Source organism: Scophthalmus maximus, chromosome 2, assembly GCF_022379125.1.
Source record: "Scophthalmus maximus strain ysfricsl-2021 chromosome 2, ASM2237912v1, whole genome shotgun sequence".
Taxonomy (NCBI): Eukaryota; Metazoa; Chordata; class Actinopteri; order Pleuronectiformes; family Scophthalmidae; genus Scophthalmus; species Scophthalmus maximus.
The window spans coordinates 30,705,111-30,777,199 of NC_061516.1; the positions used below are offsets into that span (position 1 = coordinate 30,705,111).

The following is a 72,089-nucleotide window of genomic DNA, read 5'->3' on the forward strand; positions in this document are numbered from 1 at the left end:
ATGTTTACATAAAATCATCTTCAAAGCTGCTATATCTAACATAAGGTAAATTTGGTTCTGAATAGTTCAGTCCAGCTCCTCCACTCGAATTGGTCACGGTTATGGTCAAATAGTGACAAAAGAAGATTTGAAGCTCACTGTGCATATTCTATAAATTCTCCATAAATCTATAGGCTGTTACAAATACATGTTACACAATATCTTCACATTGTCAAAAAAAAGAAAAGATGTATTGCACTCCGAAAGATAGTTTGTAAAGTTGTATCACAATTTTACAATAAACAAAACAACACAAGCGGAAAAGATTAAAAATTAGTATAAAATGTGTAAATACAAGTAACAGAGTAAGCCTGAGAAAAAAACAGTATTACAGTATTTAACAGTCACAAATATATATTTCTCAATGCAACAAGTTCATGTTTTCAAAACTCTTCACACTGTCGTCACAAAAGGAGTCAGTGTGGACGACAATCTGTCCTCGCGTTGACTCAAAATGCAGGAACTTCCCTCTCACTCAAACTCAACCACCGAGAGAGAGAGAGAGAGAGAGAGAGAGAGAGAGAGAGAGAGAGAGAGAGAGAGAGAGAGAGAGAGAGAGAGAGAGAGAGAGAGAGAGAGAGAGAGAGAGAGAGAGAGAGAGAGAGAGAGAGAGAGAGAGAGAGAGAGAGAGAGAGAGAGAGAGAGAATGAAGCAAATTTTATGTTGTGTAAAACCTTTTTGTATCATCATGAAACTGTTTGCTTTTTTGGGGGGATAATCATGTAAGTTTGACCTCTTATATGTTTCTACTAAATTTACTCATATTTTTTCCTCCATTCATATTTTTGAGAAGGTCTGGGTAACACAAATGCCATTTTTTGAAAAGTCATCATGTGTTCGTTTGTCCTTTGACTGCCTGGTCCCCTGACAGCAGCCCGTCCTAGGATGGTGTCATTATTCCTCCCACTTTACTCTCTGTTCATCAGCCCTATATGGAGGAGGGAGGCTTATGACCTCCAGCCACATGATTAGATGTCCCTCTTGGGCACAATGAATGCCGGATGTGTGGACGTATTGCAAGAGACTACATGGGGTGTGATGTGGATTAGAACTTGCGGCCAAATGCCGAAGACAGGTTTGCTCGCATCACATTTTAGGTCCTCTCTACTGGAAAGAATCTTTTTCCCTGGAGAAATTGAGAGTAATGTCACAGACAGACAGTCACAATATCAACCTGATTATAGCCCAGGAAGATATAGGACTTTGGGTGATTGCTATGGGTATCAGACACGCAATCGATCCTTTCATGTCATGTCGTGTGTCATCATGGATGACAACCAGCCTCATCTCACGAGAGATTAGCATATTTGATATGGTCCGAGCACAAGACAGCCAGTATCATACACGCTTCGGACGCCATGTTTGTTGACCTTCTTGCCCCCGGAAGTCAGTCGTAAGAGCTTCCTTTCCAGTGACATCGAGAATTTAGAACTCAATAATCACTTGATATGACACAGTACATGTTAGCAGACAAAAATATGTTGTGGTCTGACCCCGGCATGAGGAAGAAGAGCTGGCAAAAAACTAGCATTCTATGGACTGTAATCCATGGCATGACTGCGAGAGAACGCCACATTGAACCATACAATTACAAAACATTCTACAATCTCACACAACTCTATCCTCAACAAGGAGTTTCTCTCCACAGAACTGCTCCTCACTGGATGATTTTTTGTTTGGCACCATTCTAAGTCAAAACTCTACAGATTTGTTTGTTCAGTCATTTTTCCCCCCCTTCATTCTGATGTTAGATGTGAACACTAGGTGAAGCTCCTGACCTGTAACTGCGTGATGTTATACATTTCAGTGCTGACAAATGAATGGGTGACTAAATTGATAATGGCATGAATAAACAGGTGTTCCTAATAAAGTGTTCAGTATATATAAATGCTATTTAAACAAAGAACTATACCATAATTAATGATTACCATAATTAAAAACAGTGTCTGCAGGTCTTTGTCGTAGGTTTCAACAACCTTGGGTAATAACCACATTTCACCACGTTTTCCCCCCTACATGACCTGTCTTTTAGTTCAGCATGAATCCATTTTTATATTTTCTGAGAGAAAACACGTGGCGAGAGTTATCAAATATCTCTTCACTCCAACTCCATTGGCAGAGGTTAGAAGTTATAATGGATTCAGTATAACTATTTGCTTTTGAAGGATGGCGTACAGCATAAACAAGCCCAATGTACAGCAGATGGCTGCCTGTCAGAGGTACACTGCATATTTGAAAGAATCCGAAGTGAGATCTGTTCAAATGTGACAGTGTGGCATCTTATCAAAGCTTCCCATAAATTTCCAAATCTCACTGAGTCATTGTTCAAAGAGAGTATTCCTGAATTTCAACACAAATGTGCATGTTGTGTTAAGTCACCGACACTTGTGGGAGAGGAGAAGTTGTACAGTTATTCAACTGGCAAAACAAATGATGTCATGAACCATTGTTTGTGTGCAACCTGTGCAACAATCAGTGCGTTGTTGAAGCTGTCAGATAAGTGTGGACAGATGGTGCGACCTGGACACGTGCTCTACTGATGTCTCAAGGGGCGCCGTGTTTTGCCATCACTGGCAAGTAATACTGGCTACAGGAAGGTGGGGTTTGATGTTAACCTCCGGGGCTCATTTATGTACTGAATGTAGTCAGGTATGCTTCATACAGGAAGTGGATGAGGTATGTCTGTGACCGAGAACACGGTTTCAAGAACCAGACGAGAATGAGCTTGTTCATTGGTTCACCGTTTGTACATGCGTGTTGTCACGTCCCCTGGAATTCAAAAGACGGCGGGAGAACAACGTGACATTTCAGATTTCTTCTTTGATTCTACACCTTTAAAGCATGTAAATGCTGCGTTTTTATTTGGTTACAGTTGGGGTTGTGGTTAGGGTCAGTACACTACGCTACATTTAACATCAAACGACAACTTTTTTCGACCCTATCAAAATGAAAGCACTACAATAAAAAAGTTACTACATCTGTCGCTCTTCTTTCACTTTCCCGCCAATATTTATGTCTGCCACTGCAAAAGGAAAGGGAAAAACTCCGGAGCAGAAGGTGCCGATAATGCGCCTATTACGCTGGTTTGCCAACCACCATTAAAAACGACGAGGAAGAGTGTACAACCAATCACACTGTGATCTCTTAGCTGGTTGTGGCCCAAGAACACGGCCTCAACCAGAGCTCAAGTGGATGATTGCACATTAGAGCTGTGTCCTTTTTAGGGGGAAGCATTCCTGTGGAGTACCCTGTCTACTTGATCTTAACCAAGTAGACAAAGAAGGGCAAACTAAAATGGGACAGTGTGGTGTGTCCTGTTTGTGTCAGCAGCTCGTTTCTCAGGAATGGAGGGGCGCATTTGTCGACCGCATTTGAAGGAGCCTCCGATATTGGTCAGCCTAGTTTTGCCACTGTTACGCCATCAGTCTTCAAATTCCTCCCCTGCAATCGGAGAATCCCCATTTTTCTGTGTCGTGACAATTCCTACACATTTCGAAATTGGCTGACCAATCACAACACTGAGCTAGTTGGCCAATCAGAGCAGACTGGGGTTCATCGGGGGGAGGGGCTAAAAGAAATCCAGACATTTCAGACAGAGGGTGAAAAGGAGAGCTGCAGTAATGGGCAGTGTGAGAACACTGATGCCTTTTCTGAACATTAGAGCATGTTAACCTTTTCAAGTGGTAACACAAATTAAAAGTATGAACCTGAATATGAGCATATGTCACCTTTAATTCGTGCATGTGCAGTGTGTGTAAACCTCACCAACACGGACACGTTAAGAGACGTGCTAGCATTTTACGGTAGCACATGTTTGTTTAGCGCGTCTGTCTCCCATGCCAGAGGTCAGGAGTTCGAAGTCACCCCGTGACACGTGATCGACTCATCCCCCCCTCTGCTTTTTTTTACAAATCGCACCCTGCTTACAATCATTCGATCACTGCAGCTCAGAAGAAGATGAAGAGAAGTACAAATGAAATCCTTTGTTGTTTTTAATAAAAAAAATCTGATCCAGACACTGTTCAATATTTCCATTCAGATTGATTTTAGTCAGACTGACCTCATCTGACTTTAACTACTTCTCCCCTCTCTGCACAGCACAAACAGTGTAACATTACTATCACATGTTCCTAATTCAACATGTGATGAAACTAGTTGAAATGAATGTCCTTTATCCAACCCTACCATAAAACCACATTCACTCACTCAGACTCCAGTTGGCTCCCCACTCTGTGTTCCTTTGCTCCGTGCTTTCAGATCTCACTGGTCAGAACATCAAGCAAGGTGGAACCAGAGACTCTCATGCATTTTTTTTGTTGTACTGTACATTAAACCTTTTAAATTCACCCCTGACTCCGCTCCTGTCCACCCGCTAGTTTGTTCATAATCAGACAGAAGAGCAAAAACACTCACTCAATTAGAAACTTTATGAAACTCCTCGCTTTTGTCAAAAATTGATTTACAGAGGTGTTGATGCACGATAGTTGTATTAGACTGCATTCATTTTAGCTAGTGTACCTAATAAATTGTCCCTGAAGTGTATATCAGTAACATTTACGTGTTTTCTCAGCACATATTATTGTGGTCTATCTCCAACAGGGATTTGAACCCCAAACCTCCTGGTCCCTCATAATCAGACTAGTGTGGCACTGAGGTTTGTTGGTTTCTTTGTGTGGGCCTGTGGTTTTGAACACAGGAAAGACACAACTGAAATTCCACCATGAAGTGGACATGGTTTGTGTTTTTTTTTCTTCTTAATCCTAAATGATGACCTTGACCACATGATTGTGGAGAAATATGTTTGGTAAAGCAATATCCCATCATCAGTGAGGGGCTAAGATTGCATTCTACCATTGTGCTTGCTGTTCATTCATGTGTATGTAAAGATGGCAACTGCAAATCCAATATAAACCTCCCATTTGAAAAAAGCAGCACAGTTTGACTGTCAACTGAAGCCCGGCACCGCAATCAGGGATTGTCGGCGAGAGATTAAAAGATATTTTCCTCTTCAGGCGGAGTAAATTGGTTTTGGATTAAGGATGATTGATTGCTGCTGAGGCATACAGCAGTCTGTTTGAAATGCTCAGTTCTGAACACACAAGTAATTTCAGCCCAAGCTACTCAAGGAAATCACACCGGATGGAACTGATTGATATAATGTAGCAATTACCAGCATTGCATTGTTCAAGGTTATCATTAAAGGTTCAGAGAAATGGTATTCAAAGGCGCATCTTATGCTAGTATTAGTGTTATGCATCGCAGACATACAGCTGGTGTAAAGATGTTGTCTGTGCATGTGTTTGGTATCAAACATACTATGTAGGTATAAAAATAACAGAAATACATAACTTTTACTTGTATATCACTGTTTGTGTTCATGTTCCTTGGCTAAAGGACTTGCAATGAGATGGAGCTTTAGCTCAGGTCTTGTTCTCTTCCCATGTTGTATACTTGAACTGACTATGTGCTCCCTGCAGGGCTTTTGAAATATCTCAATATTGTGATATCAATGAATTATTGATATTGCGTTAAAATTATGCACATGATGATATTGTGTAAATCAGCCAAGAACCTCTGTTTCTCTCCATTGTGATTAAGTAACTATCTGGTCCTCCGATTGATAACAATCAAACTTGTCATTGTCTGTTCAAGACAGAACAGACGGGAGCAGATTCTTAATAGTGTTTATTTTTTCGTCATTGATCAGACATCACATCGAACCTCGGGTATTTTATTAGTTCTGGTATGAAAAGGACTCAACAATATCCAGCCCAGAAGAGAATATTTGCTGGATGAAATGTGGTTCTGCCACTTAACTGACGTCTCTCAGTCCTCAGGTCATAGTTGGTTCAATTATCACACTCTGGACCCCCCCGATTTGTAGACATTTATTCATGGCAAAGTAATTAAGGGAACAAAAAAATTATTTGAATTGGAATCACTGTAAATTCTCTCAGCCACTGAAGATACAGTCTCATATTAGTCATGGGAAAACCATGAAAAATAATTTTATTTTTTCCAAAAAGCTGTATATGATTTTAGTCTTCACCAAAAGTATGTTTGTTTCATTGAATCTGTTTTGCTAATATCCTGCCTTAAGCACAGTAAAAGGAAAGTTAAGAAAGTTTAAATTTGAGAGCCTGCAGCGACTGGTTCCTACGTGGAGAAGAGGTTTTCAGTTCGATGTTTGAAGCTTGAACTTTGGAGAAGGCTCGCCTTTGGATTTGACCTTGAAGTAGGGAGTGATTCTGTCGGATCCTGTAGCATGAAGCTACTTCCCAGCATGCTCTGCCAGTTTCTTTGTATATCTGACAAAATAAAATAAAATTTAAACAACCATAGAAAAGAATGATTTGCTAAAGCTTGCTCGATAGGTATTGGTTTCACCTAGAACATCTGCAATCACTGCATTGGTTGGGTGACTAACATATGTTACATATCAATAAATACAATGCAGATTGTTTGACTACAAATTGAATGTATTTTATCATGATCTAAACTGCTGTATCCTGATCATCATTTCAATGTATTTTACATGCTTTGAATAATTTTGGCATTGATGAACTTCCATATTCTCTTCCATACTCTGACATGCAGCATGCACTTGTGCATAGAGCTGCTTCATTTGCTTCAGTATTGTCTGAAATCTGCCACTGTTTATTTTGCACTACGTAAGCTTGGCATGTGTAGCTAACAAACAGTAACAAAAGTATGACTGAAACCTGTGTCCATGGGAGCATCACAATACAGTATGGAGTATAAAAGGCCAAGAACAATCTACTGTAACTGATACAGATACATGGAAGTAATTTGGATGTTGTCTTTGTGATGAGACAATATCAATGCTATGTACTGTTCACCTGTGCAATTGAGTTTGTAATTTGTGTACACGGTGTATAACTTACAGTATATGCACTTCATGATACCTAGTAAGATTTCAGAAGCCTTTATTTTTTTCAGTCATGACTGTGTTGTAGATTTAATTCTAAATGGATAAAGTGGTGTAGAGTGAATATGGCAGTTTTGCTCACCAATCTTCACTCAATGATCCATAATGCAGTGAAAGGCAGGGTCCAAACACATTTATTGAAAAGATCACATCTTTTATCTTTCAAAGACAGAATCTTTTTGCTGTGACTCAGCAAATGATGGCCATGGTGGTTGTGAATGTGTGGTCCATGGTTTCAGATGGACTGGAGTCCTCCGTAGAGATGGGAGAAGCTGTTGGAAAGACGAACAGCTCAGGTAAGACGAAAAACCATTCTAGAGTTAAAGGCGCATGATACCCCGCTTGGATTTTCCAAGTTTAAAGAACTCATGAGAGCTTGAGGGAAAATGTCCCCAAGTCTGAGGAGACAAAAACTGAACCCTTAGGGCACAACTCAAAGCACTGTGTCTGCTGAAAACCAATCACTGCTCATCATCTGGCTAATACCCTCCATACAGTGAAGCATGGTGGTGGCAGAAACCACGCAGCTGCGATGACGGGGAGACTGCTTAGAATTGAGGGAAAGATGGATTTAGCCAGATACCAAGAGGTCCTAGAAGGAAACCTGCTGAATGCACATCAGTGAACTGAAGCACATGGTCATGACAACAGTGGAGTGACTGTGGGACGAGTCCTTGAGAGTCTGTCTGATGGCGCTCCAAGTTGAATTGAGGTTTACTTAGTATAGACCGGTGGACAAAAGTGGATGTACATATTAAATCTACAACACAATAAAGTGTGCCAAAAGTTAAAGTAATTGGTTGAAAACCAGACAAAGAGACATATTTCATCTTCATTCTTATTTTGAAAAAGGTCTTTGCTATATTTACTTTATTTTGTGATGTCTCTTTCTCCACAACATAACCACAAGATTCAGCTCCAGTCATCTCTATGGGTGCTATTTTGATGTCAAGTCAATAGTATGTTCAGATCTTTCAGATTTGAAATGAAAAATTAATCATTCATATTTGCTATTTGTCAGACAGTAATATCAACTTGTAGCCCATGTGATATCACACTGAGTCATTTCAATTTAAAAATATTCCCTTATCTATGACAGTATACAGTTACATCGGTGAGCAGACGGATTACATATCATTGCATAATTACAGCATACTTCCTCAAGAGTGAAGGTTGGTGTTGATAGGGAGTTTATATTTGAGATTGCTTTTAGCAATGAAAAGTGCTCTATAAATGAAATGTATTATTATTATTATATTGGTTGTTTTCAAATCAGAGGGAGCTAATAGGAATGTGCTGAATATCCTTGATCCACAGACCTGACAGTAACACATTTTAGAATTTAAAAATTTGGAACAAAGCTCCCCATTGACATCAGGACAGCAAAAACCTGACAGTCTTTCCGGTGCGGACTGAAAACTCGCCTGTTCAGACTGCACCTTAGTCCATGAATCATTAAAACCGAATAAATGTAGCATTTGAAGACGTCTTGCCTATTTGATAAATGTTTGATTCTTGCACTTTTTTGGTTTTTATAGGTTTTCTCTCGACAGGGTTTCCACAGTAAATGCATCAGGATGGAGGGCCTTGTGGTTTGAAAAGCTGGAAGAAAATATGAGCTAAATCTCCCCACTTGTATGGTTTTCACATGCATGGATATAACAACCATTAGTACAGAGACCCATGATAATGAAAACATTTTACACTTTCAAATGTGTATTATGATCTCTATAATTATAAAAGACATGAGTCCATGACATGTTTAAAGTTACTTTTTGAAATACATATACATAGTCAATACACGACACAGACCTTTAAGTCTCTTATGATAAAATGCCCAGGCCCAGTGTTTCGAGTTTTATAACATATTGTCTTTGATTCACAATGCAGCATTGGATGTTTCAGCAAGATCATACAGTAAAAACCATGTATGAATGATCAGTGTTTTCAGAAGATAAAGCTGTGGTTTCTCTTTGATTGCCGTTTTTATCTTCCACTTGTCGGCGGCCACTGTCTATTATTTCCTGTTCAGAGTCACAGAGAATGAGACAGCCTTCACCATACTCCCAGCTCTTTGACTGCTGCTCTTCTCATTTTAAATTCCGACTAAATGAATAGGCGCTTGAATTAAGTAATCTCCATTAACTCTCAGTGGACTAATAAGAAGGGTCAATACTCTTTGGCCCAGCTATTCTTGAGATTTGAAAGGCTCCCTCCTGACATACTACCAAAGGTTTTCTCCAGACTTTTTGTGGAGGGACGGCTCTGGAACTTACGGAAAAGTTGTGCATGTGCGTGCGTGCGCAGTGGGGGTCTGGAGGGTCCCTTCAGGAAATGTCAAAGCCCTCAGTGAAGAGATTTACTTGAAAGAAAAGATCTGAAATGTTTAGATTCAGTTCATGAAAAGCATTGGGAGGTGTTTCGATTGATAAACCTCATATATCATATATTTTACATACAGATACATTGGATGGATGGATCCATACAAATGCATTGTTTTGTGTCTATCACAGACTGACCTCAAGCTGTTTTCAGACATGAACTCTGGAAATTTGGGTCTGCATATCTCAGTGTCCTTCAAGTCTCAAACCAGTGTGATGTCAATCATTGGTTCATGAACTGCCATTTTGAAATTGGACGGTACCAGCTGTCAATCACACTATCCACACTCCAATGTATACAGTGCTTTATTGTCTATTTTAAATGAGATCATTGTTTACGAAATGAACATCACGCTAGCATAGAGACTAGCCATAGACCCCTCAGGAAAATGTTTACTGACTTTATAAATCCTTCTAGAAGTATAGGGGTCATTTTCCGTTTAAAACCATAAATGACAGCTAAGATTTAAACAGAATTGGTCAAGGAGGTGTATGGATGGAACTTCGATACCAAGGCTTTATATTTATCATGTGCCAGTCATGAGAGCTGGAATCTGGATCAGCCATGTCAGGTCAGGTGGAGTTACGGGTGTGTACTACTGAATGGTCTCAACAGCAAGCATATTTAGCTACGGTCAGTCATCCACCACACATACTGCTTAAGTACTGACGCTTGAAGCACTTCAAACATATACCAGCTTTGAATGCAAACTCAAATTTACAGAATCATATATGACCCAAACCCACACTTTAAGTGTTAATATAAATGTTTACTGTGTTTTGTCATCATAATAGCCTTTATAGTATTCTTATCTGTACAACAGTTATTGCCATGACCATAGTCACCAACATTTTTTTGTAAACTTGCGTTCACTCAATGTGCTCTTGACTGAAAACTGGGCTAAGAGCAATGTCTAAGTTCAAATTGCCCTCTGGTGATCTTTATTAACACAGATATACAAAATAGACGATTTGTGGTGGTGCTGTCACCGGCACAAACAGCAAAACCTTAAACGATGTTTCAATGCAGTCAAAAATTGATCCATTAACCCCTTGCAGATGGTGGTAGGATGTTGTGTGGGAGCCCTGGAAGCCTGACAGTTCTTTCAGCCTAGCCATCAGTCTGTTCTCAAACTCTGTGCCCATATGATGATGCAACTTATTGGGAAGAACTCAAGTGCCTTCCTTCTGGATTTTTCTTTTTGTGACGTAGGCCTATGCAAATCTTGTGCAATGACCCGCGACCACCGAGCCATGATAACACACTTTCCAGATAGTCTATTAAGATTAACCCAAATGTATAGGTGGTCTACATTGGTGTCAAGGGTCTGCCTGTTTAGTTTCTTCTTCCTTAGACATTCCCATACTAACAAAATGGTCCTCATCCTGGCCAGTGGAACCTGTCCCAAATGAGGTCAGGTGTTCTCTCCACCTCAAAAGTACCCATGTATGTTGGAAATCACCACATGGATAATAGCTCATCAGGAAGTTCTGCGCTGCACCATCTTCATGCACAGGAATCTTTATTCCAACCATTTCATCAAGGAAGCCCTGGTGGTATGCTTCAAATGGTCTAATACAGAGAACCCTGTGCTTCCACCAAGTGTATCCAACATGTTGCACTGGACTGGTGTCATGCAGGGTGATATGCATCCTTAGAAATCTGATGCAACCTACGTCTTTATTATCAAAAGCAAAGGCCTGACACAAAACTTGTTGCTTCTTGTTTACATTGCATTTATTTTGCTGACGCCTTTGTCCATTGACCATACTTTGTGATGAGTCTTGTCCCCTAGCATGTGAGCTCATGTTCTCAGACGTAGACAGTGGGTACTTCATTGGCTTATTTGGCAAAACCATGCCATGCTCTGGATCTGGACATAAAAATGTGAGTCATCTTGCATAACGGCAAATGTAAATAAGATGCAAATTTTCAGCCTTATTATCTTTCTGTAGTAACTAACGTGCAAGCATTAGCTAATCTGAAGCTAATGTTACTGTACAGAGTGTGCAATTTGCCTGGGGGGGTGGTTGTGCGTAGGAATTCCCCCTTTGTGGTCGATGTATCCCTACCTCTGCTAAATCATTTTTATCCCCAGTGGAGACTAAATGTATCCCCACCTCAATGTGATCAATGCTACTTCACTAATAGACTATATTAAATACATAAAATATTTATTTTATATTAAGTAAAGCACTGTAACATGAACAGTCTATAGTGTGATAAAACAATAAAAATCCAAAATAGACCACCCATTGTCAGCGTTCTTGAGGCTAATTTACCCAATGATCCTGGCTCTATAAGCGTTGTTCATACACCGCTTTTCAGAATGTCACTAAGCACGAATTTTTGTAAGCAGGATTTAATTCTTGCTTGTTTTGTTGTGCATGTGAAACTCTGGTCCAGCCAGTCGAGTGCTGTGCAGTGTAGTCAGTGAGTGTAAACCTCACTAGCGGACACTTTAAGAGACGCGCTAGCAAACCCACGACCTTCGGTACATTAGACAGACGTGCTAATTATTGCGCTAAACGCAAGGGCTCTTATCTTGGTTGTCGGCAAAAAAAGTTTACACTGCGCAGTACAGCACTTGACTGGCAGACCACCGTTACACGCGCACAACAAGACAAAGCGTGCAAGAATGAAATCGCCCTTCGAAATACTATCCGGGCCGACGGTCGTCGGGCGGACAGCCTTTCTGGACATCTCTAGTCTATAACACAGAGACAAACAACTATTAACACCTACGGTCAATTTGGAATCTCCAATTGACCTAGTCCTAATCTGCATGTTTTTCGACTGTGGGAGGAAGCCGGAGTACCTGGAGAGATCCCACGCATGCGCGGGATAAACATTCAAACTCCCCACAGAAAGGCCCTGGATGGTGCGAACCCTAAACTGACTCTTCCATGAATGTGACAGAAAATGTGCGGTAATAGCAGCGCTGTATGAATGTGTGTGAATGGGTGAATGTGACTTTCCTGTAAAGCGCTTTGAGTGGTCTATATGACTAGAAATGCGCTAAATAATAGTCCATTTAGCATCCTACGTAGATATGACAGACTCATTCTAAGCAAACAACAACACAGCAAATCTTAGTTTCAGGTTATTACACTAATGAAAACGTTCTGAATACATTGTTCAGTTTCTCCTCTGAAATCCTTCACACTGGTCTTTTACATTTCCCCTTCATTCTTTATTTCTTATCTGAAGGCCACTGTTGTCAGGGTTGAGCAGGAACTGGACCCAAATGCAGAGGCGGAGAGAATATTTAATAATAAAACAAAACAAACCTACAAATTTCCAAAGTAAACGAAAACCAACTCAGTGTTTTTCAAATTTGAACTAGCACCAGACTTAAACTGTTTTCAAAGACAGGAGAAAGAAAACCCCGTAAACAACAACCGATACATCTGCTTGCAAACAGAAACGATGCATGCCTATGCTCTGCCTCCATCACACCTCCGGTCAGGGAGCTACAGGCGTCATATTAATGCTGTAATGTGTACTGCTGTGGAAACACACACACACACACACACACACACACACACAGAGAGAAACATTTCAATCTGGGTCATGTATCCACACATGAAGAAGAAGAAAAAAATATGTGCGGAACAAATGTGACAACATACATGGTAAATATCGTGTGAACATTTTATCCAACACCGTTTTGGCTCGGGGAAAAATACCTGATGGCAGCCCGTCACAAACAAATATATGTCAAGTGCTTTCTTGCTTTAGCAGCCGAGCTAATGAGATGGGCGATAGAAGTGGCACTGAGTGGCATTATAAAAGCTGCACTATCACTCCCACCCCCCCCCCCCCCCCCCCCCCCCCCCCACCCCCCCACACACACACACACAAACACACACATTCGAAAAACCCCACCACTCTCACCCCACCCGTTCAAAGTTGCCATCACAGGAATTATTTAAGATAAAAGACACTATGGAAAAGGGATTTTCCCCTGACAGATATTATCATTACAACCGTTATGGAAAGTGCTAAGTTATTTCTTTTTCCTTCCCTTCCCTTGCTCTCTTCCTCTCTCTCTCTCTCTCTTCCTCTCCCCATCTGTGCCACTCACTCTGTCTCTCCCTTTCTTTGACTCTGTCTCCCAACGGGTACAGAGGGAAGAGAGAGAGAAAGAAGGCAGGGAGGAGAGAGAGAGAGGAGGAATGGAAGAGTGAGTGAGCTCTGTCAGTTGGAGTCAGTGCACTGCTAAGTCTGGCTACACTACAAAGGTTAGCAGATCTGACTGTCAATAGTGTCTTGTGGGTGGGAGGGGGGGGGGCACGGAGGTGAGGTGGTGGGAGGGAGGGGGGCGGTCGCTTTGAGAGAAAGATACTTTGATATTTCGGAATGTTAGAAGGGTGAGTGTGGAGAGCTGGAGGTTGGGGATCTAATTACCGGGCCATAATTGGGGGCTGGGGAATAGGTTGCCGTCCTCTCAACTCGCTGCAGATCAATTATGTTAAGAGAACATCTGTAAGTAGAGCTTAATGAGGTCCATTAGAGCAACATGCGCTGCCTTCCCTAACGGTGCTTGTCAGCTTCTTGGATGAGCTGGAGTGTGCTGCTGACTGGGGACCTGGTGGAGGGGCTTAAATAGGAGAGGAGGCTCGACTCTCCGCCGCTCTTCCCTGCCAGAGAACCAGAGAGAGGCGAACACACACACGCACACAGGCAGAGACGAGGGAAGAGGAGAAGGTGAGAGAGAGACAGAGAGAGAGAGAGAGAGAGAGAGACGCCCCGAGAGGTCCGGGACGCGCCGGGGAGGGGGATCCGACATCCCAACAACTTGAGCAACAGAAAGCAACTTTTTCCTCAACTCCCCAAGTTTTGTGCGGACAACCTGGAGTGGGAAGAGCTCCGAGACAAAGTTGCCCCGAGGACACTTTGGGTTGGTTCAGAGACGACAACACAAAGACGGTCGCCTCGCAGACCGCCGCGGCGTTTGTTTTGGGCACCCCTGGCTCTACTCCAAGGTACGTGCTTAGTCTTCTTTTGTGCTTGTGGGTTTAGCGCAAAGCAAGGAGTGCAAAAATATGTGGCTTCTCCTCTCATCAGGCTCCATCCTCTGCTCAGCGCCAGAGACTGTGGTGGTTACGCGCAGCCGCCGCGGACGCCGGTGTTGAGCATTTTGGGCTGCGAGGTCCGCGCCGTCCTTCCATTTCTTCATTATCAACAGAAGCGGGGAGGCGGGGGTTGTTGGGGGTCAGGTGTGTACATGACAAGCTTCTCCTCCCGTCGCTTGCGCACATGTGAGGGGCTCGTGCGGGGGCGCGTGCTCCCGCTGGATGGGGAGACTTGATCCGCGCGCCGCCGCAATCCTTCATCCTCATCCACTTTTTTTCCACCCGCTGCCTCCTTGTCTCCATCCTCCATCCATACTGACGATGGATAATTCGCGGAACGCAGTGAGTGAAAGGAGAGTGGAAGGGCACCGGGAGAGAGGTGGTACCCCCCCCCCCCCCCCACACACACACACAGTCCCCCTCCATCTCTCTCTCTCAAACACACCGCAGCAAATTGCATGATTACCAAGATAGGCCGCCTTGAAATAATTCAATCCATGACAAAACCTAATTACTGGCAGGTAATACCCTGTCAACTTTAATGCATCTCATCACTCATAATGGCGCGGGGAGCATTTTATGACCCATCTCATTATCGCCGCGTTTTAGGCTGGAGCCGCATGCCAACTATTAACTTGTCTGGGCTGTGGACTGGAGCACTGCGAGGTGTGCGTGTGCGTGTGTGTGTGCATGTGTGTGTGTGCAAGCAATAGCAAACCGTGAGGTATGGCGGCAAAGGGGAGCGGAGGTGTGTGGCGCGGGGCCTCATCCCAGTCACAACTGCGCGGCGGTCCGGCGCGTGCTGTGGCGCAATAACGGGGGAAAAGTAATTCCGTTTTTTTTAATTACATGGGATGATTTAAATAAAGACTGTGGCGAGGGAGATATAATCAGGCCCCGGGCAGACCACATTGGAACCCGAGGACCTCAAGTGACGCGTGCGTGTGCGAATGCCATGGGTAGACTACATCAACCAATGTTCTTAGCAAAAATAAAAATAAAAAAGTAGTTGCCCACACATGTGGGCTCCTTCGTTTTTGCACGATTATTATTATTCTTTATTTAATTCACAAAATGATGAATGATCCAACATTTGACTGGCACACACACGTGGTTTTAATGCGCGTCAGGCAGCGGATGGATGGTTCTGTGAGAGTGTCGCCTTTAAATCTCACCCGTTAAACCATCACTCTGCTGCGGGACTGGAAATACATTCACGGCTTTAAACCCCCGGGTTCTCCTGTGTGGGCTTTGGAGAGCCGCTGGTCTTTTGGCAGCGGCGCTTCTCCTGTCGTTAAACTCCTCCGTGGGTTGTCGGCGAGGCCACACAGTGTGTAAACACTGAAAACGCATTCGAGTCCACAAGTTAAACTCGGACTCCGCGCGCCGCCCTGAACAAACGCGCCCCGTGTTTCTGCCTCTCCACGTGCTAATGAGCGCCGCGCCCCCGCGCGCCCTAACACTGAAGGACGTTGTGTGTGCGTGTGTGTGTGTGTGTGCGTGCGTGCGTGTGTGTGTGTGTGCGGGGGGAAATGGAAGTGGGCGTTCTGGGGGCGCGCACGCGATCCATGCATGCTCTTCGTTCTCGTATGAAGTGAATGACCTTATCGTGGCGGTGTAATGTCTCACCGGTGAGGGATTGGATTCTTTTTTTTTTCTTTCTTTTGGAGATAATAAAGCCCGACCTCCCCCCCCCCCCCCCCCCCTTTTTTTTCCTGGCCACACATGGGGACTCCTCCGACTTGAGCCTTGCACACTCCCCTCGCATGCTCCAGCGGACGGAACACCTGTAGCTTGGTAGTATCCTGCGAAGTGGTCCTTCTGATCCATGTGGTGCGCCTCGGGGTTCCCACCCTGAAGATCGGCGCGGTGCGTCAGTTTGGTAAAAGTTTTTCCCCCGTCCTCGAGGGAGGAATCTGGAGCTGGAATCCGCGCCCGAGATCGATTGCGTCTCTGTTTAACTTGCTGAGAAAGGTGAGCTGACATTATGACACACTTTTAATTTGAAAACCTCAGTGTCACGTATCGGTACTGGACTCAAATAAAGGCTGAAATGTTTTCAGATTGCAGGAATGTGTTTTGAGTGAAAACTGTGAGTAGTTTTGGAGCAGCGCCGGGTTAACGTTCCGGCGGTGACGCGGGGAGGGGGTGGGGGGCATTCAGGGGGGCCCGCGTCCCTCCTGTAGCTCGGTGCGCACGGTGACCGGTGGCGCGTCAAAGCGCGGTGATCAGAGAAAGCGTCGCGCGCAGCAGGAGCCTCCGTTGGTTCCACACGGTGGCCAGTGGGATCCGCTGGTCGCCGCGGCGCGACGGGAGAGTCGCCCCCTCCGTCGCCCTGTCACCCGCCGCCCGCGCGTCTCTCCGCTCGCGTGCAGAGCTCCGGACGGCGAGGAACGTCCCCTCGAACGCCGTGACTGAACAGCTCGCTCTCGCCTCCTCTCTCACCCCCTCCCTCCCTCCCTCCCTCTCTCTCTCTCTCTCTCTCTCTCTCTCTCTCTCTCTCTCTCTCTCTCACACACACACACACACACCGCCTGCGTTTTGTTGGCCGGTGCTCCCCCCACCACCAGCACCACCTCCCACCTCCTCCCCGACTCCTTTTCATTCGCCTCTGGTCGCCGTGCTGGATTGTTCCCTCTCGCAACAAAGCCCAGCTCGCAGTCTTCCCGCAGACAGCGCTGCTCTCCGGACCAGGCGGCTCCGGGTTGCATGGTGGTGCTTCGGCTGCTTCAGCGGCTCAACAAATGCAGAAAAGGGACAAAAGTTTCGGTAAGACGCCCTTCTTTCTTTGGCGCTCCGGCTGTGTACGAACGGCACGTATACGTGTCTCCGCGTGTGTGTGTGTGTGTGTGTGTGTTTCGGTGAGCTCCGCGACGCCAAGTTATACAGCATCTCCCCCGCTGTCGAACGCAACGCGTCCGGATCCATTCTCTCCGTCCTCCCGCTGATAACCTTTCACCGGGACGTTAACGAGACGTGCTCCGGGGGTCGTGGTCGGTGGTCGCGCAGAGCAGGTGATGATGATGATGATGATGATGATGTGTGAGCGTCCTCCAGGCTCCGTCATGTGCTCGTGAGAGCTGCATGGCAAATTGAGTCTGTCTGTCTGTGTGTGTGTGTGTGTGTGTGTGTGTGTGTGTGTGTGTTAAATCCGTTACTGCATGGCCTTTACCAGCGCAGCGCTGCCATGGCAACAGTAATTAAACTGATAGGGTGAAATGTCAGCATCTCGCCGCCGAGCAGCATGCGGACTGAAATAGCAGACTGTCCTCTCCGCTCCATCCCTCCATCATCACCATCATCATCATCACCATCATCACCATCATCCTCCATCATCCGCTCCGACGATGATACATGTGGCCGAGGAGGACGCGCGCGGGCAGCCCTGGAAGTCCACAATGACAGAATGGAAGGGAGGGTTCGAGCCGGCGAGGAAATAAAACACAAATCATTAGGGCTGTGAGCAGCTGTGGTTCCCCCTTCCTCTGTGGAAAATGAATCTTTTGTTCGGGACCCCCCTCTCTCCCCTCCTGGCAATCGGAAGAGAGAAGCGGCCGAATTCCTGCCATGCTTGTCTCCTTGTCCCCTGAGTTGATTGCACAGTAAAAAAAAAAAAGAGAAGGAGGGAGGGGGGTCGAAACTCTTCCGTCCATTTGGTTTGGTAATGAGTAGCGGGGACTTTGTGGTGGAACGAGGCCGGTGGACGGATCAGTGGCGCTGAACAGGCGCGGGCCGAGCGGTCGTGCGCGGCGCGGACGCACCGTGGACAGACGAGTCGTGCCGCGCGCTCCTCTGCTCTGCAACCTGTCTGAGAGCCGACGATCTCCCACCCAGATGTAGTAGTTTCAATGCAATGTGCAGCAGGTGAGGGTAAAAAAAAAGAGATCTTTATTTTTGTTCAATATTGAATGGAACTCTCTCTGATAGAGTTTCAACTTTCAGTTCATTCATTCACAGCATGAAGTTACATTGTGCAGAAACCTGAAGCCTGCTCGAGGTAGATAGTTCGTTCCATTAATCCCCTGTGGTCAGTGCACACTGCTGTAAAACACACACACACACACACACACACACACACACACTCACACTCACACTCACTCACACTCACACTCACACACACACCAATATGCAATATTAGAAGCCAGCATGACTGTCGCTGTACAACTTTCTGTAAGTCGACTGCTGTGGAGTCACTGAAGAGGGAACAAACATCCCACACACACACACACACACAGTGAAGTGCACATTTACAAATGATCTGACCGGTGCTTTACATTGTGTGCTCTTTTCATCATGAATGTTTCAGCCTCACAACTGTCGTCGAAGTGAAATTTGCCTCGTGACATGTTCAAACTTAAAATTGGTATGAAGGAAAGTTTCAGCATTTCAAAACAGGTAAAGATTTAACTATACTTTAAGAGTGTGTGTGTGTGTGTGTGTGTGTGTGTGTGTGTGTGTGTGTGTGTGTGTGCGCGTGTGTGGCGAAAGGAGGACAAAGGGGAGTGGGGGTGTGCCTGTCCCCAGGGGAATAGTAGGAGAATACTAATTCCAGCCTGGTGCGAAGCCACATTGGGCCACATTGCTGCCCCCACCCCCCCCCCCCCCACTCTTCTTACCCCCACCGGCCCACAAAGGCTCTCCTCAGTCAGCTCAGGCCCAAACAATACAGGCCTGCTGCAAAGCCCCTCGCCTGTAACCACGCCCCCTTTAAACACAGAGAAGGTCAACATGTTAGAAGAGAAAGTGTCCGGGAAAAACTGTGTGTGTGTGTGTGTGTGTGTGTGTGTGTGTGTGTGCAGCTTGTTGGGCCTGTAAATGGTTAGAGAGTGAAACAGTGCTGCCGTTAGTGTAGTGACCTGTCAACACACAGCCTGCGTGCTCTTCTTCTTCTTCTTCTTCTTCTTCTTCTTCTTCTTCTTCTTTGTCCCAACCAGTCCAGTTCGCTCGCAGCCGGTAAAACACACTCTTTGTGTTCGGCTCAGTGTGGCGTTGTTTAAATGACACCTTAGAGTATCAGAATCATTGGGGAGTGTTTTCTTAATGAAACAATGTCCACGGAGCTTTTATGAAGCTCCTGTTAAAACACGATAAAAACAATAGGTCAGATATATTTCCAGCCCGTGACCGGATCAGTGCAGAGGCTCCTTAAAACTATTCCCCTGAAAATGTCTCCTTTCGGACCAACAAACACACATGTAGCACCACCGTACTTTACCGCGGAAGAAATGTTTTTTCATTTTGATGGACTTGGATCAAAGCTAATGCCGGTGTGTGTTCTGAAAGCTTTAAACGAGCAGTTCCTCAATGTCTGTTGTGCATTGCATCACGGGACAATACCTTGCTCCGACAGCATGCTATACAACTTTTAGAAGCATGTGCAGGGTGAATTCTTTTCTCAATTTACTAAAAATGTTTGTGTGTATTAAAAATAGTGAATACTTCAGACAAACATTTTGAATACACCTAATTATGCTGCTCAGAATGAGTGTGTTGTATTGATTTGAGACGCAGCTAAACCGAGGCGTCTAAACGCCGCAGTAAATTAGACTGTGGAGGAAAAAAAGGAATTGAATTCTTTTAATTCCTCAGATCATCCTGAAGCTGTCTCATCACTGACCGATTTGATATATACATACACATATACTGTATATATTGTAGAGTGCTCAAAGGAACAGTCAGGCCTTTTGAGTACACTGATTATGCCTTATTCCTTTTTTGCCAGTGTGAAAACAAAACCCTCAAACAAAACGAACTCTTGACCCCGTCTTGTGCCGAGCGGTTCAGAGCCAAAAGTTTATGATTTTTATGATTGTGTTTTTGTACACGTGAAATGACGACTGATGACGTTTTATCTTCAGCATTAATACATTTAAAATATCAAATGGCTGCGGCAGTGTTTACATACAGTTCAGAAATGTAGAGAGATTTACCTCATTTCATTTTAGCACTATTTCAAATTATGAATGAAGAAGCACAATGAAAACAAATAAGAATCTGTATTTTGCTGGTTTTTGACAGTTTACCTGAGAAATATCAGTCATCATTTTTTGTCAGTTTGCCTCCTCTTCGGTCGCCGTGGTGTTATTGGACGATGAGTGTTTAAAGCCTCTCTCTTTCTCTCTCTCTCTCCCTGTGTGTGTGTGTGTGTGCTTCTCCCAGGTATACAAATGCTCTCCGTCCAGCCGGACACCAAGCCAAAAGGCTGTGCCGGCTGCAACCGGAAGATCAAGGACCGCTACCTGCTGAAGGCCCTCGACAAGTACTGGCACGAGGACTGCCTCAAGTGTGCCTGCTGCGACTGCAGGCTGGGCGAGGTGGGCTCCACGCTCTACACCAAAGCCAACCTCATCCTGTGCCGGAGAGACTACCTGCGGTAAGAGCGGCAACCGACGGCCGTGTAGTGGTCAGCGAGAAAACATACAGTCCAGTCGTGTGTGTGTGTGTGTGTGTGTGTGTGTGTGTGTGTGGGAGTTGACTCATTGAAATCTTCACACATTCCTAGTGTTTCATTTTGCGAAGAGCACCGCAGACAGATTTGTATGATCTTTCTGGCCCCTGACCTTGTTTTTGAGGCCTCAGAATTTGCCGTAATCCGGCAATTAGACAGGGACAAATTATCCGTTCCAATTTGTATAAATCAGTTAAAATTTGGTATGTTTAGTTTTGTATCTTGTATCAAATGTGCTCTTTTCATTATTTGCACATATCAGTACATCTCTCTCAGGAGTCCCGTGTGACCCCATTTCCGTAAATAGCATTTTTTTCTACAGTCCCTGTTCATGTGCCTCTCAAAGTCTCTAATTAGCTTCAGACACAGTTGTTGTTGTGGAACCTCTTCTTCCAGGATGAAAATCATTTGTGAACAAAGATACGTTTGGACCGGAAAGTTGCAATCGACATTGTAACGGACGGATGTGGAATTTAGGTTCGGCAAAAAAACAAAAAAAAACAACAACCCAACGAGAAGTTTAAGACATGACAGGTGGTTACGGAACAGTGAACCATCTTGTACAGTGGGTGGAACACACAGTGAGCCGTTGAGTCTTTTAAAAAGCCACGGTGTGCCACACGGTTAGAGGAACCTAAACGCCATGGGACCCTTACCCCTTGAAGCGACAACGTTAAAGAAACATGTTGAACAGTCAGTGTAGATGACAACTATCTGAGCAATCGTCCCAACCATACAACATCCCAGTTAGTTAGCACCTCAAATGGTTTCCGAGAGAGGGTTTCCTTCCTGCAATGCTTGTAAAAATGTTTTGCGAAGCTACTTGTGCCGAGGAGTGTCAGGGTGAAAGTGCTGGGGCTCTGAAGCACCAGAGAAAAGGGTTGAGGCAGAAGACAAAGAAACAGCAGCGCGTGGTTTGGGCCTGACCTTACTTACCAGGCGCTTTAATGTGGACAAGTCCCTGTTCTATTTTTTGGTGTTCTACCCACATGTGCACAGACCAAATATTGACTTCTCCCCAAAGACAAAGTTCACCTGGAAACACTGCTACTTCATTACCCTGAACACACCGTCCTGTGGCCCAGGAATACACACGTATAGACCTGCAAATGTCTATTAATCCTCCGCGGAAAATAGTCCCTAACAAATACCCCGCTTCCGTCTGTTTAAGTGATGTTTGAAAAGGAACTGTAGACGCCGGCTGAGTCTCTGTGTCAATTTGAGCCGTTTTAAATATCTCCAGTGGAAACCAGTGGGCTTACCACTTTTGAGTAAATGAGTCTCAGTGTAATGTAAATATAGCAGGCCCTCCATCCAAGTGTTTTTCCATCCCAGCGTCCCAGTGTCCAACACACACCGCCCTTCGCTCCGTCATCTACAGCACAAAGTTCAAGGCGATTGAATTGACCGCGAACGCGCCCTGACACCTCCTCGCCGCCGGCTAATGAACGGCAAGCGCATGGCAAAGAACGGCGGCGATCCACATCTGGTCTAGCGGAGCAACAAAAGGCGGCCAAGGCTCCATCACTCAGCCAGACAATTGCTGCGACATTACAATGCAACACACACGCGCGCGCTCCCTTACTAAAAAAGGCGACCTCGAACATATCATTTCTACTTATGTTTATCTCAGTCCGTCAGCCCAGGCTCGTGACAGGAGCAGAAGAAAATGATGACTTCACATTAACTCCTTTTTTCACATCCCATTGGCTTAAAAAGAAAATTATTCAGACCTTCATTATACCCCGGCCCCCACCTACCCACCCTCTTCGCCGAGGCAATCCCGCTCTGCTTAGCGGGGTGGCACGCTGTTAGACCTGGCATAATCAGGGGTAACAGAATTCTTCAGGGGTCTGCAACCATGAGCGACGTGAGCCGCCAGCAGGGAAATAATAATCCTCGCAGCACACGCAGACAAAAAAGGTGAAGCGAATGCAAAGGGGGGGGGCAACTTAAAGCTTCAGCAGACCCTGTGTGATCAAACGATGCACAGAGAAGCCTGTGTGTGTGTGTGTGTGTGTGTGTGTGTGTGTGTGTGTCTTAAAACAAGCCATCCCCTCATAAACCCCCAACCACAAACATAATTACAGGTATAATCTACTAGAGCTTGATTTGTGCCCCGCTCGCCCCGGATGCGGAGAAATGCGACGAGAGCATTTAATCAATAAACGATCCCCTTGAAACCACCAAAAAAAATAAAGCTTCCGTTGATGATGCTGGTAATGGCACGACGCCGCCGCTAATGCTGATGTGCGATTTTCACAGTGCACAGGGATAACGTGGGAGCGCCCCAGAGGTGGGAGGCAGGAGACAGACAGACAGACAGACAGACAGACAGACAGACAGACAGACGCATTTAATGTAAAAAAAAATCAAAATAAATGCTGAGAAAATGAGGTTCAAGGTGTACAGCGGCCTGCTCGAGTGCCACCGCTCACACACACACACACACACACACACACGCACACACACACGCACACACACACACACACACACGCACACACACACACACACACACGCACACACACACACACACACACACACAGAGCACCAGCGCTGGCTCCAAGGCCACGGTAAAAAAAAGCTGTTGGGCATCAGTTAATGAAAAACTGTAAATTCCAGACATCCATTTTAAAGACAGCACTCGGAGAACACTTATTTATTTATCTATCTATTCATTCATTTTTTTTTTTTTAATCCAACTTCAATTTTCCTCTACAGTGGTTTTAGTAAGATTGTAAATGCAAGCAAACTCGCGCAGGCTGTCAACATGGCTGGGATTTATTAACGGAGAGCTGGCTATCAGCGGGAGATAACCAACATGTAGAGCACGGTTCAGTGTAATAACTTACGTCTTCCTCCTCCTCCTCCTCCTTTCCGGAATCAACTTTGTAGTCCACCGCCAAAACCTTGTATAACCATATGTGCGAATGTAAATGAAAAACGTATCTTCTCCCCACATCTGGCATTGGGCTTGTGAAGCATTGTCAGTTCGTGTGTGTGTCGGCGTCGTGGCCGCGAGTGTGACATCAAGTCAAGCTTTATCTGCCCGAGGCCCCGGCAGGGAGGGAGGGGGACGGGCCCGGGCTGTCTGAAACTCATCTGTCCTCCTCTGAAATCTCATTTAGATACATTCTTCCTCGCGAACACGTGTCGTACCTTTTTAATAGGATGAAAAAAAAACTGTTCAGGATGCGATTCCTCACAATGTCTTAAATATATATGGTTGTCTGAGCTCAGGCATGTTCCTATGAAGTGCTGAAGGCCCTGGTCCAGATTCTGAGCTATTCTATTGCTTTTTTATTTCATCCTTCTCCGTTGTCTGTTACAACTATTCATTTCTTCAATTGACCAGTAGCATGTTGGAAAGTGACACATGTGCTTATGTCACATTTTCCTCCCGCATTTACTTTAAATATTTTTCATCGTTAATGATAAACTGGCTAAATGTACATTCAGATTGAAGTTGAGGTGAAATTCGGACTTTGCAGCTCATGTTTAATCAGCTCGAACAGCTCAGCCTCGGACCGACCTCTCCGCTCCCCGGAGGATTTTCTTTCTTCCGTCGAGCACAATTGAGAGCAAATTCACAACCCCTGGCATCTCGGCCCCTTAACAGTGCCCGCATCTCAAAAATGAGTTTCACAAATCCGCTCGGACACTCCCGTGAAAGTGACGCAGCCAAAATCGCTCCGTTGTCGACCTTAGAGGTGGGTGTAAGTTTCCACAGCAAGGACACGTACAGTATGACTAAGCGTGAAAAAAAAGGTCCAACGAAACCACGCCTGCAGCAAAACTCACCACTCTGTCAGCGTGTTGGTCATGTTAGAACACACTGTTAGGAGCTGCGAGGAAAGAGCTCATGTCGCAGCGTCATATGAGGCCGTCCTCCACCAAAAATCAACCCTAACCCTTTTTTTTCAGACTTTAACCATCCCCCTTACTGGGTTTACAAGATAAAGATAATTATCTTTATCGTTTTATCGCCCAGCCCGACTGTGACGCTTGCGAAAGTCTTTTACTACATCCCATGTCGAACAGGTTGCAATACAATGAGTATATTTGAGATGTCGCCCACTATTTGTTCTCTCTCAAAAATCTCAGCCCACAACAGCGATAGAAAAAACCCAGCAGAGGAGTCATTAGACCGCATAATGAAGAGCTAATTAAATGGCCGTTCAGAGCGAACACGAGGCTCGTACGCGCTCACGCCACAGAGCGGACTCGTCTCCCGGCCTGACCAGCCATTACCGAGGCGGTGACGGATGGCGGACAGCGCCACGGAAAGCCGAGAGCCGGTGATTTCAACGGCTGCTCACTTGATGATAGCCGCGCTCCTGGGACGCTCGCGGGAAGCTGCGCGTGGTAGTTTGTCATGGCTCTGTCTCTCTCCGGCCTGATTCTCTGCAGGCTGAAAGATTCAGGGCAGCTTCTCCCTCACACAGACGTTCAACACTGAAGGGCACGAGGACGGCGGCGGCCAGGCCCTAAGCCTGACTGCTCAGAGAGTGAAACCATGCCTTCAGCTTCGGTGTATCGTTTGACCTGAACAACTTAACTCTACTCAAGCTCGTCTGTGCTCCCTATGATCAATGTACACATTGGACGGTTAGTGACCGACCGAGATGAGCAGCTTATGCCACTTTTACAGTACAGTAGGGTTGACGTCCTCTCACCCAACCAGGCGTGTTACTGCCGAACCTTCACCATACTGAAACTATATTCTGTCTGATGTAGCCAGCATCTGTACCTACCTACAGTTTGCCACCCACCGGGGCTGTCTGTAAAAAAGAAAAAGACGATATTGGATAAAAACCAGAAGGTCGTTTGAAAACACAAACTGCTGTTCTGGAAATAAAGACTCAAAGACATCTGACATCTGAAAAACAATATTCCGTGGACTGTCACCCATTTATGGAAGTTGCTACTCTGTCTGTTTTCTCTGTATCGGGATCAAAACAAAGATGGCCGCCCGCCGGCAACCTGGATAGGAAACAGAGTTGCACTTTCTGAAATTGATAAAAAAAAACAGCCTTTAAATAGTTTGATTGGCGGAATAGTTTTCTTGTGCAGATGTAAAGAAGAGTCATACATAGCCTGTCACGATATCTACTTTTTCTGCCTGATATATTGTCCCAGAAATGATTGTGATAAACAATAGTATCGTCATTTTAAGACCATTTATTGACACGAACCAACGCGATTTGTGTCGCTGCTGAGAGAAATTTTATCAAACGTTTAAACTTCAGTTTAGGCCTTTAGACTAAACAAGCAGTGTGAAGACGCGATAAGAAAAATATTAAGAAATCCCTTTTTATAAACCAAACCAGTGATTTATTAATCGTACGACGAGAACAGATGTTATGTCAACAAACACGCATGAAGACACAATGGCTGTTATTGATGAGGTCATTATCGTGACAGGCCTAGTCATATACTATTTTAAAAGAACCATTAGGGGTATAAGCATATTTAAACGACATTCATCGGCCGTTGAGTATCTTGAAGAAACCAGAGGTCGGGCTCGGTCCAAACCGCCCTTCCACTCACCTTCATGCTCTTATCAGTTACTCGGTTCAGGTCCACTAACTTAAGAGACTGTATCGGCCCTTGGACCCTACTCTTGGACACGATCCATACGAGTGTTCCTGCCTTCATCTCAGTCATTCTAAGTTTTTTCTTTTCTTTTGTTTTTTCAAAGCAAAGTCTCCTCAGTTACAAGTTAACAAGCCTCACGTGTATCTGAACTGAAGATGTTGATGAAGGTTGTAAACACGAAGGAAGGACAGGGGGAAATAAGCATCGCCCGAGAAACAGAGAACGGAGCAGCAGCAGAAGTGTCATGAGAAGACTCTGCAAATCGAGGACAACTTTAATTAGTCGGCTATAAAGGACGCGTGTAGCTCGGTGCGTCGACTCCACTCCAGTGTTTAACGGATGCGAGGTCGACTTCAGCGAGTGTGAACAATGGTGCCGACTGCACCTGGCTCTAATTGTTCCTCTCTTTTCTTCCCAAAGAGGAGGAGCAGCAGCATTGTGTGATTGTGAAGGATGCGGTTCTCCAGAAGGTTACGGTGCCAAGCTGTGCCAGTGAATGCCACCGTCATTACTCACTCTGTCCTTGTGCCCCGTGCCACATTTTTGTTCTCTCTTTGGCTGGAAACCGCGGCAGAACCGCGCCCAACGTTAATGGCTGCAGTTTAAGTCTAAAAGTCAACAGCCGTCACGCGCTGACGGGGACAACCGGCTCGAGGTCGCTGCACTCGCGTGAATGTTCATATTGAGGAGCGCTCCCCTTTATTAAAATCAACATCGTTAATTACAGGTTAAGTTGCGTGACGTGGAGATGTCACTTCGTCTTCAACCTCGAAAGATTCCTCCGAGGACAACGTGTTTTCAGAGGCCTCAACGAGAAGCAGCCTGTAATTTATTTGAATCCCTTGAGCACTCGAGGGGAGTGGGAGCGGGGGGTGGGGGGCTTGAATTTGCCTGGATTGCGTCAGTTCATTCAGGCGCCAGATTGAATCCTGTCTCCACCGCTTGTTATTACAATGGAGCACTCAGCATGCACAAAGGGCCTCTCCTGCTTTTTAATGGGACCTCTAGGTGGAGAATGCAGCACTCAGTTTGTCAGCCTCGCCACTTTACCGTCTTATTCCTTCATCGTAACACTCACACACACACCACACCTCTCCATCTCCCTCTTAAGTCTCGGCCCTGTTGGCCTTCTTTGATGCCGCTAATCAGACTCTCCATCGCTTTGGAGGAGACGAGGAGATGATTACCTGATTCTAATTACGCGCAGTACACGGAGAGGGGCTTTGTTTGATGTCTTTTGTGTGTTCTCGCTCTCTCTTGCTTCCTATAGCTTTCACTTTGCCACACACACACACACACACACACACACACACACACACACATCCTTCTCCTCTAACCACCTCATCCCCCCGGAGACTCCTCTGTATGAGGCGAGATATACAGGTGCGCGGCGGCGGCGAGGCGGCCCCGGCGCTACAAGGTGAACTATTCTCCGGCACATGTTATTATTAATAACTGCCAGAGAGAGGGGTCACCTAAGACTACTCCTTGAAAAAGAACCCTGGGCAAGGCAAGTAGGCCGCGACGGGCTGTGTTGTAAAACAATACCCCCCCTCCTCCTCCTCCTTCGCTTTGAGCAGACATCCCGCTTAAAGCAAGAATAATGCATGGGGGAGAGCGAGGGGAGAGCCGCACCGCCACGTTCTTGGGACGTGAAAAATTAAGATGTCACCACCCCGGTGCGTCTGAGCGATACCTTTAACCGCGGAGCTGACGGTGTTAGAATATGAGCAGGTTGGGGGCCATCATTTTCAACACCCTCTCTCTCCGTCCTCTTTCTCTGCATTGTCGTTAAACCTCTGATGGCAGAATTAAATTCAAATGGCTGGTGAGTCCGGAGCCAGTGTGGGGGGGGGGTGGAAAACGAAATGCTAATCACCAGTCGAATTATGGGACGTCTCTATAGTTTGGTTTTATAGTCACTTTAGCAGTACAGCATGGCGGTGTAGATAAACGCAGATGGTGGCGTTCGTGGCAACAAAATAACATTTTTGTTTAAAGTGGGAAAGTACCGAAGTTTATCTGACCGCCCGCAGTCTCTGGTCTTCTGTCTGATATTTTCTTTGACATACTGTCCAGACTGAAGTATTCGGACAGTTGTCCGATGAAATCCCCCCGTCGAGGCTTCCAGGTCTCAAAAGTAATCAGACAAACAAGATCATCACATATTCAGAGTGAAATCCTTCACAGTCAGTGACTCGTCTGCAGCCTCCCCCGGCTCCTCGGCTCGCTGCGGGTCTCTCCGCCTCTAGTCTGGTCTCCACCAAGTGGAGCGCCGCTCGGTCGTGCCGAGGTCACGTGAGCGGCTCGGGCCGGTGGCAGATATCCCACCTCCCTCCTCGCCCTGAAAGAGCTCTTTGGTTGCTCTGGCCGAATGTCTGGGTCTCATTGTCCTGCTGAATGATGCGATGTGGACCGGTGAGTTTTGATGCATGTGGCTGGATGCTCCTGCACAGACGGGGTGGTGGCTTTAGGCCTTTTCTTTCCTCCTCCTTCCATTTTATACAGGTTTGATTCTTGAACTCTGATTTCCTTTTGCCTGAAGCCTGACCTTTCCAGGGCATTGCGTCCTCATCAATCCTCTAAGGTTCTTGTCAGGGAGTCTTCTGTTGATCATTGACAAAGAAACATGTCCACCTACACCCAAGAGAGTGTTCTTCACATAAAGGTGTTCTGTGTTTTTAATTTTGTTTTTACCAGAAAACATTCTCCAGTCATCCTCAAGACTTCTCCTCTTCTGTCTACAAGGTCATTTTCCATTTTCCACAGTTTTTCTGTGTGCACCTTCTTTTTAAAACATGTCGATTTTGGAAACCCAACCACCTCTGACTTCTCTCTGAGGGATTTTTTCGCTTTTTCGCCTGATTATTTTCTTCCCCTTCGGTCCTCACATGGTCAAGACGACTCCACCGGCCTAACAAATGTCAACTCTCCGTGAACTCACGTTGGAATGACACTCAGCTGCCCAGGCAACATCTAGTAATGCTTGATGGTAATCGTGCTGTTACTTTTGAGAACTCCTGCGACCTGCTAACTTTGAGTTTAAAACCTGCATCTCACACACAAATCGACATAAGCCTGTACAGGAGTGAAAGCTGAGACTCGGCGTGTGCTGCTCAGAGCCTAAAGAACGGAAAAACTGTCCAAATACTGACTCTCTCACTTTGTATCACGGACCCGGCCTTTAACCACGACACTAAAACAACACAATTCACCCATTCAGGCTCCGGTCCGGTGGGTTCGCTGGTTCGGCGGAGAGTGGGCCGCGCTTGTCCGCGTAAAGGGCCAGATTTCTTCTTTCTTTTCACTTTCTTTTAGACCGGGCCTGCCATAGGTGTGCACTCTCAGAGCGGCCTTATTGGTGTTGTTGTCTTCATTTCCCGGTGGAGTTAGTTAATTCTCCGAGGCCCGGGATCCCGCGGCTTCGTCAGAGGTTGCACCAGGATTGTGAGTTATGACGACAACGCACAGGTAAACTTCAGATGTTCGTATTCCCGTCACCGTGGGGCTGCGCGTGTATTATGTAAATCAAAAAGGCTTCAGGTCGAGATGGAGAGAGGCGCGTACAGATGATGAGTCACTTGTTTTTCTGTGGAACAGTCAATGTGAGTTTATAAAAAGATACTGTGAATACCAAGGGCTCGCACTGAAATGTACTTGGTACCGTCCACGTGATGTGTCCACAAACACCTTTTAGACAAATGTTTCTGCCCTTGTCTCAACGCTGAATCAAAGACAAATAGAATAAAAATAAAAAGTGCAGAATGAAAACACGGCCCCTTAAAACGTGCAGATGCTTTTCCTCAATGAGCCTCGTGTTGCCACATGTTTCATCTGATGTCTCAATAAAATACTAATGGGATGTTACTCCGGAAGTGGCTGTCACTTTCAAATTGTATGACCCGGCCGGAAAAATTGTGTTTGACAGCCACATAGTGTAAGATGTACTGCAAATTCAAAGGATTCTTCTTGTTTCTTTTCAGTTCACAGCTGACACTCAGTCTAATGATATATAGTTTTCATGTGGCAGCAGTAAGTTGATCACGATCATCATGTTAGTTTGTGGTCACACGAATCGACACAAATTGTTCATCAATGCTCCTGATGTCTAACACAACCATTGTTTGTCTGTATTAAGAGTTTATGACATGTTAAATGGACTTATTGACCACTCTACAAGTCACATTCATACAATGCCGGAAGAGCCTGACCGCCGTCAGAGGGTTACGTTTCTTTGCGCAGGGATCGAACCGCCGACCTTCAGGTTAGCGGACGTCGGCCTCCACCTGCTGGGCCACAGCCGCCGCTCTGTGTGTGTGTGTGTGTGTGTGTGTGTGTGTGTGTGTGTGTGTTAGAGAATCAGACATGTCAAAAAGATCATAGTTAATGAGAATATATAACATTCATTGACAGTCATGGAAAAATCGTGGTTATTATGGAGCTTCTGCTATTTTCTAATCATTTCTCCCTAAAAGTTCACACTCTCACTTGAGTCTATCTGCTCATCATGTGCATTCATTTTTTTTTTTTCATAGGAACCTGTGTTGTTTTTGAGAAATGATAAAATGTGTTTGAAGGGATCTGTGCTGATCTCAGCTGTGATTTTTTTTAAAGACCTGTAAAGAAAATTATAAAATTCCACTCAGGACATTTATGGGCTAATGCTTACAACTCACTAACTAGTCAATGCTGTGGTGTTACCATGGAGCCCTCTGTCAGTATATTACAGTAAAGGTCACGTTAGCAGCGGAGTGTACGACCCACCCGGTCCACCGAGATGAGGCGGTGGCCCCGTGCTCGGCCCCGAGCGCCCGCCGATACTCATCCTCAGCTCTCTGTTTCATCAGAGGGCTTATCTAACGCCGTGTCCCAAACTTATCCACCGGGGTAATGAAAAATTCATTGTGTCAGTTACTTTGTACAATTGAACACATCCATCATCCTCCTGATACTTTGTAATATTGTAAATCACACGGTCCCCCCGACCATGCAGACCTCTTTGTAATGAATATTGACTCGCATTGCGTTAAATTCATTCAAGCAAATCAAGCCTTTTAAATGTCTCAAGCCCGCCGTGCCCCCCCCCCCCCCCCCCCCCCCCCCCCCGCCGCTCTGGTCACGGTCACCGATGTGTCAGCATTCAATTTCTTTCAAGGGTTTTTCATTTAATTTTCACAGACACACACACACACACACACACACAAAAGTCTTGAACCTGATGTTGGAAAGTGCGTTACCTGCTGACTGAATTTAACTTTCCTCCACTGTGATAGCTCATGTGGATTTCTGTCCACATCCCGACTATTTGATATCCTCTCTCCTTCCAGATTAACCTTTATGGCCCTAATAAATGGTCTTTATTGACATCAAAGGGATGGGAAGATGGCGCCGTGCCTTGTGGGAAAGCGAACTGCGGGCCCGCCCAAAAAGAGCCCGAGCTCAGATCCCCCTTCTCACCTGACAGTAATCGTGGCTGTCCACTTGGAAGAAATTATGCTCGTCTTTGTCTTTTTAATTAAACTCCAGTGCAGTTTGGAGGCTATTTGACCTTTGCCGACCCCTCTTCACGGGGAGTGCTGCGGGTCATTTCCATGCATATATTAACGGGTCCCTTTTCCCTCTCCGGCAATGATCCTCAAGGCTTTGCAGATTAAGGGAGAGGTTTTGGTCTTGAGTATTACCTCGTTTTTTTAATCTGTTATGTGGGGAAGCTCTTTGATGGGGGAAAGAGCCAAAATGTTTGAGGCCGTAGTGAAAATGATTGAGGGGAGGTGCAGTTTAGGTGCTGCTGTTTTGTTTGAAGACGTGGTTCACACCCTGAACCCTGATTTTCTCTTTTCATTATACTGTATTAGTACTTTGTTTGATTTGGAGAAACAAATAAAAATGAATCAACATTCAATTTGTTTGTTACATACGAGCAGACGGCGAGGCTGTTTGGGGGCGGGGTTAGTAGAAAAGAAAGAAATGAAATTAAGTTTTGGTCATTTAAGATTAGGTTTCAAAAAATGTGTCAATAGAAATATGTTAGGGCATTACACGTGGATGTAGAATACTCAAAACAATGTGTGCAGGTAAGCTGAGTGACGGAGTCGATGTGATAAGTCTGTGCAAAGATAAACAGGAATGTTGCGATTGGTGCAGGGCAGGGACTGATTTGGATAAAATGTGCAGTGCAACTGCTCAGTTGTGTTTTTCTGTAAATGCTGTTTCCCAAATGCAGTTTTTAAATCTGCAAACTTAAACGCAAGGACACATATTTAGTAATAAAAAGGAAAACTTTGGAATAGAGAACTGTGGACCTCAGTGCTGCAGCCCTGCTGTGAGGACACATTCACACTTGTACATCCTGACTTGATCTCGGAGACCTCCCTGTTGGTTTGGCCATAATTAAGGAAAGACAGAAAAAAGAGGTACTTGTGCCAGTCGATGTCAAAGACTTGTTGTTCTGTTGTTGTATCGGTGCTGTCCTCTGACCTCCGCAAGAGTCCCTGCGGGCTGTGATTTGTCACCACGTTGTGAATGTGTGTGTGTGTGTGTGTGTGGGTGAAGGGCTCTCGGTGGTCTGGTGCCCCTCCTCTGCAGCGCGGGCCCCGTGCCCTGCTGGCTGCGGCGCCGCCGCCACATATTTGGCTGCCGCCCTTCCTCTGCAGGCATGTGAGCGCATGATAACGGGCCCGGTTGTTTGACACACGGTGATATGCAGCAGCACCACCCACCACCGCCGCCCGCTCACCCTCTTCAGCCGTCACCCACAGGCTTTGGCACACATTGGTTTTGTTTTGTTTTCGGGGGGGTATGTGTTTTCAGCCTGCATATATAATCACACGCTCAGAGTCAGTCCAAAAAAAGAAGAAAAGTTCAGTGAGCTGGAGGGCAAGGTAGAACCTGTCTGATGCCCCCCCCTCCTCGCCAAAGCCATGAACCTGCAACTTTTTTGCTAAATAGCTCCGAGTGACAAAAGCCAGTGTGTCCCGGGAAGGGCGGGATGCACGTATGATTAATGTGTCCTGCCGGAGCAGATGAAGACGGACGAGGGTCTGGCTCTGGGCCCGCCAATGAGCGCAGGGCACAGGGAGAGAGGAGACGAGGGAGGTGAGAGAAGAGAAAGAGCACCTGTGAGTTGAAACGCAGCGAAGATCAAACTAGACATAAATAAGAAGTTCAAGACACGTGACCCCTTTCTGGGTCTGTTTAAGGGAAAAGAAAACCCAAAGGCACGGCCTCCGCCGTCAGCGTCCATCACAGTTCACACAGCTACTTCCTGTTCTAAATTCCTCTCCGCCAGTGTACCAGTGTGCCCGCTCCTTGAAACTCATATACGTTCAAATGTAGCTGTGGACGGTGCAAATGGTAGCAGTCGCCCTCCCAACATGCTCGTGTCAGAGGCGGCGTTTGACACATAACTCGGGCGGTCACAACGTATGGTGAGTGGAAGTGTGGGAGACGGAGTCGAGCTCCATTATGGGAGCGTGAACGCAGCGCGTCTGCATGTGTTGCGCTGAATCTGAGCTGCAGTCAGTCAGCTTAGCTGACAGGTGCTGGTGGTGTAGTGTGTTCGGACACGGTGGTGTGTGTGTGTGTGTGTGTGTGTGTGTGTGTGTGTGTGTGTGTGTGTGTGTGTGTGTGTGTGTGTGTGTGTGTGTGTGTGTGTGTGGTGGGCCTCAGCCAGGCCTTCTGTGCCACCCCTGGTTAATGAGGCCTTTATGGAGATGAAGTGTGTGTGGGGGTGTGTGCAGGAGAGCAGGATGTGGAGACGAGGGGCTGGCGGGGGAGACTGGAGCTGGAGCTTGCAGCTGTTCGAACAGCGAGGGGTGGAGTAGGGGCTGGGGCAGCGCTGTGGAAAACGGGATTTTCAAAATGCTGATTGGTCGGTGTCAGCCCCACTTACAGCCGTTATTTGGATGGTATAGGCAGAGCTGTGAGGCCTGCGCTGAACCCCTGAGCGACTTCTCAATTAGTGGGCGGCCTAGCGGAACTGCCAGACACTATTGTGCACCCCGACACCCCCCAACCATCCAACCCTGATCCAGCCGCTGCCTCCCATAGCCAGATCTCTCCAGTGATCCAGCATTGCTAAGTTATTCAAGTCACCAAAAAGCACTTTTTAGACCCGTGTTTTTTCATATAGCGCCAAAGCTCTGCGATCACAATAGGAAGGTTTTGATGCTGTTCTCTGCTTCATGATAACCAGGCTTCTTGGGACGGAGCCTGTTTGATGCCGTGCGACGGGTCAACACCTGAATCTCTGTGATAACGCGCGGCGCAGCGAGGAGTGGAAGAGCCCGGGCTCGCGAAAAACCGAGCCGGGCGACTCGTGGTTGCTTGTGTAAAATGAGATGTAAATGTGGCAATTTTAACAGCCTGATTTATTCATGGGGAAGGCAAAAAGAAAGAGAAGAATGCTAATTCTCCACAACACTTTTGCCCTTGGCCAGGGCACATCGACAAACAAGTCACTCAGGAGAGGAATTAACAACTTCATTAAGTTACCTGACAGCATCTAGCCCCGCCTCGCTTCGTCTGGCCAGGCTGACGCAAGAGCTGTTTACCGCTACAGAGGCAGCCAAAAATATATTTTCTCAGCCTCAATAGAAGCCTAGAACAAGCGTCAGTTAAAACAGTTTTTTCCTTCAAAGCATCATCTTTGGATGTTTGTCCAAGCCCAGACCCTGCGAGAAATCAGCCTGGCAAATCCATACAAAGACTCATTATTGAGAAGACATCCAATCTATAATTGGTTTTGGGGGTGGGTATTAAAGAATCAATGTGCTGCTGAGGTCACGTCTGTCCGTGGTATATCTGATGTGTATCTGGGCACATGGTGGCGAGAGACTGGAGGAGGCAGCAGTCACTGCAGAGAGGCTGCTGCTGCATTGATTGCACCTTCCACCACTTTCCCCAAACGCTTTTAATCTGTGAAATGCTAAAGAGGCAATCAAAGCCGCGCTGTCAAAGCGGTGTCCAGGTGATTTCTCAGCCACCTGCACCGCATTCAGAGAGCCTGATCAGCGGGTGGGGGTGAGGGTGGGCCCCGCCGTTTACCGCTCCCAGACAAGAGGTGGTGGTGGTGCTGCGGAAATCATCCCGCCGGCTGGCTTCACAACGGGTAACAGCCAAAATAACAACCCCGCCTCATTCTCTCTCTCTCCCTGTGTGTGCTCGCTTCTCTGTCCCAATCATCGCTGATGATGAGGCTGTTTAGGAGATCAATACTAACACTTAGAGAGAATGCATAAATGAAGACAAAGTCAAAACAGCATGAATCAGTTAGTGTCAAAATGAAATAATGAATAAAAAAATACTTGAATAACCACCTTTCACGTCACCCACCACATGAAATATGAAACACTGAGACAAGTATGATATGAAAATAGTAGAATAACATAAAATTGACACCTGAGAATGGCACACAGTAGAGCACAAACCTCTGCCAAGGGCCAACAGTCCCCTTAAATTCAATCAATCAGTTAAATCCCTACCTCGCAATGTCAAAGAAAGAGATTTTTTGTGCCCATTAATGTGTATCTGTGGAGCCTGGCGGCCCACAAACTGTGAACAAAGACCACCCGGTCATTTGTTTGTGAGCTGGCCTAACCCTACAGCCTGGCTCGGAACAACTGGTTCAGATTTCTCTCCCACTGTGTTAGGGTTAGGGTTACAGTTGGACTCTTTTGGGGTAGCCCCGCCTACAATCTGAGAATCTCCACTTCTCTGGCAAAGGGGCGTGACATTTGCTACACATTACAATCAGTTGACCAATCAGGACAGACTAGGCCAGCTGGCCAATCAGAGCAGACTGGGGTTTATCTGGAGGCGGGGCTAAAAGAAATCCAGGCGTTTCAGACAGAGGGTGGAAAGAGGAGCTGCAGGAATGAACAGTATGAGAACACTGATGCCTTTTCTGAACATTAGAGCATGTAAACCTTTTCAAGTGGTAACACAAATTAAAAGTATGAACCTGAATATGAGCACAATATGTCACCTTTCCATCCCTACCTCGCAATGCCAAAGAAAAGGGATTAAGAATTTGTGGAATCCACAACAAAATTGAATGGGTTCTTTCTTGGCTCACGTGGAAAGCGGTTCAATAGTTTTTGCGTTAATCTCACTGACAAACCAACACAAAAATCAACCAACAAACAAACAAATGGAAAACATAACTTCCTTGGCTGAGGTACAGTAATAATCACATAGTACAATTTTTTCTTGACACTTAGTAAACTTGACTACTGGACATGTGAAAATGTGCTTAAAGGTGGCCTGGGGGAAAACAGACCAGTGGGTGAGGAAATATTGACGCCTTCAAATATCAGCCTTTAAAAACGTGTAGCACTTGTTTCGACTTTCACATGCGCACAGAGCACATCTCGTCCTTGTGCTCTGATGGGACAAGTGGGTTCAATGAGGGTTTAGTCACGCTCTCCTGCCCACGATGTAGCGGCTCCCTTCTCTCTGGCTCCTCCAAACACTAACAGTTGAGCATCGCCCCGCAGCAGCTGCCGCGGAAAAGCTCCTCAGACTTTAATGGTTTTCCATTTTTTGGGCTTGGCCAGACCTTTGTGGGCTCTCATTAATTTAATTGGCTGCACTCTGTCCATTCATTATCCCGATCGCCCTGCCTGGCGTCATTTTCACACATTTTTTTGCCTCATCGCCACATTTTTCAGACGATAAAGAGCCATTATCCAGCGGGGAATGGAGGTGCCCTGACCATAATGTCTCACTGTACTACCTGAATGTACTTTTGATACTTAGCGAAATTAATATTTCGATTTTTTTTCCACTGTTTGATATATCCCTACGAGCCATGCTCGCACATCGCTTTCAGTTGTCCCTAACCCTTTGAACCACATCAGAAATAATCTTGCCTCTATTCTAACACACCTGAAAATGCATGTCACATGACCGTTCACATACACCGCGCAGGTGTGAACAGGAAGTAGATCGTTGACAGTTGCCGAAAAAAATGCCGCTAACGTGGAACAGCAATGGTGAAAAGTAAGAGCAGGGACTTCCTCTGTTGGAACCGTTACTCATAGCAACACTATCCTTCACCCCTCTGTCGAGTCGTGACCAGTCAAACGAAAAGGAGACCAGTAGCGTTTCAGGAAGTCTCCGTTTTAGGGGCTGGAAAACTTCAGAGTAGCGTGGGTTGGAAAACCAGGAGCAAACAAAGTAGATGTGATGTTTTTGTAAAACTAAAATGTATAAGTGTGGATGTAGCTAGACTTGAACCTAGAAAATTAGAAGAAAAACAAATACCAATCAGGAAATTACACAAAATACACCAGGAGTTAGCAGGAGCACATTAGGATGAAGGCCGCACTTTCTGACGCATTTCATCACAAGTTGCAGAGAAACTGAATTTTAAATACGCGACATCTAAATATCAGGTTCCATTTCAAATACTGAAATAAAGAAAACTTCCAAATGACTGCGCCCCCTGGTGTCAGACGCTATGATGGTCACAGTACGGTGGTGACCAGCTAGTTGACAACTTCAGATAAACAACTGTTTGTATGAATTTCAGATAAACATCATTTCCAGTGTCCAAGGAAAGAAAGAAAATTAATTTTTTCAAGTTTATTTTATCATTAGCAATGATAGCTTAGGTAAATTATAATTATTAGTTGCAAGCCTACTGTTGTGAAAAGCATCATAACCAATTTTCATCGTGTCAATTTTAAATGTCCATTAATTGTTTGTAAATGTGGGGAATATCATTCATTTTCTTTTAAATAAATCTGTAACTTGTTGGTTAGGATAATTATACAGTAGTAGATCTATAGTTTCCACCAGTTTTCCGCGAATGGCAGTCAGCCACAGTATTTATCAAAGAATAACTGTCAGGAGAAAAATGTTGACCTTTTTGTCGTGGTGAGGCGGTTCAGGTGTATTTCCCTCTGATATGTAGCAGATAGCGCAATAAGAGAATGGAGTGAATATGAAAAGATGCTGCTGCTGACAGCTCGTGACAGTCGGCTTGGAGGCTGCGGTTCGGAATATTTAAAATCCCCTCATGTCAGGGTTTCAACAACGTGTCAATCAACCACATTTCACCTGATGGGCCGCGTCATGCCGGATGCAGATTTGGAGGCGTAATAACAAGGTGCAGCTTTGGGTGTTTAGGCGTGATTGTCAGCTGCGTTGCATTCCTTCTCTGTAAAAGATTTTTATCTTTAAAAAAAACAACCAAAACAACAAATTTAATTTGATTTCACCATCACAAGCTTCAAACCTAAGAAGGAAGTTGGTCTCTTTTTCAATACATGCTCATCACTCGTTCTCAGTCATTTGTCATATTTTTCTGTCCTTCCTTAAGGTTTAAATGGCAGGAAATATAATACAAAGAAATGTGTGTGTGTGTGTGTGTGTGTGTGCCTCTGCAGCTTCCATCTCAGTTTGCAGTTTAATGAGATGGCACGTAGATGTTAAAAGCTCTGAAAGCACACTATAATTGTTATGTTGTGCTTGGGAAAGCTTGGCTGCCATTAACCTCCCAACGCCACAATTCTCTTCACACATCCAGCAATTACCTCGGCGATAATGCCCGGGCCCGCGCCAACGCGTGTGTTCTGAAGTTCTGTAATTAAATTGGGCTTTTCACATGTAATCTGAAAATGCTAAGGGGTCAAACTGGGTGCCGGGTAATCATGAGTGATTGAGTCTGAAGGAGGGTCACACATACTGGAGGGTCTGTTTTCATCCAGCGCTTAATTGTCCCGACGAGGGAAGGGGTCACATTTCCTTAAGGAGAGGTTAAGGGGGGGTGGGGGGGCTTTTGTTTTGTTTCTCAAAAGCACCGGAGGAATGTGACTTGATGGAGGAAAATGATAGGCCTTCTGTAAAAATATCGTTTAGCCTTCATTGAAAGTATAACCTTTTATGATTTGGGGAGAAAGCTCTTTGACAGAAGCTCAGCAGCCCCTTTGTCATTTCCAATATCCAAGTGAAGCACATCTACCGCTAATGGATGACTAAAAGGTGGTGAACATGGCCAACTATCCGCCCCAAAATACTGCACTTAACATTCATTAAAAGTTTTTTTTGACTGTTATAGAAATCTTGCACGTATAAGTCAAATTACCTCCGCCAAGGAGGTTATGTTTTCACCCCTGTCCCTTTGTTTGATGATTGGCTGGTTCTTCTTTGTCTGTCAGCCCGATTACACAAAAACTACTCAACGAATTTCCATGAAACTTAATGGAAGGATGGGACACGGGCCAAGAAAACAAACGCATTACATTTTGGAGCGGATCCCGACAAAAGGGTGGACAAAGGATAATCTGACTCACCGTACTGTGTCCTGTTGTCCGATGGGTAAATTTGACTACGGTTGTTCTATTGGCTGAAAGCGCAACCAGAAAACAACTGAGCCTTGCTGATCTAATGAGCTTGAAGTGGAACCACCTGAGAAGTGACGTAGGGGGAAGCTGGTTTATATTTTCCACCGCAGTTTGAAACACGACCCATGTTTCATTCTTTGCTAGATTCTGGGGCAAGAACCTTCCTAATTCTTTCAAACTCTCACTCTATTACTAAAGAAATTTTCCGCAGTGACAGATTTGCTGATCTGCTGTTCCCCCCACTATTGTGTCTCTGGCGGGACAAACGTGGTACTTTCGCTTTAGCTGAAATGCTTCCGCTCAGTCGACTGGACATATTTATTTTTTTGGACCGTCCCCTCTGGTTGAGATTAGCTAAATTAGCTGTGAAGAGCAATGGCTCGTGGGACCGCGTGTTTGGTGCAGATAATTGCAGGGCTGGTGTGCTACACCCTGGCACCCAGCGTCGGGATTGCAGGTGGGCTGGCGTAGGGAAGTGCCTATTGAACTGCACATCTGGACCCGGCGGGGGTCAGAATCTGTCATCAAGCCCTTTTTCCAAAATGGACTCAAACACAGGCACTGCCAAAACACTGTGCTGAAAGCCTTTTCCTGGTGATTTTGTCTCATTTAAAGACGGGAGAACTTGTGTACATTTTGACCACAAACAGTTTGACTGCTGTGAGAAGGCGTCGGGGACTCTGGGATGAAGCTAACGCAGGACCCAACCGCCACCAGTAGCTCCGGCCGTGTAATGTGTTTGAAGGGGATTCTGGAGGAGCTAATTAGCTACAGCGCTCCGCGGCTCCTCCTCTGGCTGACAGTCGAGAGGAATGTTCCCCGGCATGGTCGGCACTCTCTCAAAAGAAGCGAGGGGCCATAATTCATCATTAGGATATCAGAGTCCAGGTGCAGATGAGAACTGATAGAGCCGGCAGCCAGGCAAGTCGGGGCACTCAAGGAGGAAAATCTTATCCCAGAGACAATTCCCAGGTCATGCCCGCAGTAATTGAAATAATTTTGCCCCCAGAGTTGTTTAATCACTGACAATCACACATGCAGGGAGGAGTAAATTGAGCAACGCATGAGTCTGATTACATCTGTCACCCTTAACTGCCCCCCCCCCCCACACTCCCCCCTCCCACTACCGCACTTCGCATCAGCACCTCGGATTTCTGCTGCCACCACCTTTCAGTTAGTGCCCCCCTCCCTCCCCCCTTGAGGGGGGTCCTCCTGTTTCCCTGTAATGAAGCATCGATGGCCAAATCAAATCAATTATTTCTCGCCTCTCTTGTCCCTTTTTTATGGACAGACTTTCTGAAACTTTAGCTCCCCCTCGCTGTGATTAAATTCCGAGCGAGGAATTCAGGGCGGATCGTCACATGGACAAAGCGCAGTCCTAATAAAAAAAGAGAAAAAGCCTTACGTTGAGATGCAGCAAATCATTTGTCCGTTATTAACCCTGAGCCTGTAATTATGCAGATTGCCATAGATTTTCCCTGGGTGCCTGGGAGTGAGATTCAGGTGTTGTTCTCAGTGTGGCAGGCAGACGAGGGAACGGCCGTGCATTACTGAACTCGCCACATTCATCATGTTGACTGATGGCACAGGGAGTCGGTCCCCAGGTCCCCGTGGTTAATGTAGTGGGTAATTAACTGTCATTTGCCTAGTAATAGGCCGATGATCAATGGTTTATGAGGAAACAAATTCTAATCCGGTGGCTGATAAATGCACGCCGAGGTTGGAGCAACTGAAGTGGTGGGAGAGATGGAAGAGATGGGGGGCCAGGGCTGGGGCGGGGGGAGCAGTGTAAATTGGTTCACACTGGCTCTGAAGTTTGCTCAATAGGCAGCGTTCAACAGTTAGTTTTAAAGGGTCAGTTCACCCAAATTACAGAAAAAAGACATATACATTTCTTTCTCCCGTGTCATGTAGCGGTGTCTATCCGTGCGGATATTTTAGGTGTTGTGTCCTAGATTTCTGCCTCTGCCCTTGTTTGCGTTGCTAACAGCATTGACAACTGCGTCTGAAGCTTTCCACAGCAACATGTGTCCCCGTCACAACCAAATGACACACAGAGCACGACAAACCATTTTCAACGGTACAGAGTTGCAGCGAAAAGTGAAAAGTGTTTCCTGCGTCTGCAGTTTGGGTCTCATACGATAATGTAGTCACAGCGAAACGACGGCTGCACGCACGTCCAGTAACAACACGTCACTTCCTCCTTGACAGCTGTGGCCTGCCAATGGGAAGAATACAAAATAATATATGTTGTCCTTTGCACCTTTGTTTTTTCTACGCTCCCATTGCCTGGTACAGTGTCTGCAGCTCCATGTCTAAAGTCAGGGATAATGCATTTCATTTCCTACACCCCAGTAATCACCATGTGGGGAGAGGGAGGGGTGTGGTCGGGGGTCATTGTATTTTTTTGAATTTGAAGATGAGAAAAATTGCTTTTGGCGTGACACCACTGCTGGGGGGGAGGGGGTCGGGGGTGTGGCTGCACACTCGGACTGGGGTTTGGGGTCCACTGGCCTAAAGCCTCGTGGAATCATTTAATTGGTGTCTGTTGTTCCTCTAGTCAAATAGGTACCACTGAGCTGCGCCGGGCTGCGGTGCGCCGTGAACACGTTTGTTTGACTGGAACAAGGTGTCGGGCACCGACGGCCTCTGTTTCTCTTTCAAATTCAGATTGTGAGCGGAGCATGAATTTTAATTCCACCTTGTGTCTGGAGCCTCTTTAAATATACATGCTTGTCTTGTCAGCAATGGATATGAAGCGTATACGTCAAGACTGCGATTCTACATCTGTAATTCTTTTCTAAGCAGACCCAGAGTCAGCTGCCTTCTAGATATGGTAGACCGCTGCAGCATTGTCAGCCTGAGAGCGACGCATTTTACATTTCATACATTTATTACGAATTATAATCTATAATCCAGTGCTAAAAGCATTGAGACCCAGGCACCGGGTCTTTCTGCACTACAGGCCTCTAAAACCATCATCCTCATATTGGGTTTTTTGCCTGTGCCTTTGAATTCATTATAACCAAACCATGCTTAATTTCCCTCCTCCCCTGAGAGCCATTAGCGTCTGTGGCGTCAAACTGGCGGAACGATGAAAGACGAGTGGCAGGTACGCTCCATCTATCTTCCCCCTCCCCACAGGGCGAGCGGGGGCTTCCTGCGCGCTGTCGGTTTGAAGAGTGTTTGCCACACAAGAGCCTGGCAAAGCCAGGCTGGCTATAGACGCTTTGGCTGCCACAGATGCAGTTTGGGTAAAACCTCTGAAGGCCGTTATCAGCACTACTACTTCTTCTTCTTTTTTATTTTCTTTTTTTTAGCTCAGCTTGTCAGAGACAGGGGGAAAAAATTGTTGGATTTGAGGAGGCGATATATGTTTTCCCATAAGTCAGCACAGGTTGGGAGGCTTTAAACATTTAAAGCAGTTGTTAAAGTAGCGCAGGAAAGTGCAGGATGAATTATGCAGCAAACAAGTGGATGAGACGCAGCCAGAAGTTTGGAAGTTCTGTTGAGGGTCTTTGGGAATTTTTTAAAAATATTATTATTCAGTTTTATCTCACTGAGTGGGTCTTTCACATGGATTCCACACAGCCAATTGTGGTGCCTTCACACAAAGAGGCCTCCCCCGATTGATATAAATGGATCGGACAAAATAAAAGGAACGCCTGTCTGTGTAAGTGCGAGCACAATTCGGGAGCGCCACAAACCGCAGCCTTGTATTCGAATCCATTCAGATTCCGATAACTCGGCCTTTAGAAAAAGCTGAATGTTGCTTCTAATAACACTTCCTAATACACCACTGGAAAGATATTCAGTCAAATTGCTGCGCTTACTTCCATAACGTTCAACGAGAACCCAGACTTTTATCACAGCGGCGCGGAAAGTGGCATTTTTCATATGAATGGCTTTTAAGTGTTGCCATAGTGATGAAATGTGTTATGTTCGAGCGATGTCTTGTTATACGAAGATTGTTGAGTTTTCCCTTTGGCCCAACTAAGTCACATTAGAGCAGAACATTCAAAAATAAATAAACAGTAGGATGTAGCAAGAGTTTTCATCCAGTGGCTACTTCTTGTCCATTGTCACAGGTTCCACGTTTATTTCCACTGCTCACAATTTCAGGGACTTGCTGATGCAGAACTGGAGCTCCATCACACAGCCCCCAAAAAAAGAAATTGGGGGAAATAAAAGATCAACAAACGTGCACTCTTTGTTGGCATGTAAACTCGCATCTCCTGTTCTTGCTTATGAAATGAAATAAATAATAACATCAGCAGCGTCTACGATCAGTGACAATTTCCGACCAGACCTAACTTGAAAAAGTTACTGTCACTTTTCAAGTTCAAGTGTATCCTACCATTTTTGAGCAACTGTACAACAATCCCTTTGTGTTGTGTTGTGAGACTTACACACTAACACCAAAGGTCTGTGACAGAGACGTCTGTCCTTTTGTAAAAATATATATTTACATTTGAATTCACATTCTTTCTTTTCTTTTTTTTGGGACTCATGTTTACCTCCATGGGAAGCCATGCTGTCCTTTAGGACAATAACCCCAACCCTATACCTTTCATATATAGTGTAAACAATAAAGGTTTACCATATTTCCGTTAATGTGCGAGACAGACTGATTCAAGCGCACAAACGCGGGACGTCCTCAGGCGCGGCGACTTTCACCCAGAACGTTTGCAGCAGTGTGTGACAGTCCCTTTTCTCAGGCTTAAATTTGCAAAGAAGATGAGAGAGGAGCGCGGACGGACGCGGCGAAACGGTGAAACAGAATGCCCCTTTGATTCGAGCTGACAGGCGGGGAGCCTCTAAACTTTGCCTTTTTCGACACATGCCCTCCATGGTTTATGATGCAGAGCCTGGAGTGTATGCCATCTGGTTGGGTTCAATTCTGGTTACAGGAAGACAAGGACACGCGCCCGCCGCAGTGTGAGAGGTGGCCGCATCACGCCTCTTTGTCCTGAGCTGCTGCTGTTGTGCTCGACCGTCCAGCTCGTTATCTCGCACTAAATCTATCATTTCTTGTTCTGTTTTTTTAGATCAATTACTCAGCTTTGAAAGGAGAGAAATCATCATTCCATCTATTTCATGTGAAGCGCTCCAGGCACTGCACATTTGTGCCGTGCTGGAAGAAGAAAAAAGAAAAGAAAGGACGGAAGGCAGTAGCACAAACGTATCTAAATTTAGTTTGCTCAAAGGAGAGGCCGTAATTCTTTTAATTAAGTCAGCGCTAATCCGCCCAATTGGCCCTCTTGCGCTTCCGCCCACCCACCATGTTATGAGAGATATCCCTCATTGTCTCAAGGTGTGTTGACAGTGGTCCTTAATTCTGTAGGTATTTACGAGGGCACAATCTATCTGCTTCCTTTGCCTCTGGGAAACATGCTTTCTGAAGGTTAATAAACAACCCTGCATATCCCGAGCCCCGAGATCATTTATCAGATTGCGATCTCTTACAGACTCCCGAGAGTGGCATGCCGTTTTATCATTTTAACAACGATGGCTAAAAGTGCCTCCAGAAGTCTGCCTAATAGGTTATTTTGTTATATGATTTCGTTATCAGATATTTTCCCCCTCCCTTGCCAGCCCAGCCTGGGCCCCCGTGTAGTAACAGCCCTGAATCCCTAATGAATACCCACATTAATGTCCCCGGAGCAGGCGAAGAAATAATAGGGTCCTCCCTGGGCAGTAGTGGTGGCCCCGTCCCATCTATTTCTATGGCACAAGCTGTGGCCCTGCTTTTTATTTAGCTTTTTTCTCGGCTGTATGCTCCCGTAGCCCGGCTCCGTCCAACCTTTTTTTGCGACTGATTCAGTTTTTTGCTACTGATTCAGTACTACTGATCTCCTATTCCTTGTCCTCAGTAGAAAACGTCATGATGTCAAGGAAAAGCCGACAGCGCTGCTCAGAGAATCCGACTCCACTTTCACTAAACCACGTCATCATGCGACGGTGGATGTTGTTGATGCGTCTGTCGTGGTGAAACTACAAATTTCCGAAGATGAACTACAAAAACCTCAGCGGCTCCATCAGCATGTTTCAGTCTATTACCACTGTGTGACATCACATGTAAATGATTCATATGCAACGGTAACTGACATGATGACGTCTCTTCTGGGTCATATTCATACTCTTCTTGTGCATGGCGCTTCACGTTAAATAGACGCCCCACAATTCATTGTGGGGCGTCTATTTCTCCTTTCCTTTCGCATGGGAAGCTCCAGTGTACCCTATGCTAAAGGAGATATGAAAGGAAGCATTGAAGCACCTTTCCTATGCATTTAGAGAATCCGAACAGCTCTTATCATGGCTGCCGAATGAAATACTTCAAGATTTAGGAAACTTCCTAAGCAAATTTGACAATTGGTCCGCACCCAGAGTGTGCCGTGCTCAGGCCTTGCAGTTCGACGCAGACAACCTGTTCACTTCCCAATCGGGTTTCATCACTCGCAACGCGACTACTGGTGGCGAAAGATTACATGGTAGTGTTTCCCGCGACTTAGCGACCAGCTGCGGACGAACAGCTTTCTTTTTACACCGGCCTCTCTATGTGGTGAACTGATAACGCAGTTTCTGGTGTGTTAGTATGGACAGAGATATTTTTCTGGTTCTGCTTTGACATTGTTTTAAAAAATTAAAATTGTATTATTTAGACAATGGAAGGTCATCCAAAAACGTTCAAACAAAAGATGTTTGTTTGTGAACTGAAATGTCTTACGTCGTATGTCTTTTGTGTGTGTGTGTGTGTGTGTGTGTGTGTGTGGCTGTCTCAGGTTGTTCGGCGTAACGGGGAACTGCGCAGCCTGCAGCAAGCTCATCCCCGCCTTCGAGATGGTCATGAGGGCCAAGGAGAACGTCTACCACTTGGACTGCTTCGCATGCCAGCTCTGCAATCAGAGGTGAGTGATCGGACCCACGCCCGTGTGCAGCCGGACGGCCGCTCGGGGGAAGCAGGATCGGCAGCCGACTGTTCCCCTAGCGCCGCACGTATAGTTAAAGCAATGTCCCACAGCCAGAATGTATCACTCTAACCAGTGACCAGGCAGACACATGCGAGGCCGCGAGGACGCCTGCTGGGCCCAGCCCAGTGATTATGACCCCGCGCTACTACTGCACAGCGCCAGCCTAGAGCTACAGGTGCAAGTTCCATGGCCATACATATGCTTCCCATAAGTCTTCATTACCTGGGCCTCTTGACGGCGTCGGGACGCGGCCAGAGACTTCAGGACACTGCGCCGCGACCACAGCACCAGAGAGGGAGTAGTTTGGAGGCCTTGAACTCAGTGGTCGGAAAACCTCAGGATCCGTGTTCCCAGACAGCGGTCACGTCACCGCGGTGGGAGCACAGCTTCTCGGAACAATCCTGGAGCTAATGAGCAAACTAGAATGTTGTCAAAGTTTTTTTTTTTCGGAAGGTTGCAAGATCACTATCCATCAGAAAACCTTGAGGGAACGTCAGGGAGGTTACATGTTGGCTTGGCTCCTGTGATTCTCTCATCCTTTACGCCCCAAACTCGACTTTGTTGCAGACACATTGTGCATGCTCAAGGCAAAGGACCCGGTTACGCACAATTAGCACTCGGTTATTGTCTTGCCACTTCAGCGGGCTGCCCCAGACAGCCTCCCCTAATGGAAGAAGTCAGCTAATCTTCATCAGCCAGGGCCCAGGCAGGCCAACTCTGCTCTCGCACATTAAAACCCATTTAAGCGCGAGCAAATCTTTCTTTTTACATTAGGGCAGCTGCTGAACTGTTGAATAAAATCGAAGTTAGGGCGCTTCGCGTGGCCCCGCTGCGGCTTCGCGAGCGCCGTTGAGATGCCCATCACAATTTCACCAGGGCCCCGGCCAGCGATTTATCACATGGCAGCGGCTTTAATTGAAGCTGTTCCTCGCCTCGGACTTTTTGTTTTCCATTTTGTTTCTTCACATCAGCAGAGCTGTGCGGGAATATACCTTCTTTGGCAGAGGTCACATTGTAGAGGATGTGGCTGAAATAACATATTTTGTTGAGTGTTATAACACACATTTTTCTTCTTCTGTCTGTGTGGAAATATTTTTGAGTTTGATGCCACAGCAGGATGTAATCTTTGACGTTCTAAATCTTCCAGACCACTTTTTATTAATTCTCAGTGACGACTACAGCATTACAAAGGTCTATACTGTAAGTGGGTTACTCAATATATACATATCCTGATTAATAGAGTGACCTTTGCAGATTTTCTCAGCCTCAGCGTGCGATCCATCAGGAGATCTGATCTCACTTAAGATTCCCTGAATAGTTTCTCAACATCTTGTTGCAGTCGCGCTGGAAACGGGGCTCCTGATCTTTGTCTGGCATAACGATCTACTGCCTTGTTCATCTATGCCAGTTCTCCCCCCCTCCCTCTTTTCTTGTTTCCCAGCCTCAAACAAACATGAAAACCTGACTCCCCCGACCCCCCAGCGCCCCCTCCCCTCCCACCCCCACGGGCCCCTCTCGATAAAAGCAATCTAATCCATCTCACAAATGGCCCAGAGATTTCTCGGCGGAACGTTGTCATAAAATTGTGAAATCTGATAAACAGAGCAGGCAATCACGAGGTCACCGGGGGTCGCGCCGTGTAATTATCCGTTGCTCCTGCAGGTCAGCCGTAGCCCGTGTTGGCGTTTGAAGGTGGAATTGCTACAATCGAGTATGAACACACGGCCCCCCCGCCAACACACACACACACACATACTCGCTCATGCATTAATGCAGCTTTGGAGAGCTTTGCGGGTATGTCCACCCTACTGTATCCCATCGAGCAAGGACAAGGAACCCAGAGCAAGTGATTATTCAGATTCCGTCAGGGGCTCACCGCAGGACTCCTAATGCCCGTTGCCGCTCGCTCTGCTGCTGTTAAAGGGGCCTTGCTTAAATGACAGACTAATTAGTGCGGGGCAGAGGTGGAGGGGCTGTCCGGGGCAGCTGAGGCTGCGATCGTGACCTGCGACCGCTCTCTTGTTCTTTGTCATCATCACCATCAAATTGTCACCAATCTCTTGCTCGCCACGAAAGAGGACTTGAGAACAAGATAAATGGTAGAGCCCGGCCACTTATCTTACTTGTGTATCTGCCAGAGAGCAAAAGCACCCCCCCCCCCCCCCCCCCCCCCCCTCTCTTTCTTTACTCGAAAGACATGACTTTGAAATGGTATCAAGCTGAGGGGAGTGAATAGCTCCCATCCCTGGTCCATCAGTGAAAATATAGGATCCTACATTGGCTCTGATTGCTCATGTCTGCACCCACCGTGGCCTTACTCTGTTAAACTGGACATAAATCCATCGCCGTGACCTTCCCACTAGTCAGACCTGTTATTTCCCCTACCTGAGCTGGGGAAAGGAAGCGCCGCGCGTGGTCTCGTGGGCGGGGAGCTGGTTTCCGTGGAGCGGTGAAGGCGCTGGTGAGGGTGGGGGTGTTGGGTATAAGGAAAGTGATATGAGACTCCATCCAGCAAGCAGTTAGCCACAGATCAACCCCGGGGGACAGCTAATCGATGGGGCTGTCGTCCAGCCTCATCATCTAGCCAGTGCTGGCCCAATTTCCCCCTGATGAGCTGGAGGCCACAGTCTGGGGAGGCTGGAGGAAGGTTAGAGCAGTATGGGTGACAGTGCAGGGAAAGGTCAGAGGCGATATATAGGGAGGGGGCTCCCTGCTGGAGCTCTGGAAGTGGAAACTGACACCAATTGGATTCAGCACAGCAAAGCTCAACCACTGGTGCCTTGTATGTCATGAGTTAGGCTTGTTAGACAGGGGCCTAATAGGCAATAAGGGACACAGTTGTCACTCTGTGTATGATTGGTGGTGAGGACTCAGGAGCCTGTGCAGCCAGCATACCACAGAACACTATCCAACTACATAATCCTTCCACTGTTGGAGAAAAAATATCACAATTTAAACCAAAAAATGTCAAATTGTATAAATAAAACGAATGTCAGCTTTTCTCCACTCCATTCTATCGAATCTAGTTCCGTAAGCTTCTGTGGCTACGTCCTTCAGGGCCTCCATTTTTTTTAAGACTATACTCATGGACATGGGTTGACCAGGAGTGCGCTTGTCATAAGTTTCCATATATGACTTCTATCGGAGCTACCATTTTCAGAAGGATTACTTTTGGGAGAACCTCTGATGTGGACGTAGGATGCGAGGCAGCGTTTTAAAATGGGACGCTCCCGATGGGAAAATGGTTCTGGTGAATACTTGGGGCCCCACATTTATGTTTCCTAAAGCTGTGAAGGTGATCCCGACAAATCTTTCAGTGCAACATCAATCCCACGGAACGGATGCGCTCCTGTTTTAATCAGCCCAGCCATCAAACGGGGCGAGTAACCACTTGGGTTTGACCTGCACCCTATTTGCGTGTCTATTTTTCCTAAATTGTACACGTATTGGAGTTTATACTGGAGCAGGGTCAAGAGGCATGGTGGCTTCAGAAACCCGACATCCACGAGCGTGGAGCTTCTCGAACGGAGACAGAAGTAACAGTGTTTTTTGAAAGACAACAGCAGCTGACTTTTACCACCAAAGATGACATGAGTATATGTAAATAATGCTGATCTCCGCCTTTCCAAATGTGAAATTTTACATCCGCAGAAAAAAACTCATCTCCGGTGTGTCCTTTTGTTGTGCTGGTTTTGCCCAGCAGCAATGTGCGAGAGAAGATTTTACAACACACTGTTACAATTAAGCGTCAGTGTCGCAGGGCCAAGTGTTTCTGAACCTGTATGCATCCAAAGAATAATTAGATTTGGTGCAGTTGAGGCCATTTTCCGCTCTTTGACAATCTCCCCTGTTTCTTCATTTGAGTGGAAAGTGAATACTCTAGTTAACACGAGCCCCCGAGGCAAATGTCTGGCATCGCAATACATCTTTTAAGTGTGCGCCTGTGGAAGCCGTTCTCCCCCTTCCTCCTACAACAATAGGTCTCCAAAGACTCATTAGTCACAGTCACCTCTAAGTAAAGGAAGGAAGATGGAGGGAAGGAAGTGAAGGCGGCCCAGGTAGAAGGGGAAGCTGACTGTAAAGTTAGAAACCACGATGTGATCGCACACCATTATGAACTATATTTGCAGTAACAGATGAGATGTCAAGGGAAGACCTCAGACCCCCCCAGAAGTGAGCGATAACTTTTGAGCCATTTATGGAGACGAGCTTCGTGTCTGAGTCCTGGGACTCTCCGACGACCAGGGTCGATGTAAAACACGTGCAAACACACTTGTGGCGTCGCTGGAAATTTCGAAAACTGGTGAATTACCTGGCGACGGTTGACGAGTTCTTTTCCTTGGGTGTTTTTTTTTACGGATCGCGCTTCATACTGACTGAAAGAACAAGCTCTGAATCGGAAAAAATATAAAACTAAGTGTTTCTTTGTCTACGTATCCCTGTGAGGGTTAAAGAAGGCGTGGCCACAGCCAGCTCCTGTGAAGAGCAGCGACGTATGAATAGGTGGCCTTTACAGGAAAAAGAAAAGAAACATCTGTACATGAAATGTTTGGTTTGATGAGAGTGAATTTGAAGGCGATTTCAACCTCATTGCACACCAGTTTTTTTAAAAGCAGGATGTTGTTTGCACTGTATCTGTGTTAAGAGGGCGGTTGGAGCGCCTGCCGTCGTGAACTGACTCTCACACACAGGGGTTGAGACGTGTTCACAGTTGCACTAACAATGCACACTTTCAGACTTCTCCTTCCCCAAAGGAGCCAGGCAGCATTTGAGCTCGCCGGCCTGGTTCCAAACCTCTGCATCGGTGCCCTCAGCTAACGCCCTTCAGAACATTTCAACAGGTCTGCTGCTGTTGCTCATTACCGACCGGCTCCACGACCGCTGGGAGGATAGAAGAAAAAAGAGAAAAAAAGACAGGTCGTCGCTTTGTAGGTGGGATTGAAAACCTTGGTTGAAAAATGAGCAGCCTGCGCCTAAAATCCAAATTCCAGGTTTCACAGCTGAGCATCGTGAATCAATTTCGAGAAATGACTAAAACAGTGTGCTCTCAATCTCCTCCAAACAGACCCACTAACGTAAGAACAAGTGAACGTAGCCTTATAATCAGACTGAATAGAGAACTCAAACCAAATACAATCACCTGTAAAAAACAAAAAAAAAATAATAAAGAGGATGTAAAGCAGATCTAAAATAAGACTCCATCTCAGAAATTACTGGGTAAAGGTTTTCTAATTTCTGTCAGTGCAAAACAACAAGGTGAGCTCTGACCTTTCTGAACTCTAACTCACCACTGAAACCTGCACGGACGCAGTCGATGACCAGCTCCTCATGTCAGGGCTTCGCTGCAGGTTTTGTAGGTTAATACTGCGGCGCCTTATACAGTAAAAACGTAGCCTTATTTGTTAAATCAGCACTGAGCAACACATTTGATGTTGCTGTTGCAAGTCTAGTGGCAGCAAACCAGGATATCAGAGAGCTCTGTACAAGATGTGCCCCACAGCTGTTTTTTAAGAAAGTGCGAACACGAGGGCATCGCAAGGTCTTTTTTTTTATTCCCGACATGCCTGTTATGGGCCCCGTGTATTATCCACATCATAATCGGTGTGTCACATATGCTGTTGACATTTCCCCGAGCAGAAACAAGCAGAAACAATTTGGCTGTGTGAAATAAGTGCAAGACGACAAAGAGGGGACAGACAGTGCTACTAGTGGAGACAAAGTCTAAAAAGAATTAAAATAAAGGGCGCTAAAGCTGAAGTGGGAGTGTTAATAAAGACAGACTGATAGATTCTGGGAGTGAATTGGACATTTTACGTCACCATCTCATGAAACACACCTTTGCCTTCCCTGCTTAATAACTCAGCCAGATGAATGGATGTAGAAGTCACTGCATTGCAAGTTAAACTTCTTTAAAATGTATCAGGTTTTAGTCAAAAGCAAATGCTCAACATCAGTTGTCCTGTCACAGATGTAAGAGAAATACTGGCAATATTCATTTAAAATGTTGATCTTTTTTGCACAACAACAATATCTTTGAGTTCATCTCATCACTGAAAACATAATGGTTAAGTGAGAGTGGATGAGGGGCATCGCATTTTCGGAACAGAGGGCTCTTCACACTCCCTCCTGTGTGCTGAAGGGTCTGTTTTGCCTGTTATTGATTTTCGTGCGAGAGCGGGTGAAGGCCCGTCGCTCCTGAGCCTTTTATTGGCTGATGTGGTTTATGTTTAGACCTGAAGACTAACGATTGGTTAGCAGGGTGAGCCAATGAGAAGCAGGGTAGGGGCGAGTCTTTGCTCTTATAGATTCAAAAAGTAACACTTTCATTCCAATATTTCATTAAATTAAATTGTAATGAGGATCATTTAAGACATTTTTGGAAAATATATTCAAGCAGTTACATGACAAAAAAAGGAACAAATAAACTCTGACTTAGACTTCCCTCGTTTTCGCTTCTACAAGCAGACAATTTGTGCAAAACTAATAAGTCGCCATTTGTTCGCCAAAATTGTATAAACTCAGCTTTAAATAAAAACACTGGCTGATTTTATTTGCAGAGACATTCATGGGCATAGGTTTAAAAGGACAACCTGACAGGATGCTCTTCAGTTTCCTGGGGCTTCTATAGTAATGGGAAGGTTGGCTGGATGTCATCCCCAATATCAGCTTGGATTTAGCTTCCTTTATGCACGTCATCATCTTTCCATACTATCATGAATTTAATATATATTTATATATATGTTACAGTGCTATGAGCCTGCAGCGATATATCACATTTCTATCAGAATAAATGTCACCTCTTCCTCAGAACATTTGGCTTCATTTCAAGAAACACACCACTCTCTCTCAAAGTATTTTGTGCCAATACCTGCAGTACGGTGTATTTGGATCCCGCTAATTGGTCCCAACTGGATGTAGCAGATCATGCTCTCAATATGCCCCGCAGCCCCCGAGTAAATGCTACAAACAGCGCGGGCTCGTCGGGTACCTGGGGCTGCATCCGCCGCGTGCAGCTCCCAGCGATGAACTCGGCAGTCTTGACATCCGGGGAAGTCAAACGGAGGCGAGGCCTGCTGTCCCCACAGCCACCCCCCACCCACCCCAGCTCCACCTGCCCCCCGGTAAACACGGGCACCGCTGCTTCCCGACCTTGTCCGACCCCGCACACCGAGGGAGATAAGCGGCCCTCAGGACAATGCAGTGAGAGTTACCACTCTCACGTGTTCAACATAATCTCCCCTCGGTGCGGCGCTGAAAGGTCAAGCGTGAATGTGCCCCCCACCCCCCTCCGGCTGGCCTGACCGGGACAGGACTGCTGCGGTCGGTGGGGGTTTATGCAGTAGCTGCAGGTGGGGAAAGAACCCTGGTCTGAAACAGAGATAATTCCATTCATGTACACCAGAGCCCCCACCCATCCACTCAAACTAACAACCACCCCCAAGCCCTGCATCCCCCCCTTGTAATTGAGTTGACTGTTTCCTAGAGGAGAGCTCCTTGTCTGCACATGGCACTGCTGCAGCTAAGGGGGGGGGGGGGGATGGTTACTGTAGCTAAGGTGGAGATTTAGCACTACAGTTAGAGAGTTATCGCTGCAGCCAGCTGGGCCTGTTAGCCTACAGCTCAGTACTAATGATCAGATTCTCGCTTTGATGCTTATGTAAACCCCCAACCCCCCTCTTCTGTCTCTTTGTGCGGTGCAGGTTTTGTGTGGGAGACAAGTTTTTCCTGAAGAACAACATGATCCTGTGCCAGACGGACTACGAGGAAGGGCTGATGAAGGAGGGCTACGCTCCCCAAGTCCGCTGACCCTCGTAGGCCGACGCGGAGGAGGAAGAGGAGGAGGAGGAAGAGGAGGAGGAGGAGTGGGAGAAAGCGAGAGACTGAAAGGAGAGCTTGCAATCACACAACAAAAAGCACTATAGCCTCCTGTCCATCTCCTGTCCCCCGCATGTACATAACTAAGCAAGCCTCCCTGGGAGGGGACACATTCTGCTGTACAAAATAGCCATAGAGACGCCGGTGTGGCCGGGAACGGCCCTGGAAACATACAACAAACTACAAAGACGAAAAAAATTTACAGTTTTCTCCATTTCTTTGTCTGTGACTGACGGACGCTGCCTCTTCCCTTCTCACCAACAAACACTGGCCTCAGAGCGATTTCTAACCGACAGGTGTTCCCAGTTGTTGGGGGGACAAAAACTAAGTTAACCCACCCAAAACCAGACTTGTCTCATTTTACCTGACAAGGACGGACAGTGTCCCGCCTGACTGCAGAGTCCAACAACTTCTACTTGAATCTAAAACACACTGAGGTATTGTCAATCAATGTAATTTTGCGATAAAGACCTTTTTACTGTATTGATATCAGATTAAAAAACACAGTGAATGTAAACTGAGGAGCGGCAAAAATAACGCCTTTGGATGACTGATTTGTTGCTATGCGTGTGTGTGTGTGTGTGTGTGTGTGTGTGTGTGTGTGTGTGAGCTTGTGGCTCCCTCTTCAGGTGCAGTCTCACTAGGGTTGGTCTGGTCCATATGGTCCTTTCAGAACTTAAAGATTCCAAAAGGGGAATCGACAAGTTACCAATTTGTTCAAGCTTGTTTGGCTAACAGGCGAACATTCAGCCTTCTGAAGTAATCAGTTCTTCTTCTCTGGATGGATGAAATCTAATTACCATGTCAGTCCAACACCATCGAGGTATTTTACTGGTGGCCCACGACAGCTAGTGTCCCATAGGTGTGCTTTTATGGTGGCACCACCCCAGAGTTGACAAGTAAACGTACTAATTGAACAATTCAAATGTGTGAAGCGTCTCTGGTAGAGGTGAATCATTATACAACCTTGAGCTCCGAGCTTTTTAGCCTTCCGCCTGCCCAGCAACAAACACAAAGTCACAAGTCGGCAGAAGCTAGCTGGTGACGAAAGTGCAGCAGATATTTTCTTTTATAGGGGTTGCCTGGTGCAGACCAAACCAGAGCTAAAATTAGAATGACTATTAACAGTTCACCAGTTGGAGATGAAACCAAACCCCAATGCTCTTTGTCTGCTTGATGTGTAAATATGAAGCTGTTTGCCAGCATGTTGATAGTACAGTACGTCAGATGTTTTGTTTTCAGCTTGACCTGTGGCCCCCCCAAAAAAGAATAAATTAAAGCAGCTTTAACCATTATGGACCAGACTGAATGCCTGTAGACAAACACCTGGCTGTGTGAGACTATCTTTCATGGGGTGACGAGTGTCAGTTCCATTGCTAAAATGCATTCCGTCAGAGCTACGTTCAGCGGTGTTCGGGCAGCCTGGGTTGGGACTGTGACTCCGGGCTCCGTTCTCGCGGCGAGAGGCTGTGTATTTTTTTGCCTGAAACAGTCTTTCTATTTATTAAAAACCTTGCTTTCACACTTGTCAAACTGAAATAAAGGGGGGAATTCTCACGGAGGCAGGTTGTTGTAGCGGTTGTAGGGGGTGTAAGGGGTCGGTCTGGGATGGTGGGCGGGTTGGTTACTTTTTTGTACACTATTTATTTGATAAACGTTCAATGCTTCACCAGTTGTCCGAGATTTAGCGTTGTTTTACTTGCTGGTACTTGAATCCAGTTGACGTTTTTCTGAATCGCTGGCTTACGTTGAGGATGGCTCCGTGCGCCCTCGAAGCATTGCTTTGGGTTGAGTTAACTGCGCTCTCCCAACAGGTCAGTCTCCCTAGGATGCGGCCATCTTGGTCGCGATGGCTTCCTGTTGCAGAGGAGTGACATCCTTTTTCAAACAAAAAAACCCCATCAATGTTTCTACATTAAATATCAGCGCCTGAGCGCGTGCAACAGCGCCCAGCACCATTTCTTAGCTGGAAAAGAAAAGGTCCTTCTATAATTTGTAAATTATGGGTGTACATAAAAGAAATATTCATTTTTGCTTGCTATTGTACAATGATTTCTTTTTATGTGTCATCCAGCATGAGATGTTTATTTTTAGGACAACGCTTGTAAATACTGTAATTGTAATAATTTTAAGCACAAATGTAATACAGTTTTATTGTGTTACCAGTGAGTTTGGTGTCTTTTTTTTGTCCCCTTTCTCTCTCTCTCATTTTTCCAAGTTTGACTTGTTATTTCAAAAGTTGGAAGGCTGAGATTTATATCTGAAGAAAGTTTGCACTTTAAGCTATAAGTCACAATGTTTACTGCAGCAGCTGAGGTTAAATATCCTCATTGACATTTCATGCCAACTGGCTGCCAAAAAGAGACTGTACCCTGTTCATTACCCTCACCAGCAAAGCATGTTGCAGCATCCTATGATATAGGTCTATGATATAGGATTGATCTGAAGTGCAGTCATTTCCTCAGTTGCCTCTTGCTGCTTGTAAAATACCCCTTTAGGTTTTGTGAAAATGAAAGGGAGCTCTCAAAACCTCAGAGTTAAGAGCCTTGGTTCCAGGGTTGAAATTTCCACATTCAAATGAGATCACACACTCTTTTTTTTCTTTTTTCAAATCCACCTTTTGTTCAGCTCTAAAAACACAATAGGCTTTCATCTTGTCAGGGTTAAAAGCGGAGTTTCTATTTTTGGTCCTGTCATGTGTCACACATGGAACAGGAGAAAATGCAACACTTCATTTATACTCTGCCATTAGCGAGCGTCAAGAAGCGGCACCATCTATCTCCTCGTGGGTTATTTCAACTAATTACCTGGATTTCAATTTAGAATCATCTGGAATGTCGAGGTAAAACATTTGGATTAAAGTTATTGCTCTCATTAGTGGGGTGCTTCTAAAGTGCCCTGTGAAGTTTGTCGACACCACATTACAGAGCATAATATCCAGGCCAATTAAGCTAATTGAATTTCCTTATCCACAGACACAAAGAGGAGAGGGAAACTCTTTGATTAGGCCCAAGCTGTTGAAAGTCCTTTAGTAGATGGAGATTACAGCCCCGCCAAATTAAAAGAAAGTGTGGCAGCCATGAGAAGAATTCTCTGTAACTGCAGACGCGTGTCATGTGGTATTACGGCTCAGCTGTCCCGGAGTCCTGCTGATGATAATGTGACATCATTACTGCCATGTTGTTCGTGGTCACGGGGATGATGCAACACAATGTGAGGGCCGTCTGCAACATTACGACGTACGCAGATAAATGAGGCGGTGTCTCTTTGGACTCTGCAAACATGTCTTTTGGTGGCCTAGATATTTACTGTAGAATACAAAAAGCATTTAGCAATATACAGACAGATGGGGTAGAAATAATGTTTTCATAGCTGGTGTATTGCACAGAGACTGGTTTACAGTTTGATAATGAAGCCAATATTTTGTGATTTCCAAATTACCCAAAACATTTTATATTTGCCTTAAATTTTTTCTTTTACATAACCTTAGATTGTAAGTTTGAAAAAAATGTAAATTTGAGGTTCAAATTCAGGTTGTCTGGTTTTATTTGACCAGGTTTTGAGATATTCACCTATGAACCTCTGCTCCCACAAGAACACAGTGGAGAACCTTGGTTGTGCCAGCGCCCCATGTATGGAGGGTTGAGTTCTCCTGCAGCAGCCGGGGGGTTTGGTTCCAAACAGAACATCCTTTCTAAATAGACAAACGGACATGGTGTTCAAGCCTGTTTTATCATGGTGCAGAAGGAAAATTCAGACATGCTACAGTATGCTTCGCCACTGTACCTGAGATGGTCTTACTCATACTACTATAGTACAGCCAATACTGAAATGCCGGTGTTAGATCCTAAATTGCTTTATCTTTCTTGCTGCAGAGCTCTGTCTCCCCCATTTGCCAAGAACAATACCACAGACTGGACTCAAAACTAAGTAACAGGCACAGCTGCCTCTACCACAGGGATTAATCACTGGCAATAAATCACTTTCAGTTGCGACTGGAATTCAACTCTTGCCAAACAACTGCACATTATTACATCAACAAACTGAAATGCTTACATCTCTCTCATACTAAAGTTCTCTCACGTCATTTTCTCTACTTCGTGGGTCGCTTATACTGCATTTGATTCTTCGATTGGTACATTTATATATGTAGCACACAGTACACTATGTACTTATTGATGCAGACTCAAATCAAACACATCCAATGTCCCCTAAGACGAAATGACAATCAAAACATATGACCGACTGTTGCATGCCAAATTTTCAACTGGCTGCTTTACTCCCTGGACATAAAACTGAACATTGTCCCATCTTGGGTGTGCCCCGTTTCAAGGGACGTGTAAATTATGGCACCATTGGCGCCAACATTGTGTCCTCCTTCCTCTTATGCAATTTTTACAAGTTTGAAATTACTATGGTGATCCCTCCCCTTCCGCTACATTGCTGAGGTGGCAACCGTTAATGGTGAGAAGTGTCCGGCGCTTCATACTCAACTTTTTTACCATTATGAGTGCACCGTCTGGGTACTAATGGTGCTCTGCAATTTGCCGCAATAGTCGGTACGAATTTTTATGTATTTCAAATTGAGTGTAAGTATGTAAGTATGTAAATTTAGACACCATATGTAATGATAGTAACTAGCTTTCTCTTGAGTTCATAAGTCAAAAACACTGGTGATATTTCCAACTATGGGTCAGCTCCTCTCAGCTGGAGTTGGAAACTTGACTAGTTGCATAAAAACGCTTAGGTAGCAAAGAAAGTTGCCTGAAAGTGAACTGGAATCAGTTGTGGGGGTTTTTCCAGTTCATTTTTGACAAAGTGAATGATTTTTAATCGATTGTTGCCCCGGCCTTTGCCAACTGACACGATGGCTCCTCAAAGCTCAGAGAAGCTTTTCCCATTTCTTTGAGAAAAATACATCAAACTTCACACCCCTTGATTGCTTTTCAGAGCGCTCTGCAGTCTTGATCTACTGGTTTGAAAGTCTGGGCATTGTCTGAATAGTCAATGAGGCCTTGTCTAGATATGAATCTCTTAAATGCTAGGATGAATTTTTCTGTTGACAGGTCCAACACCAATTCCAGCTACATTACACGGGTCACAACACATGTGAACAAGGCCTTGTACTACTTTTCCACTGTACTCTTGATCTTGATACAAAGCAAACCGTGCACAAGTCCACTCAAACAATTTCAAAGGGAGGTGATTCTGTAATCCAGACTTTTGGCAGAGATGTTGTGACCTGCTGCACAGCTTTTACACGGAATCTCTCAGAGGTGGTGCAAGCATCTGGCCAGACTCAAGGGATCAAATACGTGACTGTTAGTTGCACTACTGATGTCTCATAACTGAATTCATCACATGGTTTGGGATAATCTGTGATTGGAAAGCAGAATCCATAGATGCTACTCACTGAATCTTAAATCTCAATGTTGCAGCCCTCCTCCTAAACAGAGTAAACTGTCTTCATCACGAGACATCTTCTGATGACTCACTTTCTTATGTCTTATTTTACTTTGGAAACCTTGATTCACCCCACCCCCACCCCCCCCCCAAAAAAAATCCAATGCGCCCCTCAGCTGTCAGCTTTCCTTAAAGCGTTGTGGATGAATTATCTGATCACAGGCTGAGACTCTGAATTAAGTTTTCAGTTTATTGTAATTCCAGCTAGATGACTCTTCTGTGTTACTCAGCTGGATTGTGACATTGCTTGACCCAAGCTCAGTCTTTATCTCCTCTTCACAGAGCTCTTCATCAGATGGCTCTGGCTGCACAGTTGAACTCAGGAATGAGGGTGCTCTTCTTTTAGTTTTGAGGCTGTCTGACCTTGTGTGATGAGATCCACAGGGTAAAGCCCTCCACTACAATGAGACAAGGTTTCTTGTGCAGTCAATGACTTTATCTCATCACCCTATTAACGGCAAACTTTTTCCAACTTTGCTCTGAGCTGTAAATCATGGAATCAGACCACATGAGGGTCGTCTGAATGCGCATTGTGTTCAACAGTTTGTTTCCACATTCCAGCCACAACCAACTCCCAACTAATTCAAGGACAGGCAAATGCGTTTCTAAATAGGTGCTACTCTCCACTTGGATATGACTAGTCTGGTCAAAGTTTTCATTAGCTACCTTGATGCTGCTGCTCTTTGGGCATTCTCACTTAATTTATTGGCAATCTGATACTGCTCAAGCAGTTCTGTACACCATTGGTGATGTTTTTGAGAGATGTCGTCTGGCAGCTTCCCATCCTGTTGAGACATTTCATTCTTGTCATCAGTAATCCCAAGGGTCAAATATTGTATCTAATGACCACAGGAAGCTCCTCTTTTTTTCAGTTTTTCTTTGAAAAATGTCCATTAGATATTTCAGGCTGAAGACAGAAGTTGTCTCTGACCTTAAAACACAGCCATTTGCTTCAAGCCCCAGGGTAATTTCAAAATTCCCTTGCAGCCACTTGGCAATCACTTCAGAGGAATTTGTGTTCCACTTACAGAGGCTCATGCCAGGAGTGGACAAGAGCTCCTTTGCACTTCTGGTTAGTACATATGCATCTACAGCATGACTTGAGCTGGCAATAAAAGCAGCATACAGGGAGCCTTTCAGATTGTTAACAACTCTTGGTTGGCTTTTCTGGTATTCCAGAGATGATAGTTCACCACCCTCAGTGAATTGGAGTTGGTGTCCCCTCCATCATGGGTCCTGTGAACCACAGGAATCTCTCTAGTACTGCTAAGAGAAATTAATCTGTAGGAAAATCTTTGTGATGTCTGCCTTTAATGCAACTGGGTACAGCCTGGCTGGGTTTAGATTTGTTTCCGAGGGACTCAATTTCCCAGATTGCACAGAACTGGGTTGAAATCTGGTGGTGGTTTCCTAAATGGCAATTTTCATACATGAAGCTTGACTGATGCTTTTTGTGAATATCACACCTACTTGTTCTCCAGGAACCTGAATTATGGCAGAGCTCACTTTGGCATCAGTTGTTTCCGATCACTATTTGGGAGTTCTGTTTGTTCACTTTAATCGCACATTGTGGGGTCATGTCTCCTTCCACACACACACTGCCTGAAACACCTTTCCCGTACCGAATTTGGCAACCTGCCATTGCCAGGCACACAAAACACCTTCCCATTTCTTTTTTTAGTTTATCTTGTACTGATCTGTGACTTGTGGTATCACAGAATAAACAGCCTTGGGAAGAGTTTGAACTCTGTGGAGTGTTGAAGCTGATGGCAAGTTTGCCTTTCTGAACCTTGTCCCATTCACTGGATCAGGATTACAACCAGTGGATTGGGAGTCCTTGTTAAGACTTCTTGGTTAAATGTTTGGCATGCTCTCTGCTTTCAGCTTCCTGTGGCAGGAAAGCAATGATCTTGGGAACCTTTAACTCATGCCTCAAACCTGTTTGACATGTGTATACAAGAGCAAGGTCATATAGAATCATCTGGAGGAGTATGGGGCACAGCAAGCCTCCATATCTACAATATCTGAAACCCCTCCTAGGGATTTCAAGCTTTCCATCTGGACTTCAAAATCATGTTAGTCAGTCTTTGTCTGAATAGTTTTTTTGTGGACAAGTTCAGTTCACTTGAGGATATGAGGATAATGAGTATATGGCTACAGCATCATTGTTCTGCATTATTTTTAACCTTGTGATAGCTTTTGCTGCTGTATCCTCATGATGTGACTTGAGATATGTAAACGTTTCAGTTTTGCTCATTTATCTGTTCTCGTGAATAGCAATGCTCTGTTTATAATCTACAAATTGCAAATCTATAGTAAATTTGTCCCTTCGTCGACTAAAATATATATTCGTTATTCTTTTGTTTTACATTATCCCATCACCATTTCAGTAAAGACAGCAATGAGCCACACTGAAAATGCTCTCCGTCTACAAGTTACAAGTTACTTGTGTATGAGCTAAAGTCAGCTTCTTCAGGGTATTCCTTCACATAAACACTCAGGTAAACCAAAAAGAAGGCTGAACTGGGAGGCACATCACTGCAAAACTGTGTTTTATTTAAGGATCTTTATTACAATATAAACCACTCACAGTTCAGTGGGGCCATGAGCCGTGGGGCCGTGAGATGTGTACTTCCCCCCTCCCTGTAGAAGAAAAGTAAAATACATCAAAGTAGAAGAATCCCCACGAAAAGTAAAGAAAATGGAAAAAGCAACAACTCCGCTGTGTCCCCGGCAGCAACAGTGAGTTGACAAAGCACAAAGAAAAAGCAGAGAGCCCGAGCTCTACCACATTAGGGTCCACAGTCATTAAGACCATTTAGAAAAGGCATTAACTGCCAGGCTGTGTATCGTTAGCGTCTTCATCCCTGTGTCACAGCTGACCCTGGAGTAAGCGTTGGGTGTGCAGTTAGGCCTGCTCTCCTTTGCCAAACGGCTCCAGGGGCAAAAATAATGATCTTCACAGACATGCCAATGCTATCTGGACCAGATAACACTGCTTTAATGACTCCTTATCCTTTGGCCCTTTCAAGGAGATGGGCGCCCTGGCAAATATATTCCTGCTGTTGGGTCATTAACCCTTTATTGCAAGGATAATGGACTTTTGTATTTTTTGGTCTGATTCGAGTGTGCGACCCAACTTCGTACGAACCTCCGAACGAGTAGTCAGCCCTCAGTCACAACGCAATGCAACACTCAGGTCACCAGTACTAATTCACCAGTCAAAACAACAACAGCGTCTGAGAAAAGAGAGACATCAAATGAATATATTGTTATCTGGATAATGATTGTTTGTGCCAAAGTTAGGGCTCACTGAAGTTATTGTTAAAGAGCAATTTCATCCCTACGTATGTTGAAGCTCCATTTGTGCTGGTGATCTGTATAATACGTTTAAACTGGACCCAATGTGGCAGTATTAAGGACCAGTCAAAGCCATTTTGGGGCCTTAATCTCGTCCAAATAGAGTGAGGGGTCAGATGTAAACTAATTCCAAACAATTTTCTTTAATTTAATGGGCAATGGTCAGTGATGACAGATGCAGAATCAGGAATGCAGCTACAAAGATCAATAATGTGAGGAAGCACCAGCTTTTTGTGATTATTTCTATCATAAAAAGATACAATTTAACCAGAGAATGTACCCAGAATTTAATGATTATTACTGATTTTTCCTTCACCATCAGTTTCAAAATTTCACACACAAGTTGCAATCTCATGCATTAACTGGAGGAACACCATCAAAGTTGTTAAGTAGGTCCGCACTTACAGTAGGATGAAACCTAGTGGGTCCTCGTTACACCATGCACAGGCGTGACACTAGTGTCTATGCTAGTTTCAGAACAACGCATTTGTTTCTATATAAAACTGCACGGTGCAACACAGCTATTATTACAGTATATCTCCCTCCATCCTGGACCCTGCACTTGTCAGATTGCAATTGCTTGATCATGCAAATTTGCCAATGTTGAACTCAAAAGCGCGAGGCATGACTGAGCGCCAAGAATAGCAAAATCAGAATGTTCACTCTGTTAGACACGTGTTGCTGGTAGGCTGTAATGAACAGGGAACACAGCCCTGCAGCAGTGCCAAAAGGGCCTCGGAATATTAATTTTGCTCCAACCAAGCATAATAAACAAAACTGTACATACACAGGTTGTGTTATTTTGTTCATCATTGTCGGGGCTAATTATTTTGTTGAGCTTTATAGTAGCATGCTGCCTCTACTGAAAAAGAAAAAAGGAACCCAGCTGATTACTGACATTCTCGATAGCAGAGGATGCTGATGTCTCTGCCACAAACAATTAGCACCCCATCGATTGTGTAGTTGTATCTCAAACACATGTTGGAGTACTAATCGGAGCCGGTCAGCTGATCTTCTATTCAGAGGACGCATTAGGCGAGTTATCGCCACTGAGTAATCTGCTTGCCATTAGCCTGGATGCAGTCAGGACTCTGCAGGCATTCAGATTCCCGGTGTCTTGGAAATCTTTCTTTTGATGTCACAGGTTAACCTCTAGCAGATGCCCTTTCGGGCCCTCTGTCCACCATCTCAACCATGCGATGAAAATTACTGCAATCCAACTCTCACACACACACACACACACACACACACACACACCACAGCTGACCAACGGAGCCATGCATGCACTGCAATGCTATTTTAAGTGTGTCAGTGATAAAAGTCAGCCCAGAGTAGTGCTAAGAGAAATATTAATGCTCTTTTCAGATGGCAGCGCTGATGTCAATACTCTCGTATCTCAAACACTGAGAACTCGTTTGTTTGCTCAGATACGATTTATGTTGAATCAAAAGAAGCAGCTGAAGCCGTAGTGTGTTTACTGATCCAGCCACAAATCAAACATCCAATCTGGTCATGCTGCTTCGGGAGGAGGGCGAGGGGTTCGGCTTCTCCCTTTCCCCCCAGTTAGTAACAGAGATCTGTGGATTTCTGTTTGTTTGTTGCCCTGGTTTCTCCCACTGCCAGTGTCATGGCAATCAAAGCTGGATGCACCCAGAACAGGGGGGGAAACGGTGCCACCCACTCCGTTCTCCATCGCCGGCACACAGACACTGTGTGTTTACGATGCGCTGTTTCCATATGACCTAATCTCAAACAAATTGGAAAGATGATTGTCATCTGCAGGGGGGCAGGAGCTGCATTATTCTCAACAATAACCTTCAGAAAACCTTTCAGGAGGAAAAAAAAGAGGAGAGAAAAAAAAATCAAGAAACGGATTATTCAAAAGGCAATTTTCGCCCAGCTCATTTGGCGGAAAAGCATTGTGTGATGAAACGTCTTATTTTGTTGTGTGAAATGGCGGCGGAGACTCAAAGGCACTGCTCCGTCTCTCTCTCCTCCCCTCTCTCTAGAGGATGAGTGTAATCAAACAGGGCAGATGGGGGATCTGAGGAGAAATGTGTGTATCAGTGATAAACGGAGGTGCAGTTTTTGAAAATACAGCACATACATGCACACAACACACACTCACAAACTTTCAAGTTACACATATAAGCAGGCAATGGAAATAAAAAGGTACTGTAACACAATATATGACCAAAAGTATCTGGACACATTTGTTTACCCTTGCTCCTCTATGCGAGAACTCTGCTTCTCCATATACTGACATTTTAAAGGAGACATATTATGCTCATTCAGGTTCATACTTTTAAACTGTGTTACCATTTGAAAAGGTTTACATGCTCTAATTTTCAAAAAGTCATCACTGTTCTCATACTGCACATTCCTGCAGCTGTTCTTTTCACCCTCTGTCTAAAACACCTGGATTTCTTTAAGACCCGCCTCCCGATAAACCCCAGTCTGCTCTGATTGGCCAGCTGGGCCCAGTTTGATGTGATTGGTCAACCGATATCAAAATATGTAGGAAATGTCACCCGCCTTTACCAGAGAAGTGGAGATTCTCAGATTGTAGGCGCAGTTTGTGGGCCGGCAGGCTCCATAAATACACACATGTATTTGCACAAACACTGAAAAAGTGATATTTGAATAGTACGTCAACTTCACACAGTTTTGTGCTTCCATCAGTTTGAAGAAATGCTTCCACAGGACAGTGCCCCCCCCTGCACCAAGACAGATCATTAAATAAATGGTTTCTCCAGTTTGGTGTGGAAGAACCTTACTGGCCACGCAGAGCCCTGACCTCAACCCCATCCGACACCTTTGGGATGAACCAGAACGCTGAAGACGAGAAGAGACTTATCACCCAGCATCATCGCTGACCTCACACAAGCTGGATTTATAATTAATCCACAGGGTTAACGGGAGCCACGCCACAGGTACCTATGGCCCCAGTTCTGATTTATAATTATGAGTTGGATTTAAACCGTTGATATCACCTCTGCATTATTTTCTATTCCTCACAGTTTCAATACTGCCATGATGAGTGATGTGTAGCTACACACACACTGATGTACAGAACTGAAGTTACAGCCAGGTAACTTTACCTGAAAGATGTTGTTGGTGTCGATCACAAAAGAGAATCAAATCTGAATATGGAACTGGAGTCTGCAAATCTGGCCCGGGTGATTTAATTGTAACAACCAATGCCTTACTGACCTGATTCAACCAATGGGAACAGCATTGCCAGATCCAAAGTGGAGCCCCTGAGAAGAGAAATACTGGTCACATTATAGCCTGATTTACAAGCAGCTGTCTTCTGCTGTGTGTCCCGGGTATTCAGGAACAAACGCCGTACACGTGGAGTCCATCAGAAGGCCTTCAGTCCGAAAAGCTGTGGCAGCAACAGCTCAGAAACAAGCTGGCAGCCACTGCACTGCAGGAGGCAGCTTGGAGGAGAATAATTCCACAGGATCGGTAATGAGAGCCATGTTTCCGAACCAGAATGCCTGAGGTGCAGCCATCGTTCTCATGCACGCACAGGTGAAAGTTTGGCAAGTCCACGGCTGGTGTTGATGTAAGAGCAGCTTTCAAGTCTCTGCGTGTAGCCGTCATGTGTTCAGTTCATTAAATGGGGTGAGGCGCGGAGTTCAGCGCGGCAGCAGGAAGAACAGAGTGCATTTGGAGTTTGGTTGCGAATCCCGATAATGGGCCATGCCCAAGAAAGAGGGCTTTTCTGCATCTTTGTGTGGAGGAGGCGCTGCAGACGGCAGTCACACTCCGTCTGACGATTGGAGATGGTGTCCATTTTCCATAAATGTACACAAAGCAAGCGACCCCGGGCTGACAGTGGCCACAGCTTGGCGAGCAATACTCCTTGACCCTGTTTGGCCCTACGTCACAAGGGGTGAATGGAGTCGGGTTCTGCAAGTTTCGAGGGGAGGCCATTAGGAGATTATTGGCATATTGAGCAATGCACTTCCATCAGGAGGCCATAAGGTCGGCTCGATCTCTCCTCGCCACTGTGGCATATGTATCAGAAGCAACTCCCAGAATCTCTGGACAGTTCTCAGAAAGTTAAAGAAGTGGTAGCGGTTAAAAACACATACACAAAAATATTTAGGCATACATGTTGCTCTAAATGTGTAGTTTTTATTCTGCTTAAACTTATTTTCATCTTGTTCTTTATTGTACATTGTTTTGTGTTTCCTGTCTTTTGCGTTTTCATGAAACACCTTGAATTGCCCTGATGCTGAAAGGTGAACTACAAATACATTTGCATTGCCTGCTGTAGGAGCTTGAAGCAGCTGAGAAGAATCAATGACAGGCTTAATGCCTTTTAACTGCTTCCTTGTTACAACTGATATTGCTGCACGTGTTTTTTTTTTTTTTAATTTTTAAAATTTATATTCAATTAAGGTTTTCACAATTTTAGCATAATGCAAATTAACATGAATCACAAACATGAAATAACTCTTCAAGGGATAGTTCAGTGATTTTGAAGTGGGGCTGTATGAGTTACTAGTTATATGTTACCTTACAAGGAGGAACCGAGGTCACAGAGCACAAGACAGCTTTTTTCCGCGCTCAGCTCTCAGTGGCTGTGGGACTTCTGCCGACTCCAGGGGGAAGCGAGAACCCCGAAAGTGAAACAGGTGAATGTTGCCCAAGTGAAGTTTGAAGCGAGTCTATTCAGAGATAATGAACATTAACAACCCAGAGGGGTTGCTGGAGGCGGTGTGTGTGTGTGACTTGTGAAAATATCTTTGTTATCAATTGTTGATTGTGATTATATCTGGTACTGTTGGACTGGAACTAGAGTACTCTACCTAACCACAACTTTGAGGTGGGCTACGATTATTTAACTTGGTTATTTACAGTAATTTCCGCTCCTTATGTTCCGTTGCATGTTATAAAATGTGTAATAAAAATATGATGCTTTATTATAAATTGCACCGGATAATATATGTGAGTATAAACCTTTTAATGTATGGAGGGTTTGCTGCTTTTCTTTGCAGTTATTTTAATGGATGTATTATTTTTTTTAAATAACTTTTGGTCCGGGTCCGTTTGTGCAGCCGTCATCACCGTTAACATCTCCGTTAGCAGCGTTAGCGAGGATGTAAAACATGCTGGCGGCGAGGATTCAGCAGGCGGAATACACACCTAGCTCAGGGAGTGTCACCCTACCTGGAGGCGGTGGTGAAGCCCCCGAAGGATATCACATCAGTCACAGGGGACACGTTCCCCCATCGAGTCTTTTTATTTGCCGTGGAACATTATTCACATTGCGGTGTTGGTACTTTTTCTCTGAGTAAAGGAACTGAACACTTCCCGCACTTCCTATTTGGCGCAAAGTTTTGTTCGTCACAACTTGTTGTAGCCTTTTTACTGTACGCCTTGGTGAGGCCGCAGTTCAATTTGAACGAAAGAGTTTGTCTTTATCGGCTCTATTTGGGAATTACTATTCTACAAGGCGTTTGCCAGCAGAGAAAGAATTTCATCACCACGGTTTGCCCCCATTTTCTTGATTTTATCTTTCACCTGTGAACATGCACGCGGAGCAGGGGTGGCTTACATTTGAGACCTTGGTAGACTTTGTTTTGGTACCACCCCCCCCCCCCCCCGATTTTGCAGTAACCTCAGAAACATGCTGACAGTCCCAAACCGGCTTTCTTTTTCATAACTGTAAGCTGCTTTTTCTAGGTGCAAAAGAACCCCAATCGGCCGTTGCCCCCCCTTGGTCCCTCCGTTCATTTCAAAAGGTGAAAGGCAAAACAAAATACTTTCCTTTTCCTTTTGTATTTGATCAGGCAGGACTGTCAGCTAGGATTAGTGGAGCATCGCCACCTTTCTTTAGTTTCTTTCATTTTAGACCTTTTTATGAAACCTTATTTTCTTCAGCAGAACCAACACACACAAAAGGGCTGGATGATTCAACCGCATCACATGCAGTTGGAGACTTAAATGAGTGTGAATTCAATAACCTCGGAGTTCCCAGTCACTCTCGCACGGGGCTCGGCGTTTCTAATCAGTAACGTGACAGAGGCGGGGAGTGCCTCCTTCTAGCAGCTCCTCAGAAACAGTCAGAGACATAGTTGGCTGATTCACTCTTCTTATGACCCGAATACTGTCAGTTTCTCTTTTTGATCCAGTATGTTCTGGAATCCTGTGGACACTGGTCAGATTTTTGTATAATGAAATGTTCTCTGTAATAAATGTATTTACTCCGGGCCCAGGAAACGGACTCCACACATGCGACTACTGCGCGGAATCACGCTTCATCATTCCAGCCGCCACCCGCCTTCTGGTACAAAACTGCAATAAGGACAAGGTCACCGTCTCTTCTCGGTATAACAAATTCTCTTTGGAACAGTTTACAATAAACATATCTCACAAACAGTGACACTACAATCTCCTCGCCTCGACAGTCTGGCATCAAAAGGTTACACCGACCCCTTGTAAAGTATTACAAAAAGACACTTGACAGTGATTCGGCAATCTCAACAATTCGACATGTTTTTCTCATGCCTTCATACTTTCAGCCTGATAGTGTGTGTATGTTTCGACATCATTAGAATGAACGTACGTGAGCAAACAATAAAAAGAAACCATCTCTAACCCTCAGAAAGCCATCATATCTTCATTTCAGAGGTAAGACGTGCACACCGTGCCCTGAATTGAATATTTACCCGAACTGTCCTTATTACAGAGCCTGCAGACTTGTTGTTTTTTCCCCTAATAGGTCCAGTGCAACACAAGGTCAGGATCTCTCTCTTCCAATCAAATCTTATGTAACATCACACAGAAGCCGTAACCCCCATCATTAACTCCCCCTGCACGTCTCACCTTGCTGACTGCCGGTCGCTGGCTCTCGCCTCTGAGTGCGTTATTAAGGAGGCTGTGGACTGAGGAGACGCTAACAACAGCGGTGAGCCCCTCAAATGAGTGGAGGCCTATAGCTGTAATTGTGCTGTGCAGGTGCACAGGGGTTGGCTTGATCAGGACACTGGGCCTCCGTCCTAATGGGTCCTCTGGAGACCCCGGGGGCTGGTGCACCCTCCTGCCAATACAGAGCTCTCCTCTCCTGACGCCGGGGGATCTTGAAGGGGCCGGGGCCCTCGCGGTAATTACTGTTCGCCGTCCCGTCATAGAACCTGACACCCCTAATACGGCGGCAAGCCCCAGCCTGAGAGGCCAAGGTGGCCCTGCAGAGGCTGACGGAGCTTCAATTCCAATCTGACGAAGAGAGGAGGCGTCAGTTGGAGTGCAACAGAAAACACCAGGAACTGCACCGTTAGCCGCATCGCCATCTGGGACTCACTGTTGTGACAGTTTGGGATCGTTTGCTGGTTAGATACAGTCTCACAGCAAGAGGAGATGCTGTGTGCTGTTGTCAATAAACACGTGTTTAGATTCCAACATGTTACTTTTCATACTTTCATACATCTGCTATCAACACGATTCCCGTCATGCCCCCCTCCCTCTCTTTTGTGAAATGCATTCGCGCCAGTGAAATCATGAAAGACATCTTTCGGCCGCCTCCACGGCTGGACCCCTGACCCTACTTGCACATTTTGAAAGAGCGCGCCCACGCGCAGCACTCGAAGGGTGTAAATCACTTTGGGTTGAATACGTGGGCTGAGCGGGAGAGGAAGAGAACATGAGAGGAGGACGAGGAAGAGAGACAGAGTTGCAGCAGCTGCTGATGGGGACTGGAGTGCCCGTGTTTTGTCTCTAAAGATGGAGCAAACCAGTCGAGCAGCGCTGTCTCTGGAGAGCGGCTGAGTCAAAGCCATTGCCCGAGGCTCCACCCCGGGGCCGCTCAGCCCGTACAGTACTGCTGAGGGGCCGGGACGTCCCTGGGACCGCCTGCAGGGACACCGAAGACACCAAAAACTGTGACTATGAATTATTACCCATATGCAGCATAGAAATACAGCAGTGCAGAGAGTGGGTTGCAGCTGTGATCAACAGGCTACAGAAAGGATTTGAAAAAAGAGAAGAAAACAGCACACCTCCAATCCATTTACACAAAAAAACATATGCTCATTATCATGCAGTTTTGCATCAAACAATGTGTTCCAGTGTCCAACTTTTCTTCAAATTACAGACCTGAAAATACTCTGAATCCATCAAACAACCTTTCTGCTGCACAATTCTAAATAATCGGCGGAACCACTCAGGCTCCAACAGAGAATCATGGCATTATGTTATCTTGTTCTCCTGGTAAATGTGTGCTTATAGTAAACAAAAAAAACATGTTATATATGTTTTATATATATAAATGCATTCCCTAACCCTTCCCTGGTGAATGTCCATTGTATTTCAATCTCTCCATCCCCACTTTGTGCAGTTCAACCTGGTACAACCCTGATGACATCACCCCAGAGGGATGTAGAACTCCTCATTTATATTAAACTAATAGTCATGTGTAAAATTAGTGGAGGGACACTGATGTCACCACATCTTCAAGTCCAGTTTGAAGAATTAACTTCAAAACACAAGTCAAATCTCGTAGTCACCATAAAAAGTTTAGATTGAAATAATACACATTTATAATAAGCATGTATGAAGTGCAAA

At 45.5% G+C, this 72,089-nt stretch overlaps 1 protein-coding gene across 3 annotated transcripts; it reads left to right on the forward strand.

Moving 5' to 3' along the window:
* Window positions 1–14,087: 14,087 nt before the first annotated feature.
* On the forward strand, window positions 14,088–56,851 carry lmo3 (LIM domain only 3). 3 transcript variants are annotated; one of them, XM_035626998.2, is made up of 4 exons: window positions 14,088–14,358; window positions 20,608–20,821; window positions 46,626–46,751; window positions 54,515–56,851. In XM_035626998.2, the coding sequence occupies exons 2-4, from the start codon at window positions 20,616–20,618 to the stop codon at window positions 54,618–54,620; spliced, it is 438 nt and encodes a 145-aa protein (XP_035482891.1). In that variant the 5' UTR covers window positions 14,088–14,358; window positions 20,608–20,615; the 3' UTR covers window positions 54,621–56,851. The 3 variants fall into 3 exon arrangements, with proteins under 3 accessions (XP_035482891.1, XP_035482890.1, XP_035482889.1); XM_035626997.2 differs by lacking the exon at window positions 14,088–14,358 and adding an exon at window positions 16,206–16,422; XM_035626996.2 differs by lacking the exon at window positions 14,088–14,358 and adding an exon at window positions 16,956–17,217.
* The last annotated feature ends 15,238 nt before the right edge of the window (window positions 56,852–72,089 follow it).

What these genes read in the sequence shown, in the direction of transcription:
- lmo3 (XM_035626996.2), top strand. Translation starts at nt 17,193, where the DNA reads ATGCAGAAAAGGGACAAAAGTTTCG. An exon ending in GAAAAGGGACAAAAGTTTCG is followed by an intron (nt 17,218 to 20,607) that starts GTAAGACGCCCT and finishes TGCTTCTCCCAG; the next exon opens with GTATACAAATGCTCTCCGTC. An exon ending in TGCCAGCTCTGCAATCAGAG is followed by an intron (nt 46,752 to 54,514) that starts GTGAGTGATCGG and finishes TGTGCGGTGCAG; the next exon opens with GTTTTGTGTGGGAGACAAGT.